This window comes from Lotus japonicus, chromosome 5 (assembly GCF_012489685.1).
Source record: "Lotus japonicus ecotype B-129 chromosome 5, LjGifu_v1.2".
NCBI classification, from domain to species: domain Eukaryota; kingdom Viridiplantae; phylum Streptophyta; class Magnoliopsida; order Fabales; family Fabaceae; genus Lotus; species Lotus japonicus.
The window spans coordinates 16,760,948-16,831,800 of record NC_080045.1 but is presented as its reverse complement, the minus strand read 5'-3'; the positions used below and the strand labels follow the sequence as shown (position 1 = coordinate 16,831,800).

Below are 70,853 nucleotides of genomic sequence, written 5' to 3'. Positions count from 1 at the left end.
TGCAACATACATGCTGACTTAGTTGCTGAGTGTGATTGGTAACTGTTTATCCTATTTTTGAGGCATGCTACTTGTTTTTATGGCTCTTTATATTCATTGTGATACATGCAACCCTAGGAAGCTATCCCAAAACTTATAAGCCTGAGAGGCGAGTATTTATTATCCTATAAATATATCTGGTTTTATTAATTATATAATTCTTTGGAGTTGACCCTCGCGTCTGCTGTGTGTGTTTGGGCGGACTACGCCATTTGTCAGATGAGTATGGGGGATTGGTTTACCATGGTCAGCCCGTCGGGGGGGACCAGGTACGAGATGCTTGACCAAGACGACCCAGGTGCATGGGTGGTCGATTCCGAGGGCCACCGTGCGACCTACACCGGTCGGATCATGGAGGACCGTGTCGACCGATTTGGACGCTTGACGGAGGGAGTGATGAGGAGGCACATAGTGAGCTTCAACCTGCCTCCAGGAGTACACTGTGGACCCGGCTTGGGAGTACCTCCACCGCCACCATCCCCTTCAGATGATGAGGACCCTTCTGAGGAGGTGCCAGTAGGTGGGGCTTCGACGGAGTCTAGTCTGTCTACTGCTGCTGCTGTCGTCGCGGATCTCGTTCCGGGCCCCGAGCCCGAGAGTCCAGTGCAGGAGCGCATTAGGGTGGACAGAGAGGGCAGTGTTGAGTACGTCGACCTAGTCGTCCTGGATGCAGATTCGGATGACGACCGCGCTAGCGTGTAGGATCGAGTGCTAGTGTGGGCTCCTCGGGTAGGGATAGTGTAGGAGTAGTGTCGATGCTCTGACCGTCATGCTTCCGTTTTTGGGGACAGGGTAGTTTTCCTACCGGTAGCTTTTGTGTGGTTTCCTATGGAGATCACAGAGAGCTGGTTGGATTTAGGGGGTCTTTTCTTAGGCCGCTGGGCCAACTTGCTCTCAGATTTTGTAGTTTAGTGTTGCGGACACAGTATCTTTATCTTGGACTGTACATATTGCCTTCGGGCGTTACTCTTTTCTGTCATCCGTCACTGGAGGTTACTCGTGACGTGGTAGTGTTTAGCGAGGCATGTATATATAGTTGTATAGTAGTTCCTTTTATCTTTTGTTGGGGAGTTTTATTGCTTTCTGTCTTTAGTTATATTGTCGAAAAAAAAATAATTCACGTTTTTCCGCTTAAAGTATTTTCTTTTGGTTACTAAAGTGACGCCACCGAAATCGGGGTTTTACATACAGGAATTCGCCAAAGGAAGCGACAGGAACAACACCTTTTCGACTAGCTTATGGCCAAGAAGTTGTCCTACCCGCAGAAGTATATTTGCAATCGTGCAGAATTCAAAGACAAGAGGAAATCCCAAGTGAAGTTTACTGGAATATGATGCTAGACGAATTGGTTAACCTCGACGAAGAAAGAGTCTTGGCACTAGACGTTCTAACAAGGCAAAAGGATCGCATAGCTAAAGCATACAATAAGAAGGTTAAAGATCGATCTTTTGTCACAGGAGATTACGTGTGGAAAGTTATCCTCCCAATGGATAAGAAGGATAGGGCTTACGGGAAATGGACCCCTAATTGGGAAGGGCCATTTAAAGTCGAAAAACGTTACCTAATAATGCCTACGTGATTAAGGAATTGAGCAATCAGCGTCAGTGTGTTACGATAAATGACAAGTATCTAAAAGCATATAAGCCAATGTTGCATGAAATCAAAATTGAATAATAGACAAATGTCGAGATTGCCAAATCGAATTCATTAGTCAAAAAGAGCATTACAGGTATGGCAAAATACAAATAAACTAGAAGCCTAAAACGGGTGCTAATCGATCCACCAACGCCGCCATTCGGCCCTCAAGTCGAGCCTTCTTTTGGCGAGCAGCCAGGTCTTCAAAGGAAACCGCAGACATCTCGACGACTAGTCGAACGAGACCTTCCGGGTCTTGCTGGTCCAAAGAGGCCTGGAGAAAATCGAATTTCTCCTTCCATTCATCTATTTGGTATTCCTGAAAGAACACCATCACCGAAAGCTCCCTGAATTCTTCAAACAAGGGCTTGGCTTCCAAGAGTAGCCCCCGGAACTCCTGAAGAGGAGTTCTAACACGTGCAATGATGGGCCTGTGAAGCAGTTGATCAATGAGCCCTAAAAGCTCATCAAGGCAAGAAGAAGATTCATACAGGCCCTGGAAAAGGTTATCCTGGAAAGCCAGGTCCTTGATACGACGAAGAATGAGCCTGCTATCCATAGTCAAAGATGGAAGGTTCTCAGTAGCAGGAAGAAGATGAGAATGAAAAAAAGAGAAGTTACTGATGAGAAAAGAGTAAAAAACGGCTTCATTTATAATAGGGATGTAACAAACAGCCGCATTAATGCAGGGCATGCAGTTGCCAAAGCGTCAGCAAAACACGGCAAGCCACGTCAGCCACTACCGTAAGGGGAGGAAGTCCTTAAGTCGTTGAACAAGAACGTGGTAAAAGAGCGTTATAAATTACCGTGGTTTCCAAGGAGGTTTGGAAGATGAAAAGTTAGATTAGATGCCAAGCTAAATGGTGGGAAACCCAGAAATACCACGCAGGAAGTATTTTAACAAGGGAATGAGAAATCGACAATAAAATGCAATTAGAAGGTAAATCATGTCGAGTATCACCAATACGAAATTCATTCATTGTTGTCAAAGTTACAAGGTTGGACATTACAACATTGACAACAAAGGCCACATAAACCCACGGCCACTACAACGAATAAAAACTACGAGACCTAAACCCTCGACTTGAAAGCTTCAAGTTGAACCCTGGCAGCAGCAATCCTGGAATCCAAGCTTTGCTTCACACGCTGTTCCGCTGCAACCTCCTTAGAGAGTTGAGATGTCGACAACAACACATTTGTGCACTCGGCAGCTAGAGTGTTTAGCTGGGAATTCACAGCCGAGCCTTCATCAATCAACGTTGCTTTCTGCTTCTCGAGCCTTGCCATCTCCCTTTGAAGCTCATCCAGTCGAGCATCAACACTTGACAACTCAGCCGCTATAAGAGTTTTTCTAGCAGTCAGCTTGAGAATTTCATCTTTCGCAGGAAAGAGTCCATTGGTGTTGGAAGCCACTTGTGCCTTTTTGGTCTCGATGAGCCGTTCCACCGTAATGGCCTTGTCAAGTGTGGCCAAGATATCGACCAAGAGAGTCTGAAGCTCGACGAGAGCATCTGCCCGAATTTGGTCAAGTCGCTGGCCCAACAAGAAGGCAAGCAGCTCTTTAACTTCCTGGCCTAGTTGAGGGTTAGCCCGGATCCCGTCGATGAAGCCTTCATCGAAAATCAGTCCTTTCAACTTACTGAAAGCTTCCTCAATCTGGCTATCGTTAACTACTCCACCAGACTGAGCAGTCTCAGTAGTTTCAGCTTGACGTGGCGGAGAATCGAGATCCAGAGTGCCATCAAAGAAGCTCTAAAAGATGGAAAGAGGATCTTCAACCAAAAGAGCACTAAGCCTCTCACCGGAAGTGTGGGAAGAAGCAGCCGTCTTAGAAGAAGCTGAACCTCCTTTAGCATGAGGAGAAAGCAAAGCGACCCTGGCATCCTGTTGAAGCTGTTGGGGAGAAGGTTCAGAATGAGTCGAGGCCGGAACATCAGCCTTTGGTGGGGGCATAACACCAATCACCCGGTCAGGCTGAATGATTGGGGGCACTTGACCTTCGCCACTCTGTACCTCAACATGTGGCGCACTCTCTTCACGAGCAAGGGAAGACACATTCTGAATATCCTGCGGAGGAAAATTAGAAAGGTTATCTCGACATTCTTTGGTATAATAAGGCTCACAACCAGGATGCTGCCAAGCGATTGGTTTTGAGTTAAAATAGAATGTCAACTTGTCCCACACAGGGTCCGACTCATTAGAGTCTAAACTCGAGCTCGAGGATTCCAAACCGCTCAAAGAGCTAGACGGAACAACTGGTGGGGGTTTAGAAGAGAACCATGTGGCTCGAGGCACAACCATTTTAGACATGCCAACCCTCTGAAGAATAAAGTGAAAATAGTTGAGAGGGGAGAAAAGAAAACAAATCAAGACAGGATGTGAATCACAATGATTTACCTTGGTAGCAGGCTCTTTGAGAGGACTGGAACTGGTCGAACTCTTGGAGTGGCGAGAAGAGGAGCTGCCAGACTTACGACTAGACCTTTTCCTGGAGGTCTTCTTGGCCGAAGCCATCTCGACAGGAATGGGTGTAGTGTCTTGAAGAAGAGGGCTGGAAACTTGTTGCTCGCCACCGTGATCATCACCTTGCTGAATTTCCTCATGTTGGCTAGCCGACTTGGCCGGGGAAGGATTTCCCACTGCAGACCCACCAGCGCCTTTAGTCCTTTTTTGGCTTGCAGAAGTGGTAGGTGTGGCTCCTCGTTTTCGACTCTGAGATAAAAGGCAAAAGGTCACAAAGGGTATATATCGAATAAAGATTAAAGCTCCACAGTTTAAATATTACCTTAGGCATCTTAAGCTTATCAGCTAGAGTAACATCATCATCATCATCCTCAATCTCGATAGTAGCAGAAGCCACCCGGGGAGAAGCTTGAGGAGTTGGTCGAGGAATTGGCTCAGCTACAAAAGAAAAACGAAGAAAAGTTAAGCCATAAATATCGCAAAGATGCCAGGTCGAAATAATTACCTTGACCAATAAGCGTTCTTATCGATATGTGGTTGAAGATTTCGACCGGCACATGGAGAGGAAAATTCCATAAGTAACGCTTGGTCCAGGTCACCCGTTTCCGAAGGGGCAATGCGCTATGGTAAAAGTTTTTGATACTTACGTGTTCAACCCATTTAGGAAGCACCACTGGAAAGGCCAAGGCATACTTACAAGTAGGCAGTGGTGGGAACCTAAAGCCCGTTTTTCGAATAATGAAAGAAAGACCATCCTCATCAGAGGGAATGCTCAATCGAGTTTTCTTGGCTTTAGCTTCCCACATTTGCCTTAGAACTTGAGCTGCTTTGGCAACAGTCTCTTGAAGTCGAGGACCCGGAAAGTATACTACACCGAAGAATTGTTGAAAAGCGTTGATCTCAGACGTATGCATACCTTTGGTCTTTTTCGGAGCCTGCTTCTGCAAAATAAAAACATTCGTTATGCGTTGGAAGCAATCTTCAATCAGTGTCGCAATATCACTCCAATAAGCAGACCACCAAGCCTTAAACGCTTTGGTGACATAAAAAAGATGGAGCAAAGTTAAAAGGGCTCAGGCCAAGCAGCTCCTCATTGTAATAGCTAATGATAGTGTCGAAGGCACTACGTCTGGTGATGGCGCCGGGATAGAGGACAAGGGATTGGTCGAACAAAGTATTGGGCAAATCTTGACTCAGCCCAAATTGTCGAGAAACAAGCTGAGGATTATAGCCACACAGAGTGAAGCCATTGCTGGCAAAGTTGATAGTCAACACCCTGGGAGATAATATAGTTTGCCAAAGCTCGATTTGATGCTGAGAGAGGTTCTCTGAGCCAGGAAGGTTGGGATAAGAATTCTTCAGCCACCGAGGGTCGTAAGAAGGTTTGTGATACGGCGCAAAGCCCGAGCGGAAACGCTTCAACTCAAAAAACATGGTAAAATACTTCTTAAAATCAGCTTCAAAAGTGGAAGCATCGTAAGGAGGAGTCAGGGCTTCAAGCCTGAAAGCATCAACTCTTGTATTGGACACCACGGGAGGAGGGTTCTTGGCAGGAAGAAACGATTCGAAAACCGCATTCATCCAAAGCTGAAGTAGCCAGAAAGGACCGACTGCATTTAAAGACACAACCTTAGAATCTCGAATGTCGGCTATCGCTTCATTGATCATCTGATAAAGATTGCCAAGCACAAGCCTAGCCATAGCGATTATTCGACCCTCATGTAACAAATTTGCCAAAGGAAGAAGTTTAGCTGGAATCCTCAAAGACTTAGTGCAGAACACATAGGCAGAAAGCCAATACAGGAGAAACGCGACGTGCTCAGCGTCAGAGACTTCACCATCCTCGACATAGTGATCCTTAATAAATTTACTGAAAGCTACGTTGTCCGTCGAAATGGCGATGGGATTGGTGGGGGCAGCAGAGGAATGGTAATCATCACCCACCACCCAAAGGCCAGTAATGGCAGCAACATCAAGAAGAGTGGGAGTAAGCATACCAAAGGGAACATGGAAGCTATTAGTGGACCGCTCCCAAAAGAAAAGAGAACTCAAAAGCATGGCAGGATTATAAGAGATCGTCGACCTCGACAACTGAATGAGGTCGAAAATCCCAGTGATTTTCCAATGCCCGGACTTACTGGCCTCCACCCTGTCGAGCCATTTCAAATAGGCTCCATCACCAGCAGTTGGATTGGGCGGGGCAGACCTAAAAGTCCTCTTGGGATCTTTTAGAAAAGGCAAACGGTAAGAAGGTTGAAATGCAAGAACAAGCTCTTCCCCACGAATACTAGGGTGAAATCGTTCGTAACCCTCAGGAAGACTATCAGGTCTACCCTTCCTCGCCTTCTTCAACGGACCTAAAATGGCACGCAGAGTACCATTAACAGAAATAGGGATGAATACCTGAGATTTCCAGATAGCCCTCTTCTCCGCCTCATACGGTGGGTCTGGAATAGGAGCACGTTTGGCCTCATTCATCTCGCCAGCAGCGGCCAAGGGAATAATGTTGTCAGAACCGGACGCCATGGAAGCAGTCAGAGAATGCAACAGAGAAGCAGAAACCAGTCGATTGAAGATGATCGCAAGTAAGATCAGACAAAGCTGGAACCTTTGAAAAGTTGTAAAGCTTGCAAAGAATCAACAATGGCGTATTTATAGGCAAATGAAGAAGCGGACGTGAAGCTGCATTACGGGATGGTGCATAAAAGTTTTTGAAATCCAACGGTTATTTTATTATATAACCGCAAAACCCTAACATATAGGCTAAAAAGGGGTCATGATTACCCTAAGATAGAGACGGCAGATGACAGACGAAGTCAGACGCTAAAACTTCTGATTGGGGCAAAAGTCAAACGATAGGATCTCTGATGAGACTTGAAGTCAGAAAGGCAAAAGTCGCAAATGACCGTCAGTTCCGTTCGAAATTCACAATCAAAAATGCTTGATCCCTCCAAGACCTGGTAGTAGAGAATCAACATTTTTGGGGGGCATCTGTTGGCCCAATATTTTGGCCAAAAGACATTCGGCCCAAAGCGCACAAGGCAGTCGAACATGGACTAAAGAAAGGAAAGGAAAAATGCGCTAAGATAAAGAGGCAGTCGAATTCGACAAAGGGAACCGTTGCTATAAACACGGGCACATTTAACATGTGCAGCATTGACCGAGTCGGTTTCTCACCACGATGGCTGAGTACGTGGCCAAGAAGTGGTTGAAGCAGTTGAGGCACACGATCTCCACTACTACGCAAAGAACTTCCAGAGCCAGCATCAGATCGTGGGAAGATAAAATCAGACCCACTAACCCATCCAAGAAGAAGAAAACCGCTAAGAACAAGCGGGACATGGAGCTCTATAAATAGGAGAATTCAAGTAAAAAAAGGGGTTCCCAACTCAACTATGAAAAACTCACTAAAAAGCTCTAATGTCCGCATCAATGAGACTCAAGGAGCAAGACGTGATGATGGAGGAGTACGTTGCAGAACCAGCTGTTTATCTTTCTTGCATTTAAGCTTGTCATTTACCAGTCCTGTCGTTTAGTTTCCTGTTGAAATTTACGTTTCTTGCAGTTTTCATTTTGCTTTGTTACACTTTGATCTTCATGTAATTGATCCGTGTTTAATGAAATCCAGTTTCTTTTGAATTGTTCATCGTTGTCGAAAAATATCAACTCACACACAACACTTTGGCAAAACGTTTTCTCAAAAGGACCCTGAATCTAAACTTCCTTTAGTCGAACTAAGAGGATATTTGTTTACTAAAAACCACCGTAAACAACTTCATTTCCACCTATTTTTATTTCTATCTCTCTCCTCTTATTATCTATCACATCTTATACTTTCTCACTCTTACTTTTTCTTTTCTTTCTATCTCTCTCTTCCTCCACCTCATTCCACCTCATTTTGAGGTGTGAATAAATAATTATTGTAAAATATCTATAAATTTACTACAAAACACCACCACTTTTTCCATTTCGTTTCCAAGTGGGGCACATGGTTTTGATTACATAGAGAAAATCCAAAGCACGAATATGCATATTTATAACCCTACAATCCTCGGGGAAATCCTCGGCGCTCCTTTTAGGAGTGGGCTTCTGCTTGCCTATAGTCTGAAGGTGCTTTTTCTCCGTTCTACCATTTTTGTAACTAAAAAAAATAACCCTTCAAAATATTTATCCTTGCATGCCGCATACAAATTACTCCCTTCATTCCTTTCTTAATGTCGTTTTAGAAGATTTTTTTATTCCTATTTAACTGTCAATTTTGGTATTTTAAGGTTACAATTTGTTAATTATACTCTTTTTCAATAACTCCACTTTACATTTTCCATAAAATTCTCCTTTCTCAATAACTCTCATTCCAATTACTTCAATGATATGAGAGTGGGAAAAAAAACTAACCATCCACTATCTTGGTTGGAGAGCTTTATGACTTTATGATTGAGATGTGAGAGGGTAGAATGAGAAAAAACTCTATCAATCAACTATCTTGTTAGAGAGTTTTATGCTAAAACAAAATGAACGGAGGGAGTGCATGTTTGAGGAAGTTCATATCGTAGATAACCGAACATGGCCATCATCACACTCATCATGTCATTTTGAGAGTAACAAAATGAGGCTATAGAGAAACTTTGCTACTTCTGTTAAATAAATTTGCAAATAAAACAGCAAAGCTCAAATTTAATTCTTAAGTACAGTTAAATGTACTCAATGTGATTCAATGGGTTTATCATACATGTCGAGATCGACAACAATTTGAATTCTCCAAAATAAAGATATTAAATGTCGAAGCTGATATGAGATAGCAGAAAGTGATCAATAAAGCTTACTTCACACCTAAAAGAGACTTAATAATAATATCACTTGTACCATCACCAAGACAGAACATGTGACCGGAACCTGGAAGTTCGTGATATTGAATCCATGGTAGGTTTTGCGCAATGTGTCGTTGCAGTGTAACAGGGACCAACAAATCCTCATCTCCTTGCCAAAGATGGACAGAACCTTCATTGGTTGGAAATGGGTTTTCAAGATCCAAAGGACTATATTCCCAGCTTCCAAATCCAATATTTATGTCCCGGTGGAGGCTTTCGAATTCACCTTGCTGTTTTGCATACGCCTGCGGAATCCACTTACAAAAATTAGTAAATTTCTGTCGAAATTTGAGATAAGAAATTGATGTTTAATAGGAGGTAAAAGAGTTCCTTGTCAATATTATAACTGAAACTGAAACAAAGCAGCACTCACTACTTCAAAGAGGGCAGTCCGGTACATTAAAGTTCCCACTTATGCGTAGGTTCCAGGGACGGGTCCGATCACATGGTCTATTGTACACAACCTTACCTTGTATTTACACAAGAGGCTGTTTCCATGAGTTGAACCCTTAACCTCAATCACATGGCAACAACTTTTAACTGTTGCGCCAAGGCTCCCCTTCAAAGCAGCAATCACTACTACTTGAATTGAATGGAGATGAATGAAGAACAAAGTAATCTAGTGCCGATTTAATCAGCAATAAACTGCTTAAGACTACAGATAATCTTTTTGAAATGTTTTTATTTTTGCATGTTGGTGAGGAAACTACTAAATTTATTTTAGCATAGAACAATCTAATATTTGTCCACAAATGTGGCATCTACTCCTAAATTGGTATTGATATAATGCATTAATGATCATAGTTTCAACATTCCTGTCTATTCTATGTTTGTTATTATATATCTTTAATATTCATAAATAACAATAGACTATTTCGCTATTAACTTCAAAAGTTAAGACTGGCTTTTTACTCAGCTTAAAATAAAAAACAACAAATGAGTATGATTTCAGAGAAATCAGAAATATATGATAATAAGTAGTGAGACTTGTTCACATAAACTTCAAAAAGTGCATACATCTACACATTCATTACGGTCTTACTCTAAACAATATATTCCACAAAGCAGTTGACGCGGTTTTTTATCTTTGGCAAATTAATCACTAACAAAATTCAAAATCAAATCATGCGAATTTTACCAATTATCAATACAAAATATCAGCTAAATCATTCAGTGTATTGAATTCAAAAGAATTTCACAATCTTGTAACCACCTAAATGCTGGATACTTACCACATAAATCTCTCTCTTAGTTATCTTAGATACAAGCAGTTTGTCTTGATGTGAAAGGACACTTTGAACATCACCAATTGCACTGAGGACTGGGAACCATTTTTGAGTGTTCCACCAGTAAGTTAGCCATGGTGTGTAGTGAGCCACACGATATCCCCATTGGTCTCGTAGTCTTAGTTGGTAATAGGCTTCAGTAGTTAAGTTTCCTGGAAGACCACGCCACCAGTAGTTCACAGCAGGGGTCAAGAGAGCTGCACCTGCCAGCCTGTCAGCATTGTAAAAATTGAGTACTGAAAAATACAGAGGGTTGACCACTATGAAATAAAAGCAAGCAGATGTAATCATGTAAGCATAAAAGAGCAAATAATACAATAGAAAAATAGAACTGATAATCTATTTTCTTCAAATTTAGTGTCAACAGAACTACAAATAACCGGAATAAATAATACCTATGAGGTATGTACTTAAGGCAGCTCCAAACAATCTGTCCACCCATGGAGAGACCAGTTAAAAAGAATTTGGACCCTAACTCCAGCTTATCAGCAAGATCTTCTATATCAAATGCAATGCTCTTTGGTGTACGATTTGGATCAGGATCACTTTCCCCATAACCAGGTCTGTCAAAAGATACAATATAGATCCCCAAGTCCTCAGCAACATGCTGGAAATGCCGACAACAGATATAGATATTAAAAACTAAAAAGATATCAAAGAATTCTATGAAAGACAGAAAAACATAACATAAATAATTACAGGTGATAGGGTTTCAGCAACTGGTGAAGCATGTATGCTACTACCCAAACCATGGACGAAGATGATTTTATACTTGGCTGTGTCTTTAGGAACGCCATGCTCTTTGTAAGCCAAATGCCTTCCATCTCTTAGTTTGATTCTTGGTGCTGTTACAGGCGGTCCATCAGGAGAGCCACATATCTTGGGAGGAGGAGGTCGAATAGCCTGATAAGCCCATGCTAGAAACCCAATAAACAACACTGCTAGTGTTGTTCTAAGAATTCCTGAGTTTGTATTAGCAAATCAAAAAAAAAAAAAAAGCAGATAATTAGAAATTAAAACATAAATAACCATTTGCAGTGTCCAAGTCAATCACAAAAATATCAAAAAACAAGTTACTGATTACCCTATTCTCAGCACAGGTAGGACTAGCTATAAACCTCATATTAAGGCCCACTAGGGTTGGTTTCAGTTGGTATGAACCGAAGAAATTACTTAAAAGGTCTAGGTTTGTTTCCAGCAAACGTCAACAAGGAACTAAACATAGGAAAATCAGATCGGATTTCATTTACTGAATAAGGAGCAGGGTGTTTTCTTTATATAGAGTAGGGTCTTGTGTAACTGAAGCCGCTTGGCTAACTAATGAACAACCTACATGACTGAATTAACATACTAACTGATTGAACCAACATTACGACTAACTTGATAACAGCCCCCACAAGATAGAGGGGGTAGATATCCACCAACCCCATCTTGGAAAAAAGATGCTGAAATTTTGTTGGTAACAAGGATTTTTACATAACTGTATGGTAATATATGTCAAGGCCCTTAGTTCTCTCATGACAAACGGTGATGACCGTGATAAGGAGTGCATTGCGGTTGTCGCAATAAAGAACAGTCTACTTAGCACAAATGACAGAAAGATCTGGCAAGATTTATGACAGCCACAGGAGCTCACTGGTAGCTGCTGCCAATGCAGGATACTCCCCTTCATAACATAATTTGGCTACTGTTTGTTACTTTTTGGAAAGCAAATATATAAGAAAGTCACCAAAGAAGAAGACCCACTTTTAGAATTCGGGTTCGGCCAAACTCTACCTCAAAAGCTAGCTCAGGTCAGGGGTGAGTATTGTCCTACCTTTTATAAGGACTTCTTCAGCTGTATTTCTAGTCAATGCGGGGTCTTAACTCACCCCCCACGCCCAGTGTTGGACATGTGGAGCGCGGAGATCACTAGCGTCATATTTTTATCAAAATGCCATCATCTCCATCAAGGGGTATCTATGGGGCTAGATTAAATTACATAAATTCTCCTGAAATAGCTCATGGGCCAGATTGAATTCATTTGATTTTTTTGACAGTTGCGGGTCAAGTGGATTATTGAAATTTAAACTTCAACAAGTGGCCCATCAGGGATGGCCCCAACAAGGGATCTAGGATTGACTCTAATATCATCTTTGAATTTGAGCTAACTCTACCCCAAAAGCTAGCTCAGAGGTGAGAATTGTCCTACACTTTACAAAGAGTGGGGGAAGGGCCCCCCGCTGTGTCCACCCTTCAAGTAGTGAAGAACATGCTGGGGAGCTTTGAAATGAGTTCTCGTTGGACAATGAAGGAGCTGGCTGAGTTGTGTGGCAGCCTCGAGGCCCAAGAATACTAGGAACTCCAAGATCCTTGATGCCAAACTGCACATGAAGAGTAGATTTGATTGATTGCAGCTCATGTCATGATTTTCCAACAAGGATGATATCATCCACATAGATGGCGAGATCTGTAAAACTTCCAGAAGCCACTTTACCAAATAAAGAATAATCTAAGAGAGCTTGGAGGTATCCACATTGAAGTAAGAGAGAGGAGAGCTTCTGGTACCACTTACAGCTAGCTTGTTTGAGTCCATATAATGACTTAAGCAGCTTGCAAGTCTTATTGGGAGCATCACAAGAAACTCCTGGGGGAATCACCCAGTAGACATCCTCTTCAAGATCCCCGTGTAAAATGGCATTATTAATATTAAGTTGATGGATGTGCCGATGTAATTGAAAAATTCTATGTAAGGTAGTGGAGTTATCAAAGTGGGCCGATCCAGCTCACCACAGGTTGGAGGTGAAAGGGTCAAGTCAACCCGGCTCACTTTTAGGTGAGCCAGAAAAAAGTAAAACCCGGGTCGACCCTTCACGGGTTGGGGGTTTCGGTCTCCAACGTTCAAAAGTTATTCAAAATGATATAGATAGAAGAAACATTTGCAATACCAAAGGGAAGGAGATTAACTGCAGTACACTGAAATGACAAGGAGATTAATTGCCGAGGAGAGTCTATACACATACCAATGAGAGAGACATCCTTAGCTATGCAGCATTAGAAAATGGTTTTTACTTAAGGATTTTCCCAAAAGAAAATGCCCACACAACACAAATAATTCAGAAAAAATCATAAGCGCCATCCATCGAAGAAAAACAAAATAAAATACTAATAAATAATACTACCGAACAAATATGAGAGACATTTTTGATAACCTTCACAATCTACATTGTTTTCATATTATATAGCTTTTCATATCCAAGTCCAAGCCACGCTCTCCAGAACAGCAGGACTTCCCTTCTGCCATATGAGTTTCTTCCTTCAGTTGCATTGATCATAGCTTGTGAATCTTCTTCAGGTACAAGTTCACACTTCACGCTTCCTCTGATGTTGTATAACCATTGAAAAGATACGATATAAAGGAGGCAAAGGATCCTTAAGTAATACTTGAGATCAAAAACGCTAAATTACTCAGTTAATCCCATCAAGAATCAGCCACACTTAACAGAACAGACACATGGAAGAGTTGACCTGTATTGTTCCAATTCTTCCTAGAGGGTTTTGAGCTTAGTAATGTAGTTTGTAACTGACAAAGAGTTCTACTTGAAACTATACAACTCTTGCTGTAATTCCGCAACTCTATCCAAATCACCTTGGGAAAATCCTTCACTTAAATCATTCCACACTTTAGAAGATATATCTATATAGAGTAAACTTTGAGCAACCACATTAGTCGTGAATGAACTAGATTGTTACACATTTCCCAAGCATCGATACTAGGATCAAATCTATCACGAACCAAATGCCTACTATCCATAAATTGGAATTTCATAGAAATCAGTTCTCTCTTCATGGATCTTTCCCTGCATGACAGTTCTCAACTGAGAGAGGGGGACTAACCAATACAACAGGTAGATTTTCTCAAGGATAGAGATAGCACGGGGAAGTTGGACTCCGCGATGGATTGAGTATAAGACTGAGACACTCAAAACTAGTTGATTGGAGTTTCTTGGGGACATGAGTTGAGTAGGCAACAAAGATGGAGCTAGGATACCATACCATCAACTAGAAATTTAGCATAGGAAAATTGGATCTAATATAATATCATCGGTGAATAAGGAGCGGGGTGTTTCGTTTATATAGAGTAGGATCTCGTGTAATGGAAGCAAACTGGCTTTGCTAACTAACTAACAAATTAACCAACTGACTGATAGAAACAGGATCCGGGAGAAGGTAAGAGATGAACAGACACAGAAATGAGAGAATAAACTTCTCTTATTGAAGAACACTGTTATTGAGGCCAGGTCTCTCCCACCAGATTCTATTCCCAGAATTCCCCCTACTTATAGGAAAGTAACTGATCTGCTACTAACTACCCGAGCTTGTAACTTCCTATAGCAGCTGGCTCTCTATATTAACAAACTAACGGCTAATACAACTCAATCCTTAACTGCTCGGACCAGGCTTGTTAATAGCGCGCTATAGCGGCGCCATAGCCTATAGCGTCCCTAGGGGTTCACCGTTATTCCACTATTCACCGCTATTTGCCACTATAGAGCCGCAATAGCCCTCAAAATAGCGTTTTTTTGGCTTGCCACTACACTACGCTATCCGCCATTAACAACCCTGACTCATACCACAGTCCGATACCACGTCACGAACAGTCATAGAGTCTCTGATACCACGTCACGAACCAATTACCCAAAAGCTTAAGCTGTTGGGTAAAAGGCTCTGATGGTTTTGTATAATTTTTCTAACAACAACTAATAAATTCCATCGATTTTTACGAAGTTTCCTTGTTTTGGATTGTAACCTCATTTCTAAAGTTGCAGCATGACTCACCTGAAGGGAGCTGAAACGAGCTGGTTTTCTTTGTCCTCCTGGTGTGAGAACGGGCTGATGCTGCAGAAATTTTTCTGCTGACTCCGGTGGCCATAGCGAGACTCACAAATCAAAGAGAGGTCTAAGAAATGGATCAGAGTGAGAGAACTGTGAAGACAGTGCTGTGTAGAGACTCCAACAATTGATTCTTTTGTTTAATTTGAATATCACGGTCAAACGTCCTCGTTTTGTTGCTTTGCTTGGAGAATCCCACCACCCACTTACACATAGTAATTTCCAAGAATACCCTTGGTTTCATAAACTGAATTCTCAAGGCACCCATGGTCTTGATGATGTTGACTTGGGCTACATGTTTACTTGGTCAAATAAGCGAAAAGCCTCTGCGATGATTGATGAGTTTGGGCTACGTACTGGTTAATGATGTGTGGGATGTTTTGTGGTTGGCATCCTTGGTTGCTCACTTGCCCAGGTATCGCTTTGACCACAATCCTATTTTGCTTTAATTGTGGGTCTAACCGTTTGAGGACAGAGACGAGGCGTTAGAGAATGTTTCTGTTTGAGGAATTGTGGCTCTAGGAAGGGGAGGCTTGTGCAAAGATCATTGTCGACTCTTGGTGTGGGTCTAGGTCGAGTGTCATTGCTAAAATTGATTAGCTTGGTGCAGCGTTGCTCAGCTGGGGACAACAACAATTTGGGAATTTGAAAGAAGTTCTCTGATGCAAGGGTTCTTCTTCACAATCATCAGAGGCAGGTGTAGTCTAAGCAGGTTTTATCAGTTGTCCAAGATACAGAGAGAGAGAGAGAGAGAGGGAGAGAGCTTAATCAGCTTCTTGAGCAAGAGGAGGTGGGTTGGAGTCAGAGGTCAAGAGCTACATGGTTGCGCCATGGAGATAAGAACACTAGATTTTTCTACCAAAAAGTATCTCGAAAGAGGAAGCGGAATATGATAGGCATGATCAAGGATGAGCAGGGCGTGAGTTTGTGCAGGATATGGATATCCCTCGTGTGCTTTCGAGCTATTTTATGAATTTTTTTCTACCTTTACTTCTGGGATCGATGAGGTAGTATCATTGGTTGCGAACAGAGTGATAGCTTGTCACTCTACTCTTTTGTCGGCTCCGTTTACTATGGAGGATATCGAGGAAGTTTTGTTTCAGATGCACCCCACGAAGTCAGATCTACAAAATGGATCAGATAGAGAGTATTGTGGAGCGAAGACTATTTTGTAGATACCCCCGTTTGATTCTTTGCTGGTCAAATGTCCTCAATTATTTTCTTCTCCAATCAAGTCAAACTTTGGAAGGGATGTTAAAAACACCACCCCCCAACCCAAATCCACCATCCACTCACATATAGTAATTTCCAAGAATATCCTTGATTTAATTGTTTATCGGGTTTGAATCTCAAAATAGGTGCCAGAAATTAAATTTTTAATATACTATTTTTTTCATTTTTCTCCGTAAACTTAAGTCTCTGGGACTTGAGCTACATACAAATCAGAGTTTCAAAATTGTCAATTAACATTAGTGGTATGGATGAGGGAATGAAGGGTGTTCGGGTCAGGGTTCAAACCTGGTGAAAGATATAATTTACTAATATTATTAACAACTAACATTTGCCTATAAAAAAATTATAAAAAAAACAGCAATCAACAATATCAAAGAAAGTGTTGGTTTGAATAAATATTATAGGGAATTTGGCTAATGTGGATCGGTCAAATAACTAACTAGGTTAATTCCCTAATTAGTTGTTTAAAGAAGAGATTTTGTTCCTTAATGAAAATTTTTAAGATATTCCAAAGAACTCTTAATTAGCCACTATTGAGAAGTAGGAAGTGAACTGAGAAGAAAAACAACTAAGGTAAAAGGTAAAAGGTAAAAGGCTAGGAAAGTAAAGCAAACTGCTAAAGGAAAATGAATAAAAGAACTTTAAAGTTGAAACAGAAATGAAAGGCATAAAGCAAAGGAAAGCAGAGTAAACGTAGATATGCTAAAAATTTATTGTGTATTGATGGTTTGAGTTATTGTTGTCACAAATGATCGCATCCCCTATTTATAGATGAATTCTAGCTAACTATGCAGCATAAACCTCCCACATCCAAATATCTCACCTCTCACTACTTAGCTAACTATGTAATGAGATAATTACGGTAATGAGATAATTTAGAATTATCTCATCACTGTCCAGCTGCTGTCATTTATGCAGTGAGATAATTATGGGATTGTTATAGCTGTACAATTGCTGTCAAATCTGGTCAGAGGTTCTTGTATTATTGTACATCTAATTTAGGAATGTATTAGGCTATAATTTGCATAATCATAGGGATTTGATAAGAGTCTATTAGGAGTAACAGTTGACTCATCTTCTGTATATATTTGGTACGAATATCAATGAAAGGGAGAGTGGTGTTCTCTCAAAATTCTTTATGGCATCAGAGCAAGAAAACTCAGGGCCTGAAAAAGAAGATCCAAAGGCGGCAGGAAGTGTCAAACAACCTGTCGACCAAGGGAAGAGAATTCCCTCACCATATGATCTCAACGCCAGTGATAATCCTGGAAACATAATCACCCAGGTGAAGCTTCGTGGAGAAAACTATGACGAATGGGCACGTTCGATGAGAACTTCGTTGCGTGCTCGAAGAAAATGGGGATTTGTAGATGGAACAATAGAGCAACCAGAGGAAGGATCAATAGATCTGGAGGACTGGTGGACAGTTCAGTCCATGTTGGTATCGTGGATCCTGAACACCGTAGAACCAAGCTTGCGTTCTACAATGACTTATAGCGAACATGCTAAGGATCTCTGGGAAGACATCAAGGAACGATTCGCAGTCATCAATGGTCCAAGAATACAGCAGCTGAAATCTGATTTGGCAAGTTGTAAGCAAGAAGGAATGTCAATGGTAGCCTATTATGGAAAACTGAAGATGTTGTGGGACGAGTTAGCCAACTATGACCAGATTCTGATTTGTACATGCAAAGGATGCAAGTGCAATATCAAATCTAAGTTGGAGAAACGCAGGGAGGATGAAAAGGTGCATCAGTTTCTCATGGGTTTGGATGATGCAACTTATGGAACTGTGCGTTCCAATCTCTTGGCGACAGATCCATTGCCTTCTCTGAATAGGGTATATTCAGTTCTAATACAAGAAGAAAGGGTGAGAACAATCACTCGGGCCAAGGAAGAAAGAGGAGAGGTCGTGGGACTGGCTGTTCAATCTAGCAACAGAGGAAAAGGACGTGGAGAGACAAAGGACAAGAATGTGACTTGCAAAGTTTGCAACAGAACAGGTCATGAAGCTGCAAACTGTTTCCAGTTGATTGGATATCCTGAATGGTGGGGAGACAGACCAAAAAATGGAGGAAAAGGTGATGCGCGAGCCAAGACAGATCAACGGATGGGACTAGGACGCGGTAGAGGAGGAGCAGTTCGTGCTAATGCTGCAGTAACTAGTGCAGCAGGGAGTGCAAGTGCATCCTTCACAGAGGCAGATAAAGTTGGGATTACTGGATTGACCACTGAACAATGGCAGACATTGGTAGAATTGTTGAATTCTCAAAAGGAAAACACCGGTGAGAAGATGACAGGTAAGCATTATATCAACCCATGGATAATTGACACTGGAGCATCTAATGACAGGGGATTTGAAGAGCATGTGTGAGTTACATGACATTCAAGATTGCCCCGTAGGACTTCCCGACGGAAAGCACACTGTTGCAACCAGAGAAGGAACCGTGGTGCTGGATGGGGGTTTAAAACTCTCACATGTTCTCTATGCTCCCAAGCTGAATTGCAATTTGATATCAGTATCGCAATTAGTGGACGACACAGATTGTAACTTGTTGATTACTAAAAAATTGTGTGTTATGCACGACCGCATTTCGAGGATGCTGATTGGTGCGGGTGAACGAAGGAATGGGCTTTATTACTTTCGTGGAATTCAAGGAGTGAAGGCCTTCAAGACTAATGGGGTGAACCACGCAGAACTGTGGCATAGACGTTTGGGACATCCATCTTGGAAAATCATGCAACTAGTTCCTAGTGTCAGTAAAATTAAGAATTGTGAGCTGTCAAATAAGGCTTGTGATGTATGTCTTAGAGCCAAACAAACTAGACAGAAGTTTCCATTGAGTGATCACAGAGCCACAGGAGCTTTTGAATTAATCCATTGTGATTTGTGGGGACCATATAGAACACCTTCTTCATGTGGTGCCTTTTATTTCTTAACAATAGTGGATGATTTCTCACGCGCTGTTTGGATTTATTCACTTGTTGATAAAAGGGAAGTTCCACAAACACTACTAAATTTTTTTGCTTTGGTAGAGAGGCAATATAACACACATGTCAAGACATTTAGAAGTGACAATGGAACAGAATTCATTTGCATGAAGAAATATTTTCTCGATCATGGAATTATTTTTCAAACATCCTGCACGGGCACACCCCAACAAAATGGGAGGGTTGAAAGAAAACATCGCCATATTTTGAATGTGGCACGAGCACTGCGTTTTCAAAGTAATCTTCCTATTGATTTTTGGGGTGAGTGTGTATTGACTGCAGGTTATGTGATCAACCGGACACCATCTGTTATGTTAGAAGGAAAAACTCAGTATGAAGTGTTGCACAAACAAGCACCTCAATTGGAACACTTGAGGGTGTTTGGATCATTGTGCTATGCTCATAACCAAGGAAGGAAAGGAGATAAATTTGCTAGCAGGAGTAGAAAGTGTTTGTTTGTTGGATACCCATATGGTAATAAGGGTTGGAAATTGTTTGATTTGGAAACCAAGGAATTTTTTGTTTCACGAGATGTTGAGTTTTGTGAGTCAGAATATCCTTTTGAAAATGATGGTCCTACACAAGAGAAACCATCGCACAATGAGGCACTGGTTGAGGATCTTGAGGACTGTGTAGATGTTTTGGACAGCACCTTAGACATTGAACCAAATGTGGAAGTCAGGGGGGTGAAATTGATGCAAACACAACAGATCCAAGTGATGGATGCAATGGAACCTCTCACGCGGCAGTAGATGTTGTGCCCAATCAGTCTTGTTCGTTGGGGCGAGGACATAGAATAAAAATGCCTTCCACACGGCTGCGTGACTATGTAACTAACACCATCCAGAAGTTGAGCCCATTCTCAAGTTCATCCTCTCCAACACATCCCTCAGGTGCGCCTTATTCTATAACACACTATGTAAATTGTAACAGATTCAATTTTGCACATCGTGCCTTTCTTGCAGCAATCACGCAAGATCAAGAGCCCAATACCTATGCTGAAGCTGTAAAAGATAGTCGATGGAGAGAAGCCATGCGTAGTGAAATCCAAGCTCTCGAAACCAATGGGACTTGGACAGTGACATCCTTACCCATAGGAAAGAAAGCACTTGGTTGCAAGTGGGTCTATAAGATAAAGCACAAATCAGATGGAACAGTGGAGAGATTTAAAGCTCGGCTAGTGATTCTTGGAAATCATCAAGTCGAAGGAATAGACTACACAGATACCTTCGCTCCTGTTGCAAAAATGGTGACAGTTCGGACAGTATTAGCTGTTGCAGCAGCAACAAATTGGGAGCTTCACCAAATGGATGTACACAATGCATTTCTACATGGGGAGCTTCAGGAAGAGGTGTTCATGAGAATGCCACCGGGTTTTGCTGTCCAGCAATCTGATAAGGAGTATATGTGGATGACCTTATTATCTCTGGGAACAATCATGAAGCCATCACTCAATTTAAGAGCTATTTGAACACCTGCTTTCATATGAAGGATTTGGGAATTCTCAAGTACTTTCTCGGCGTTGAGGTAGCTCGTTCCTCAACTGGTATATTTTTGTGCCAACGGAAATATGCATTGGATATAATTGCTGAAACTGGACTCCTTGGAGCAAAACCAGCAAGCACACCTTTGGAACAGAATCATCACTTGGGTCTTGCTACTGGTGGTTTCATTACCAACCCCGACCAGTATCGACGATTGGTAGGAAGACTTATCTATCTGTGTTTTACACGGCCAGAACTGTCATATTGTGTGCACATTCTCTCTCAGTTTATGCAGAAGCCACGAGAAGAGCATTGGGAGGCAGCATTGCGAGTAGTTCGCTTCCTGAAAGGGAGTCCCGGGCAGGGAATCCTTTTGCAAAAAGATAGTGATTTAAAGTTGTATGGTTGGTGCGACTCAGATTGGGCTGGCTGTCCCTTAACGTGAAGGTCTCTCACTGGATGGTTTGTGCTTTTGGGGCAGTCACCAATTTCTTGGAAGACTAAGAAGCAACATACTGTGTCTCGCTCATCAGCTGAAGCTGAGTACCGTTCCATGGCAACCGCTACTTGCGAGCTGAAGTGGCTTCTGGGCATTTTGTCTTGTCTTGGTGTTGATCATCCTCAACCCATACAGATCTATTGTGATAGCCAAGCGGCTCTTCATATTGCCAAGAACCCAGTTTTTCATGAATGCACGAAGCACATTGAAGTTGATTGTCACTTCGTGCGAGATGAGATTGCTAAAGGGGTCATCCAACCAACTCATGTCTCCACTCATACACAATTGGCTGACATATTTACAAAGGCACTTGGAAGATCACAATTTACCTCTTTTATGGCCAAGTTGGGCATTCATAATCTGCATGCGCCAACTTGAGGGGGGGTAATGAGATAATTACGGTAATGAGATAATTTAGAATTATCTCATCACTGTCCAGCTGCTGTCATTTATGCAGTGAGATAATTATGGGATTGCTATAGCTGTACAATTGCTGTCAAATCTGGTCAGAGGTTCTTGTATTATTGTACATCTAATTTAGGAATGTATTAGGCTGTAATTTGCATAATCATAGGGATTTGATAGGAGTCTATTAGGAGTAACAGTTGACTCATCTTCTGTATATATTTGGTACGAATATCAATGAAAGGGAGAGTGGTGTTCTCTCAAAATTCTTTACTATGCTTTGGGGTCAACAGAAAGAAAAGCAGTAAATATGATAAGATTCAAGTGATGGTGCTGTGAATGTTCTTTTTTGGCACATGTTTAAGCAGATGATTATAATTGATGACAAAGAATAGACCTGGCCCCAAATGTGCAGCACACATTTTCTTTTTTCGTTTTTTCTTTTTTACTAATCTAACTTAAAAATTCATTATAGGCGTTTTGCAAGAGATGGTTGCAATCATAAGGTATTGCCAATTAAGAAAATGGGAAAAGGATGTGGGAAGCAGAATTCATAAAGCAAATGAAAGATATCATGAGCAGCACAGCCAAAACAAACATGACATAAATTAAGCTTCAAAATAAAATATCTATATATTCACTATAAAAAAACCACCATTTTTTCCATTTCGTTTCCAAGTGGGGCACATGGTTTTGATTACATAAAGAGAAAATTCAAAGCAAGAATATGCATATTTATAACCCTACAAAAACTTGATCCTTGCTGCATATAAATTACATGTTTGAGGAAGTTCATATCGTAGATAACCGAACATGGCCATCATCACAGTCATCATGTCATTTTGAGAGTAACAAAATGAGGCTATAGAGAAACTTTGCATCTTCTGTTAAATAAATTTACAAATAAAACAGCAAAGCTCAAATTTAATTCTTAAGTACAGTTAAATGTACTCAATGTGATTCAATGGGTTTATCATACATGTCGAGATCAACAACAGTTTGAATTCTCCAAAACAAAGATATTAAATGTCGAAGCTGATCTGAGATAGCAGAAAGTGATCAATAAAGAAGCTTACTTCACACCTAAAAGGGACTTAATAATAGTATCACTAATACCATCTCCAAGACAGAACAAGTGACCGGAACCTGGAAGTTCGTGATATTGAATCCATGGTAGGTTTTGCGCAATGTGCCGTTGCACTGTAACAGGAACCAACAAGTCCTCATCTCCTTGCCAAAGATGGACAGAACCTTCATTAGTTGGAAAAGGGTTTTCAAGATCCAAAGGACTATATTCCCAGCTTCCAAATCCAATATTTATGTCCCGGTGGAGGCTTTCGAATTCACCTTGCTGTCTTGCATGCACCTGCAGTGCAGAATCCACATAAAAAAAAATTATAAATCTGTGTTGAAATTTCAGATAAGAAAAAAGAAATTGATGTTTTGGAGGAGCTGAAAGAGATCCTTGTTAATATTCTAACTGAAACAAGGCATGTTATTTAGATATCATGGGAAAAAAATTTATCGAAGACAAAACAGCAGAAGAATATTATGCACACTCCTTAAAAACGAGGCTAAATAGAAATTCAATGGCTCAATTAATCAACCAGGTCGCCTTCCAAAAAAAATTTAATCAACCAGGTCTCAAATGAACCCAATTCTCACCATAATATTTATTCATCAGTAGAAGAAATTCACAAAAATTCATTACTAAAAGGGTGCTTGTAGAAGTTAAAGTGGCTTTTACAATAGTCAGATAGCTTTAAAATCAATTACCAAAAGGACATGCTAACCAAGCACTAACAAGTATCAACTAAAACAGTGCACAAGTATCAGAATAAACGTCTTGTTTCAACAAGAATACAAAACAATAATAGAGGTCTTTTCTCACTAAGTGGGATAACCTATATCCATTGTGTGGTGTTTCAACAAGAATGCAGCATGCACAAAACTTTAGAATTTCCAAATCCCTAATTACGATAATTGATTTGCATGCTATGCCCAGCTATCCATGTCAAAGCAGCAGTCACTGCTTCAAGAGGGCAGTCCTAAACATTAAAGCTCCCTCTATGCGCAGGTCCAGGGAAGGGTCCAACCACATGGTCTATTGTACGCAACATTACCTTGTATTTACACAAGAGATTGTTTCCATGAGTTGAACCCTTAACCTCAATCACATGGCAACAACTTTTAACTGTTGCGCTAAGGCTCCCTTTCAAAGCAGCAATCACTACTACTAGAATTGAATGGAGATGAATGAAGAACAAAGTAATCTAGTGCCAGCTTAGTCGGCACTAAACTGCTAAAGCCTACAAATAATCTTTTTGAAAGTTTTCTATTTTTGCATGTTGGTGAGGAAACTATTAAATTTATTTTAGCATAGACCAATCTAATATTTGTCCACAAATGTTGCATCTACTCCTAAATTGGTATTGATAAAATGCATTAATGATCATAGTTTCAATTTTCCTGTCTATCTATGTTATTATATATCCTTAATATTCATAACTAACGATAGAATATTTTGCTATTAACTTCAATAGTTATGACCGGCTTTTTACTCAGCTTAAAATTAAAAACCAACAATAGAGTATGATTTCAGAGAAATCAGAAATATATGAATAATAAATAGTGAGAGTTGTTCACATAAACTTCAAAAAATGCAGATATCTACTCATCCATTACGGTCTAACTCTAAACAATATATTCCACACAGCAGTTGATGCGATTTTTTATCTTGGGCAAAATAATCCCCAACAAAATTCAAAATCAAATCATATGAATTTAACCGATTATCAATACAAAATATCAGGCTAAATCATTCAGTGTATTGAATGCAAAAGAATTTCACAATGTTGTAACCACCTAAATGCTGGATACTTACCACATGACTCTTTCTCTTAGTTACTTTAGATACAAGCAGTTTGTCTTGATTTGAAAGGACACCTTGAACATCACCAATTGCACTAGCGACTGGGAACCATTTTTGAGTGTTCCACCAGTAAGTTAGCCATGGTGTGTAGTGAGCCACACGAAGTGCCCATTGGTCTCGTAGTTTTTGTTGGTAATAGGCTTCAGTAGTTAAGTTTTCCGGAAGACCACGCCACCAGTAGTTCACAACTGGGGTCAAGAGAGCTGCACCTGCCAGCCTGTCAGCATTGTAAAAATTGAGTACTGAGAAATACAGAGGTTGACCACTGTATGAAATAAAAGCAAGCAGATGTAATCATGTAAGCATAATAGAGCAAATAATACTAAAGAGAAATTGTTATGATCCAAGAGAAACCTCCACTTTCGAAGGTGTTAGGGTTTTTCCGATCCTAACAGAAATTTAACAGATAATCTATTTTCTTCAAATTTGGTGTCAACAGAACTACAAATAACCGGAGTAAATAATACCTATGAGGTATGTACTTAAGGCAGTTCCAAACAATCTGTCCACCCATGGAGAGACCAGTTACATAAAATTTGGACCCTAGTCCCAGCTTATCAGCAAGCTCTTCTATATCAAATGCAATACTCTTTAGTGTTCGACTTGGATCAGGATCACTTTCCCCGTAACCAGGTCTGTCAAAAGATACAATATAGATCCCCAAGTCCTCAACAACAGCCTGGAAATGACCACAACAGATATAGATATGAAAACTACAAAGTTTTTAAAGAATGTTAGGAAAGACAGAAAAACGTAACATAAATAATTACAGGTGATAGGCTTTCTGCAACTGGAGAAGTATGACTGCTACTACCAAAACCATGGACGAAGATGATTTTATACTTGGCTGCGTCTTTAGGAACACCATGCTCTCTGTATGCCAAATACCTCCCATCTCTTAGTTTGATTCTTGCTGTCGTTACAGGCGGTCCATCAGGAGAGCCACATATCTTGGGAGGAGGAGGTCGATTAGCCTGATAAGCCCATGCTACAAACCCAATAAACAACACTGCTAGTGTTGTTCTAAGAATTCCTGAGTTTGTATTACCAAATCAAAAAAATGAAATTAAAAGAACAGATAGTTAGAAATTAAAACATAAGTAACCGTTTTTTTTTTTATAAATATTCGGTGTCCGGTCACCCGTTGGATTCCGTCAGATTCATGATTTAGTCACAGTTAAGGCTCTTCATCCTCCCCAGAGTGTATTAAAACATAAATAACCGTTTACCCTATCTTCAGCACAGTTAGGACTAGCTATAAATTCACTTTATAAAGTTGCAGCAAACATCAACAAGAAACTAAAGTTGCAGCATGACTAAGAAACCTTATAAGTTGCAGCATAAACGGAACTTGGATGAGCAAAGTGCTATAAGGAAAGAGCAAAAGAGAGTGGAAGAGCGAAGAGGTACCTGAAGGGAGCTGAAACGAGCTGGTTTTCTTTGTCCTCCTGGTGTGAGAACGGGCTGACGCTGCATAAATTTTTCTGTTGACTCCGGTGGCCATAGCGAGACTCAGAAATCAAGGAAGAGAGATCTAAGAAATGGATCAGATTAGGGATGTTCAAAACACCACCCCTAACACCAAATCCCACCATCCACTCACGCATAGTAATTTTCATTTTTCAAGAATACCCTTGGTTTAACTGTAAACCAGATTTAAATCTCAAAGGCTAAAAAGCATTTTTGGCCCCTGGTGTTTCAAGTTTGTGCAAATTCTGCCCCTATTTATTTTTGTCGATGTTTCTACCCCTCATGTTTTCAATCAGTGCACTGTCTACCCCTCCGTCAGGGGTAGACGATGCACTGTTTGAAAACATAAGAGGTAGACGATGCACTGTCTGAAAACATGAGGGGTAGAAACATCGACAAAAATAGAGTAGGGGCAGAATTTGCACAAACTTGAAACATCAGGGGCCAAAAGTGCTTTTTAGCCAATCTCAAAATAGGTTTCATTAACTGAATTATGGTCTTCATGATGTTGACTTCTTGGGCTACATGTTTACTTGGTCAAATAAGCGAAAAGCCTCTGCGATGATTGAGGAGAGGTTGGGCTACGTGTTGGTTAATGATGTGTGGGATGCTTTGTGGTCGGTCTCCTCGGTTGCTCACTTGCCCAGGTATCACTTTGACCATAATCTTATTTTGCTTTATTTGTGGGCCTAACCGTTTGAGGACAGAGATGAGGCGTTAGAGAATGTTTCGGTCTAAGGAATTGTGGCTCCAGGAAGGGGAGGATCGTGCAAAGATCATTGCCGACACTTGGTGTGGGTTTGGGCCGAGTGTCATTGCTAAAACTGATTAGATTGGTGCAGCGCTGATCAGCTTCTTGAGCAAGAGGAGGTGGGTTGGAGTCAGAGGCCCAATAGCTACATGGTTGCACCATGGAGATATGAACACTAGATTTTTCTACCAAAAAGCATCTCGAAAGACGAAGCGGGATATGATAGAGATGATCAAGGATGAGAAGGGCGTGAGTTTGTGCAGGATGTGGATATTCCTCGTGTGCTTTCGAGCTATTTTATGAATTTTTTCTACCTCTAATCCTTATGGGAATGAATACATAAAATTAGAAAGGAGTAATATTTCAAATGAAGGCAAAGCATGAAAGAGCACTGAGTTACAAATGATAAAGGTTGAAGAAACACTGATAGTAACAACAAAAATAATGAATAAAAAGACTCAAAAATGAAGAATAAGAAGATGAGTAACATGAAGTTGAAGAAACATTTTTTTTTGGGTTTTTAAAGTTTAATGGTTGAATATGGAAAAAGATGATAGAGGATGAAGATTTGGGGATTTTGTGTTTGTTTTCTGGAAATGATGAAAGAAGAAGGTGAGATTGAGGATGAAGATGATGGTTAAGTGATTTTTTGGAGTAAACCGTCATTTTGGTCCTTGAATGTGTTTACTTACTTTCATTCTGACCGTTGGAGACCCACGTAGGATGCCAACGTGTAAAAAAAACGTGACATTTGACATTTTTCGTCTCAGGGACTAACGGAAAACTGAACAAACGATTAACTTGACCGACGACAACACATTCAGGGATTAAAAACAACCATTTTCAAAGTATGAGGACTAGTCCGTCAACAGTATACACAATCAGGGACCAAAATGGATGTTTACTCCTTTTAAGATGGAACGGAACAGAACAAAAGGCTTCAGGAACGGGACACTTTGCTTCCCTTGAAAAGGGTGGAACAGAAGGGAACAGAATAGAACACTCTTTTAAAACTTTTACACGGTCAAAAATACCCCTAATTTATATTTGAAATATTTTGTATCTAAACAGTCTAAAATCATTTCTTAATGTGAAAAGCACTTTTTATATTTGTAGACAAAGTTAAATGAATTTCTGCTTTTCAAAAAAATCACTTAAAATAAAATCAATTATTTTTTTCAAAAGTAAAATTCACTTTTTAGGCAATGACAAACGAGACAATTAGAGTGTGTTTGTATCAACTTATTTTAGAAAAATTACTTTTTAAATAAAAAATCACTTATTTTAATAAAAAATCACTTTTTTAATCAAAAAATCATTTTTATGTTTGTTTCAACTTTTTTTTAAAAGCTGAAAACAGATTATTTGAAAAAGCTACTTTAGCCTATCATGAAAATCTATTATGATAGACAAGAAAAGATAAAAAAAAAGTGATTTTAATTAGAGTAGCCAATCACGACTCAAATTATACTTTTCCCAATATCTCTAAAAATTAATTTTTTTATAGAGTTAAAAATCATTATTTTTTAATCTAAACAAAACACTTGAAATAACTTAAATAAATAATCAGATTTTTGCTTTTTTTCAAAAACATACTGAAACAACTTAAATAATATATAAGTGATTATGTTAAAGAAATAAGTGATTAATTCATGAAAGAAGCAATAACAAACAGTTTCTATGCATAATGTTCAATTGAGTTCAACACATACAAGGTTATATATGTAATTAAAATTATGGTTATGTTCTAATGACCTGGAGTTACCAAACACAACACACATAACATAATTGTCCTATTCCATCCTGTTCTGTCTCGTTCTCTCCTGTTCTGTCATGTTCCGTTTTGTCACCAAACGCTACCATAGGTAGGGTTTGGTAGACAGGTGAGAAGGGAACGAAACATGACACATGGGTTCCGTTCTGTGTTTGTCATGTTTTTAAGATGGAATGGAACGGGAAAAAAGGCTCCAGGAACGGAACACTTGGATTCCCTGAAAAAAGGTGGAACGGAAGGGAACGGAACGCAACACTCTCTTAAAACTTTTGCAAGTTCAAAAATACCCCTAATTTATATTTGAAATTTTATGTATCTAAACAGTTTAAAATCATTTATAAAATTGAAAGCAATTATTATTTTTGTAGACAAAGTTAAATGAAAATCTACTTTTTCAAAAAAATCATTTAAAATAAAATCAATTATTTTTTTCAAAAGTAAAATCACTTTTTGTAAGCAATGATAAACGAGTAAATTAGAGTGCGTTTGATTCAACTTATTTTGGAAAAATCACTTTTTAATCAAAAAATCACTTTTAAAATCAAAAAATCACTTTTTTAATCAAATATGACATTTGGTGTTTGTTTCAGCAGAAGCTGAAAACATATTATTTGAAACAATTACTTTAGCTTATCATGAAAACCTATGATGATAGATGAGAGGAGATAAAAAAGTGATTTTAATTAGAGTAGTCACACACGAATCAACTTAATTAAAATAAAATCAATTATTTTTTCAAAAGTAAAATCAGTTTTTGTATGCAATGATAAACGAGCCAATTAGAGTGCGTTTAATTCAACTTATTTGGGAAAAATCACTTTTTGTGTTTGTTTCAGCTGAAGCTGAAAACAAATTATTTGAAACAGTTACTTTAGCTTATAATGAAAATCAATGATGACAGATGAGGGGAGATAAAAAAAAGTGATTTTAATTAGAGTAGTCGAACACGAATCAACTTATGCTTTTCTCAAAATCTCTTAAAAACAATTATAGTTAAAAATCAATATTTTTTAATCTAAACAAACGCACTTAAAATAGCTTAAATAGATAATTAGGTTTCTGCTTTTTTCAATAGCATGCTGAAACAACTTAAACAATATATAAGTGATTATTTTAAAGAAATAAGTTATTATTTCATGAAGTAAGCAATAACAAACGGTTTCTATGCAAAATGTTCAATTGAGTTCAATTTGTTTTTCTCAATCAAATATTAAACATGCAGGGTTATATATGTAATTAAAATCATGGTTCTGTTCTATTGACTTGGAGTTACCAAACACAACACATAGAACATTATTGTCCTGTTCCATCCTGTTCTGTCCCGTTCCGTTCTGTTCTGTCATGTTCCGTTCCGTCACCAAACGCTACCATAGTGTGTGTCTTATTTAAAGAGATTACAATGATTAGTGAGTAAACACTCTAGGGGCTCAGGTACAATTACACAATACTACAAGGACCTAATTTCGAATTACTTTATTTCCAACACTCTCTCCTAATTCAGAATTCACAATACTCTCTCCTAGTTCAAAGCCTCAGCTGCAGACTTGATCTTTAGTTTCTTGCACAACACACTAAACCTTTCAGCTCTCAATGGTTTTGTGAATAAGTGTGCCAATTGCTCTTCAGTAGGACAATGAATTAGCTCAAGCTTTCCCTTTGTAACCTAATCTCTTAGAAAATGAAACCGAGTATCAATGTGCTTACTTCTTCCATGTGCCACATGGTGTTTAGCAAGGTCAATGGTTGATCTGTTGTCAATCGGCAACTTCATAACTTCAGGAACTTTCAGACCTATCTCTTCTAACACCATACCAATCCACAAGGCCTGACAAGCATTGAATGAAGTTGCTACATATTCAGCTTCACAAGAAGATAATGCAACAATAGGATGCTTCTTTGAACACCAAGAAACAGGTGCTTCTCCATACAAGAACACATATCCAGTTGTGCTTTTCCTGTCATCTTTATCTCCACTCCAATCCGAGTCCACATAGCCAATAATCTCATTCCTCACATTATCACCTTTACAAGGAAACAAAATTATGTGATCAAGGGTTCCTTTGATGTACCTTAGTATCCTCTTTGCTGCCAGAAAATGTGACTCTTTTGGATTCTCCATAAACTTGCTTATCAATCCCACTCCATAGCTAATTTTTGGCTTGCTACAACATTAGTACTTCAGTGAACCCACCATCTGCTTGAATAATGTTGAATCTACTGGCTTTCCTGTGTCTGACTTGGTTAAAACAACACCACACTCTACTGGAGTTGTCACTGCATTGCACTCAGCCAAGTTGAATCTCTTCAAAACATTAGTAGCATACTTCCTTTGACACATAAAGATTCATTTCTCAGTTCTAAGAAACTCTATTCCCATAAAGTATGTTAGCTCTCCCATATCACTTATTTCAAACTCTGATTGCATCTTCTCTTTGAATGTGCTTATCTCAGTCTCATTGCTTCCAGTAACTAGCAAATCATCTACATAGAGACACACAATAAGCATTCCAGTTATCTTTGTTTTAAGCACATAGACTCCATGCTCAGAGGTGCATTTTGAGAACCCTAACTGGCTCAATAATGAATCAATCCTCTTGTGCCAAGCTCGAGGAGCTTGCTTGAGCCCATATAGAGCCTTATGCAATCCGTAAACCTTATTTTCATCTCCCTGAACTTCAAATCCATGAGGTTGTTGGACATAAACCTCATCATCAAGTGGACCATTCAGAAATGCTGATTTGACATCCAATTGATGCAACCTCCAGTTCTTCAAACTAGCAGTAGAAACCACCATTCTCATTGTCTCCATCCTTGCCACTAGAGCAAAGACATCAGTGCAGTCCCACCCATTCCCTTTGTTGAAAGCCTCTTGCCACCAACCTGGCCTTATATCTGGAAACAGACCCATCTGGCTTCAGCCTTGTTTTGTAAATCCATTTTACTAAAATTGACTTTTTACCCTTTGGTAACTCTACCAAGCTCTAGTTCTTATTTTTCTCAATTGAACCAAGTTCATCTTTCATAGCTGCTATCCAGTTTTCATGTTTAAATGTCTGCTCTACACTCACTGGTTCTGCTTCAATGAAGAGTGACAAATTGATCAAATCACCCTCATGAGTGACTTCATTATCAGGAAATAACATATAGTCACTCAATCTGGAAGGTAGTTATCTCACCCTTTGATTCCTCTGACTCACATTCTCAGTATGTATCTCACTAGTTGCTTGACCAGTAGCTTTACCATGACCTTCATCTCTCACATTCTCAGAATCAGTAGTAGATATTAGCTCAGGAAACTCATATGAGACCCTAGCACTAGAGGTCTCAGGTTGATGATCATCATCGTTATTCCATTTCCAGATAGCTGCCTCATCAACTACTACATCCCTACTAATTATAATTGCATTGGTTGTAGGGTTTAGTAGTCTATATACTCCAGTTTAGTGGTAACCAACCAACACAAACTTCTCACTTTTATCATCAAGTTTCTGCCTCCTCTAATCTGGCAAATGTCTGTAGCACACTAATCCTAAGATTCTGAAATGCTTTACTATTGGCTTGATCCCTGTCCAAGCCTCTTCAGGTGTCATGGATTTCAATTTCTTGGTAGGACATCGATTGAGAATATAAGTAGTTGTTGACACAGCTTCTCCCCACAATTTCATTGGTAGAGACTTACTTTTCAACATGTTCCTCAACATGTTAGCAATGGTTCTATTCCTTCTCTCAGCCACCCCATTGTGCTGAGGGGTGTATGGAGCTATTACGTCATGAATAATACCAGCCTCTTCATAGAAATTTTTCATCACAGTTGACACATACTCTCCACCCCCATATGTCCTGAGGATCTTAATGCTTTTGCCACTTTGTTTTTCCACCAGCTTCTTAAATTTCTGAAACACCTCAAACACCTCTAATTTCCTGCTTAGTAGATAGATCCACATCCTTCTAGTGTGATCATCAATGAGGGAAACAACATACATATTTCCTCTTGATGATGGAACCTCAAATGGTCCACACACATCTGAGTAGACCACATCTAAAGGACCCTTGGAGACCACTGGCATGCTATCAGTGAAAGAGTTCCTGGGTTGCTTGCTCAATAAGAAATCTTCACACAACTGTCCAGAAGCCTTAACTGGAGGTAAACCCTTTACCATCTCTTCATGGTGCAACTGATACAACCCCTTGAAATGGAGATGTCCATACCTCAAGTGCCACAGCCAATCTGACTCTTGTATCTTAGTTGAGAAACACTATGATCTGCTAGTGTCTAGTGCTACACGAAATGTCTTGTTTGCTGATAAAACTGATTGTAAAATCAACCTCTTCTTTGGATCAAATATCATGAGCTTCTTCCCTTTAGTTTTCATAGAATAACCATTCTCTATGAGTTGACCTAGGCTTATGAGATTATGTTTTAAACTAGGTACAAACAACACATCAAGGATAAAAGCCTGTTTGCCATTCTTTTTCCTGATCAAAACTCTACCCTTTCCAGCATATGTGATCATACTATTATCAGCAAACCTCACCCCACTTGTCTTGCTTTCATCAAGATCAACAAACCAGTTTTTATGACCAGTCATATGAGCAGAACATTCAGAATCTAAGTACCAAGTACTATCATCATTCTTATGAGAACTCACTACTGAATTAATCACTTCATCACTCAAGATCCTAGAGTTTTTAGCATAACAACTTTGATCATCATTAGCAGGAACAACAAAAAGTACCTGCTCTGAATCTGAATCATCATCTTGAGCAGAATAAGCTTGATCATCACCACTTGGCTTGCTTCCTTTCTTCTTGCTTTTACACTCATAGGAATAATGGCCAAGTTTCTTGCAGGCATAGCATTGAACATTTTGCTTCTTGTTCTTTCCTTTCTTCACATTATCTTTGTTCTGTCCTTTCTCTTTGGAATCCCACTTTCTCTTAGAATCACCATCCTCTTCATGACTGGATGACTGCCCAGAATCCTTACCCTTCCACAATTTGCCTTTGACAGATTTAACTTTGTCATTCCAATTCTTCTTATTGGAATTGGAATTACCGCGAGCATACAAAGCTTGCTCAGTCTCTCTCAGTATCCCTCAGGCTCAAACGCATTTCATGAGCCTCAAGTGAACCCTGTAGTTCATCGATCTTCATCGCTTCAAGATCCTTGGATTCTTCAATCGTGGTCACAATATGATCAAACTTCGATGTCAACGATCGAAGCACCTTCTCCACAAGGGTTTGATCCGTCATGACTTCGCTATTCGTCTTCATCTGATTCGTGAGAGTCTGAAGACGCGTGAAGAACTTTGAAATCGATTCTGATTTCTCCATGCACAATGCTTCATACTGCCTTCTAAGCGTCTGCAACTTCACCTTCTTCAACTTAGCTACACCATCGTAGCTTTTGTTCAAGACATCCCAAGCCTCCTTGGAGGTCTTTGCCGCAACAATTTTCTCAAAATTTGCTGGATTCACACATTGATGGATTATGAATAGTTCTCGAATATCTTTCTTCTTCGCTTCTCGATGCACTGTGCTCTGCTCAGCAGTAGGCTTCTCTGGCAGCAAGCTATACCCAGAAGCAACCATTTCCAATACATCTTGAAACCCAAAGATTACCTCCGGGTGTGCCACCGATCCCAATCTTTCTTGCCATCAAGAACTGGCAGAGACGCAGGGAAATTGCCATGTGCACCCGCCAAGATCTTGAACGAAGCGCCCACCGTCACCACCTCGTTGAACGACGCAATTTCCTCCGTCGTGGGTCCTCAGAGATCCACCACAACTTGTCGTCGATATGCGGTGGTCAAGTCGCCAAAAGAACCGAGCTCTTGATACCACAGTTGGAGAATCTCTTGTGAAGAAGATGATTAAACCCTGATTGAATGCTTCAATTCAATGCTAGGGCAAACACCATTAATGCACAATAGTAAGAGAAAGAGAGAGAAGCAATAATTGATATTAACAGAATTAACTAATGAGAGAGAGAATGATTATTTCATTGATTGTGCACACACTCTTATTTAAGAGCTATTTGTGGTTCTAGTATATGTGGATGACCTTATTATCTCTGGGAACAATCATGAAGCCATCACTCAATTTAAGAGCTATTTGAACACCTGCTTTCATATGAAGGATTTGGGAATTCTCAAGTACTTTCTCGGCGTTGAGGTAGCTCGTTCCTCAACTGGTATATTTTTGTGCCAACGGAAATATGCATTGGATATAATTGCTGAAACTGGACTCCTTGGAGCAAAACCAGCAAGCACACCTTTGGAACAGAATCATCGCTTGGGTCTTGCTACTGGTGGTTTCATTACCAACCCCGACCAGTATCGACGATTGGTAGGAAGACTTATCTATCTGTGTTTTACACGGCCAGAACTGTCATATTGTGTGCACATTCTCTCTCAGTTTATGCAGAAGCCACGAGAAGAGCATTGGGAGGCAGCATTGCGAGTAGTTCGCTTCCTGAAAGGGAGTCCCGGGCAGGGAATCCTTTTGCAAAAAGATAGTGATTTAAAGTTGTATGGTTGGTGCGACTCAGATTGGGCTGGCTGTCCCTTAACGTGAAGGTCTCTCACTGGATGGTTTGTGCTTTTGGGGCAGTCACCAATTTCTTGGAAGACTAAGAAGCAACATACTGTGTCTCGCTCATCAGCTGAAGCTGAGTACCGTTCCATGGCAACCGCTACTTGCGAGCTGAAGTGGCTTCTGGGCATTTTGTCTTGTCTTGGTGTTGATCATCCTCAACCCATACAGATCTATTGTGATAGCCAAGCGGCTCTTCATATTGCCAAGAACCCAGTTTTTCATGAATGCACGAAGCACATTGAAGTTGATTGTCACTTCGTGCGAGATGAGATTGCTAAAGGGGTCATCCAACCAACTCATGTCTCCACTCATACACAATTGGCTGACATATTTACAAAGGCACTTGGAAGATCACAATTTACCTCTTTTATGGCCAAGTTGGGCATTCATAATCTGCATGCGCCAACTTGAGGGGGGGTAATGAGATAATTACGGTAATGAGATAATTTAGAATTATCTCATCACTGTCCAGCTGCTGTCATTTATGCAGTGAGATAATTATGGGATTGTTATAGCTGTACAATTGCTGTCAAATCTGGTCAGAGGTTCTTGTATTATTGTACATCTAATTTAGGAATGTATTAGGCTGTAATTTGCATAATCATAGGGATTTGATAGGAGTCTATTAGGAGTAACAGTTGACTCATCTTCTGTATATATTTGGTACGAATATCAATGAAAGGGAGAGTGGTGTTCTCTCAAAATTCTTTACTATGCTTTGGGGTCAACAGAAAGAAAAGCAGTAAATATGATAAGATTCAAGTGATGGTGCTGTGAATGTTCTTTTTTGGCACATGTTTAAGCAGATGATTATAATTGATGACAAAGAATAGACCTGGCCCCAAATGTGCAGCACACATTTTCTTTTTTCGTTTTTTCTTTTTTACTAATCTAACTTAAAAATTCATTATAGGCGTTTTGCAAGAGATGGTTGCAATCATAAGGTATTGCCAATTAAGAAAATGGGAAAAGGATGTGGGAAGCAGAATTCATAAAGCAAATGAAAGATATCATGAGCAGCACAGCCAAAACAAACATGACATAAATTAAGCTTCAAAATAAAATATCTATATATTCACTATAAAAAAACCACCATTTTTTCCATTTCGTTTCCAAGTGGGGCACATGGTTTTGATTACATAAAGAGAAAATTCAAAGCAAGAATATGCATATTTATAACCCTACAAAAACTTGATCCTTGCTGCATATAAATTACATGTTTGAGGAAGTTCATATCGTAGATAACCGAACATGGCCATCATCACAGTCATCATGTCATTTTGAGAGTAACAAAATGAGGCTATAGAGAAACTTTGCATCTTCTGTTAAATAAATTTACAAATAAAACAGCAAAGCTCAAATTTAATTCTTAAGTACAGTTAAATGTACTCAATGTGATTCAATGGGTTTATCATACATGTCGAGATCAACAACAGTTTGAATTCTCCAAAACAAAGATATTAAATGTCGAAGCTGATCTGAGATAGCAGAAAGTGATCAATAAAGAAGCTTACTTCACACCTAAAAGGGACTTAATAATAGTATCACTAATACCATCTCCAAGACAGAACAAGTGACCGGAACCTGGAAGTTCGTGATATTGAATCCATGGTAGGTTTTGCGCAATGTGCCGTTGCACTGTAACAGGAACCAACAAGTCCTCATCTCCTTGCCAAAGATGGACAGAACCTTCATTAGTTGGAAAAGGGTTTTCAAGATCCAAAGGACTATATTCCCAGCTTCCAAATCCAATATTTATGTCCCGGTGGAGGCTTTCGAATTCACCTTGCTGTCTTGCATGCACCTGCAGTGCAGAATCCACATAAAAAAAAATTATAAATCTGTGTTGAAATTTCAGATAAGAAAAAAGAAATTGATGTTTTGGAGGAGCTGAAAGAGATCCTTGTTAATATTCTAACTGAAACAAGGCATGTTATTTAGATATCATGGGAAAAAAATTTATCGAAGACAAAACAGCAGAAGAATATTATGCACACTCCTTAAAAACGAGGCTAAATAGAAATTCAATGGCTCAATTAATCAACCAGGTCGCCTTCCAAAAAAAATTTAATCAACCAGGTCTCAAATGAACCCAATTCTCACCATAATATTTATTCATCAGTAGAAGAAATTCACAAAAATTCATTACTAAAAGGGTGCTTGTAGAAGTTAAAGTGGCTTTTACAATAGTCAGATAGCTTTAAAATCAATTACCAAAAGGACATGCTAACCAAGCACTAACAAGTATCAACTAAAACAGTGCACAAGTATCAGAATAAACGTCTTGTTTCAACAAGAATACAAAACAATAATAGAGGTCTTTTCTCACTAAGTGGGATAACCTATATCCATTGTGTGGTGTTTCAACAAGAATGCAGCATGCACAAAACTTTAGAATTTCCAAATCCCTAATTACGATAATTGATTTGCATGCTATGCCCAGCTATCCATGTCAAAGCAGCAGTCACTGCTTCAAGAGGGCAGTCCTAAACATTAAAGCTCCCTCTATGCGCAGGTCCAGGGAAGGGTCCAACCACATGGTCTATTGTACGCAACATTACCTTGTATTTACACAAGAGATTGTTTCCATGAGTTGAACCCTTAACCTCAATCACATGGCAACAACTTTTAACTGTTGCGCTAAGGCTCCCTTTCAAAGCAGCAATCACTACTACTAGAATTGAATGGAGATGAATGAAGAACAAAGTAATCTAGTGCCAGCTTAGTCGGCACTAAACTGCTAAAGCCTACAAATAATCTTTTTGAAAGTTTTCTATTTTTGCATGTTGGTGAGGAAACTATTAAATTTATTTTAGCATAGACCAATCTAATATTTGTCCACAAATGTTGCATCTACTCCTAAATTGGTATTGATAAAATGCATTAATGATCATAGTTTCAATTTTCCTGTCTATCTATGTTATTATATATCCTTAATATTCATAACTAACGATAGAATATTTTGCTATTAACTTCAATAGTTATGACCGGCTTTTTACTCAGCTTAAAATTAAAAACCAACAATAGAGTATGATTTCAGAGAAATCAGAAATATATGAATAATAAATAGTGAGAGTTGTTCACATAAACTTCAAAAAATGCAGATATCTACTCATCCATTACGGTCTAACTCTAAACAATATATTCCACACAGCAGTTGATGCGATTTTTTATCTTGGGCAAAATAATCCCCAACAAAATTCAAAATCAAATCATATGAATTTAACCGATTATCAATACAAAATATCAGGCTAAATCATTCAGTGTATTGAATGCAAAAGAATTTCACAATGTTGTAACCACCTAAATGCTGGATACTTACCACATGACTCTTTCTCTTAGTTACTTTAGATACAAGCAGTTTGTCTTGATTTGAAAGGACACCTTGAACATCACCAATTGCACTAGCGACTGGGAACCATTTTTGAGTGTTCCACCAGTAAGTTAGCCATGGTGTGTAGTGAGCCACACGAAGTGCCCATTGGTCTCGTAGTTTTTGTTGGTAATAGGCTTCAGTAGTTAAGTTTTCCGGAAGACCACGCCACCAGTAGTTCACAACTGGGGTCAAGAGAGCTGCACCTGCCAGCCTGTCAGCATTGTAAAAATTGAGTACTGAGAAATACAGAGGTTGACCACTGTATGAAATAAAAGCAAGCAGATGTAATCATGTAAGCATAATAGAGCAAATAATACTAAAGAGAAATTGTTATGATCCAAGAGAAACCTCCACTTTCGAAGGTGTTAGGGTTTTTCCGATCCTAACAGAAATTTAACAGATAATCTATTTTCTTCAAATTTGGTGTCAACAGAACTACAAATAACCGGAGTAAATAATACCTATGAGGTATGTACTTAAGGCAGTTCCAAACAATCTGTCCACCCATGGAGAGACCAGTTACATAAAATTTGGACCCTAGTCCCAGCTTATCAGCAAGCTCTTCTATATCAAATGCAATACTCTTTAGTGTTCGACTTGGATCAGGATCACTTTCCCCGTAACCAGGTCTGTCAAAAGATACAATATAGATCCCCAAGTCCTCAACAACAGCCTGGAAATGACCACAACAGATATAGATATGAAAACTACAAAGTTTTTAAAGAATGTTAGGAAAGACAGAAAAACGTAACATAAATAATTACAGGTGATAGGCTTTCTGCAACTGGAGAAGTATGACTGCTACTACCAAAACCATGGACGAAGATGATTTTATACTTGGCTGCGTCTTTAGGAACACCATGCTCTCTGTATGCCAAATACCTCCCATCTCTTAGTTTGATTCTTGCTGTCGTTACAGGCGGTCCATCAGGAGAGCCACATATCTTGGGAGGAGGAGGTCGATTAGCCTGATAAGCCCATGCTACAAACCCAATAAACAACACTGCTAGTGTTGTTCTAAGAATTCCTGAGTTTGTATTACCAAATCAAAAAAATGAAATTAAAAGAACAGATAGTTAGAAATTAAAACATAAGTAACCGTTTTTTTTTTTATAAATATTCGGTGTCCGGTCACCCGTTGGATTCCGTCAGATTCATGATTTAGTCACAGTTAAGGCTCTTCATCCTCCCCAGAGTGTATTAAAACATAAATAACCGTTTACCCTATCTTCAGCACAGTTAGGACTAGCTATAAATTCACTTTATAAAGTTGCAGCAAACATCAACAAGAAACTAAAGTTGCAGCATGACTAAGAAACCTTATAAGTTGCAGCATAAACGGAACTTGGATGAGCAAAGTGCTATAAGGAAAGAGCAAAAGAGAGTGGAAGAGCGAAGAGGTACCTGAAGGGAGCTGAAACGAGCTGGTTTTCTTTGTCCTCCTGGTGTGAGAACGGGCTGACGCTGCATAAATTTTTCTGTTGACTCCGGTGGCCATAGCGAGACTCAGAAATTTGAACAATTTGTGCAGCGGAAAAAGCAAAGAGAGATCTCTAATAAATGGATCAGATACAGAGTACTGTGGAGCGGAGACACTACTGTGTATTTGTTGAATTTGCATAACACAGTCAAACGTCCTCGTTTTGCTGCTGGAAAATTCAAGACTTCAAATCAAACTTTGGAGGGGATGTTCAAAACACCACCCCTAACCCTAAATCCCGCCACCCCCACCAACCACTCACATAGTAATTTCCAAAGAATACCCGTTGTTTATTTTTCTTTTACATCCGAAAGATAAATTATTGTCTTCCGGATAGATCTCTGAACTCTTCCTCCAACTCATATATCTCCAACTCTTATCACTTAGGAGCTATCATTCGGCCACACAAATCAACCGAGGGAATTGATCTACTTTTCTTTTATAATAAATCTGATAGCAACTAAGGTTGAGTTTCAATTTCAATGAAGCGGTTTTATTAGTACCACTTTGGGTCTATAATGGCGGCAGGTGCAACACACATCTGTCAATTAAGTAAGAAATTTAGAGGATAAAATCATAAAAGAATGGAGCAGAAAAGGAACCGCAGAGGATTAATAATGCACTTATGAAGCATAACAGACAAAAACAGGATTCAACAAGGTGATTGAATTGACACATTTTGTGAGATAAAACTTACCATTCACACAGATACAATGGCCTTGGTGTTCCCAAACTCAGCATAAGCAGCATATCCTATGCATCATTCACAAAACCAGTGCTGAAAACTGCAAGTCACCATAAACCAGTGCAACCAAAAAGGGATCAAATTTATTTAATCTTCCATGACTTCACAGTTCACATACATACACCTTCAAATTCATGCTATTAGACCCTAATATTCATAAGGGAATTGTTATTCAGACCCCCCCCACATCTATCCAAACCGAATGAAATTTGTGAAATTTGAAATTACCCCTATCGAACGCACCCTCAAAGCGCGTCTCTGTCGCTCTATAAGCCGCATATCGTGAGTGCGACAGTGACGCTTCTGGAGTGCGCGTCGTTTACGCACCTTGAACATGCGTCTAAAACGCACCAGCCATTGACCATAACGCAACAACCGGTAAAAACTATTAATTGCTTCCGTTAAATCCTATTTTTTTTCGTTATAACCTATGCTAGTCGAGCACTATAAATAGGGTATCTTCCTTCTTCATTTTCACACAATTCTCTCTCTTCTTCCTCTTACCCTCTTTCTTATTCATACCTCTTATGGTTTAGAGTTCTCAATGGTTGGGGTGATGTGGATATTATCCTCAACATTAGCAAGTTTGAGTACTTAGAGAGTGATATTTCAGATTCAGAGTGTCAAACTTGCTAATGTAGGGGTGACCATCCTTGGTTATTCAAAGTACCCAAACTTGCTAAATGGAATGGTCCAAGTGTAAGACCCAGATTTCAGAACTGGATTAAATAATTATTTTTCCGACTCACGCGTAGGATCGGTGTAAGCGTAACAGGAGTTTGCTGTTTGGGAAAGTTTAATGAAGAAGAAAGTTCAGGAATTGGTTGAGGATAGTACCATAGACGTTTTAGGAGTTAACACGAGTCGTCTGCACACCCGCCTTATGGCGAGAGTGTCCAGAATAGGCTAATTCCGCTCTTAAAGCATTCTTTAAGCGAAATTCTAAATCCTTGGAAAAATAAGAAGTTCTCTTTATTTTTCCCTCGACCAGTGTTTCATTTCGGAACTACCCATTCTTCAAGTGTGTGGCCGCGAGTGAGAAGAGGAGAGGGAGAGGAGAGATTTTCTTCGTTTCTTGACGGATCTTCGAGTTGTTTGTCTCTACTTCACGGCACAGAGGTAATCTACTCACTTCTTACCTCTGATCATTCTTTTTATCGCGTTTCTTTATCTCTTTATGAGCTCAAAGTATTGAGCTTTTCGTAAAACTGTTCGATTTTCCCGATTTTTCTTTTGAACTACCTTCTATAGTTGCCCAACAAGCTAAATCACTCGCCGATGCGCGCCGATTTCGATCGAGTCGCCAAAGATCTGAAAAACTGTATAAAAACCCATTTACGCACATATTCAAACTTTATCTTTGAAAAGCCACAATCCGACTTAATGCCCTTAGGATTAGTTGATATAAATGTCGTTGTGAACGACCCCATCAAATTTGTTTTCCGAAGTTTCAACTTTGAGTTTTTGAGCTTTAATTTTGGACCAAAGTGCCCCTAACTAGTCGTAATTCAACCCGGTCGTTCTAAAATTTTTCCGACAATTTCTTTGCCCTTGTTTTACCCTAAAATTACCTAGGAATTAAATTAGATCGAAGAAAAAGTGCCGGAACCCTTTTTCCTTAAGTGGTCGAGAGCATGTTTTGAGGGGGGGGGGGGAGAAATTCGTTTTTCGCGATAACTCGTCCTCTCGTGCTCGATTGTTGTACTCTGAAGCTTCGTAAGCTTTGTCTATCGTTAATTAACTTTGTTGTGATCGAGCTAATCGATTTCGTATTGATTTTCGCTTTGTTTTCTCAAAGGTTCAGTTGAGGGAACTTTGGGTATTACTGAGCTAGATTGTGAGGAAAACCTACACCGCGAGGCTGGAGCAACTCGAGGTTAGGGCAACTTACTTACTAGCTATTGTATTGTAGGCGTCGATAAATTCGACTTGAATATTGTTTGATATTGAATATTGCTTGGATATTGTTTATCGCTTTGAATTGGAAAATGTTTTTTGGAGGCTTCGGCCGAGTAAACTTATATGAGACGTGTGTCTCCATTTTTTGAGAGGCTTCAGTCGTTTACTGGTTTCCGTCTTATGATTTCCGCACTGAATTATTGTTATATTGACATTGTTATTGAACTGTGCGCCTTGTCGCGACTACGGAGTGTGGAATCATGGAACGTCCTACTTGTATTATTTCGGGTTGAATGAACAACCCTAGGCAAGTCCAAACTCGAGGTTTGAGATTAAGCCGATTGGAACACTTAGACTTTCCCCGGGGGATTACATTTGGAGGTATTTTGCCAAACTTGGAATGATTAGAATTTGGAACTAGAGATCTTAGGGAACTTAGTTTTCAAGAATGAAACTCATAACTTGACTAATTCAACTTTAAATATTTTTATTAACGAATAAAACCATAGGGAACTTAAGTGGATAAATGATTGCGAAAGACGGGGAAATGTCGACAAGTTTTGGAGCTGCTGAGATTTGATGGTCGTCACGAGGATGAACCACAGTGACCAGAGATACGTCACTGAGTACGATGCGTACTTCGGCTTCTTACAGCCTAGTCGTAGAGTCGACTTTGACCTTCGGGCATTATTGGATTAAGAGTCGTAGCTAAACATTATATGGTGAGGACGATACCATGTTTGGCTAACCATATTGCATCATGCATACATTCGGGGCTTGAGACGATCGGAGGATCGGGCTTCGGTGAAGTTGAGACGGCTTCAGTCGGCTTCACGAAGGTTTGAGACAGTCGAAAGATTGGCCTTCATCGAAGAACACCAAGAGTGTATCTTCGGCATAGCGGGCAAAATGGTTCAACCTGGAGGGGTTAGAATTGATCCGACTATGCATGGGTTTGTAAGTGACACCCGAGCGGAAATGGTTAAACACTAGGCCAGTGTTAGGACTGACTCGATGGTGCCCATCCCAATTGAGTTATCCGGATCTTTTGACACACATTGCAAGCATACATGCACCCTGACTGGAATTGTGTGCTATTGTCTATTGAATTATTGTTAGAGCCGATAACATGCTAGGAATATATATATATATATATATATATATATATATATATATATATATACCCCAATCACATGTTGTTTGTATATTTACTCTATTCTATGAGTTGACCCTAGCGCCTTGGCTTTGGTTTCATGTTTGTGTTTGGGCGGTCGGCCTGCTGCCAGATGTCGATGGCGGATTGGTTTTCGATGGTCTCTCCCTCGGGGGGATCAGGTTTGAGCTGGTTGACCAACATGCCCCCACCGCTGGGTGATCGATCCTGTGGATCATCGGGCGACGTATCGGGGAATGGTCATGGAGGACCGGACTGATGAGCGTGGTCGTCTGACGAGAGGAGTTCTTTGACGCATGGAGCTGAGCTTCAACTTACCACCTTCGGTGCGCTGTGGACCGGGCACTGGCCGGAGACCACCTTCACCACCTTCATCTTCATCCGATGACGAGGATCCATCTGAGATCGAGGCTGATACTGAGGAACATGTCGCGCCACTTCCTGCTACTGCTGTTGATCCTACCGACGTTGCATCGTCCTCGAGGCTCGTGGAGCCGAAGAGGGAGCCTGTTGTTCCGTCTGCCTCTCGCCGTTTTCCGTTTACTCCATCACGCGGCTACCGCGTGGAACCCCTGGTGCGTAAGGTGGAGGAGGATGCCCTTTCTGAGGAGGTAGATGTTGAGATGGGTTCGACTAGGGTCGTACGCTGGACAGTCAGGAGGGAGGTCGTGGACTTGGACGCGGAGATCATCATGGTGGACTCTGATTCTGACACTGATGTCGACTACTACGTCGGGAGCGACGAGGAGGAGGAGGAGGAGCTTTGAGCGGTACTGGAGGGTAGGTTAGGTGGGCGCCATATTTTGTGCAGAGCTCTGATTCGTTTTGTTTTGGGACAGGGTAGGTTCCCGACGCATAGCTTTTTGTGTGGTTCTCTTGCTGATGGATCACAGAGCGTTAGTCGGACTGTAGGGGTATTTGCTTAGGCCATTTTGAGGGCCGACTTTCTTCTGGAGGATTGAATTTATAACTTTATCACTCACGTTTCTGGATCTGTAAATATTTGCCTACGGGCACACTACTTTGGAGTCACTGCGAGAGCGCGTGACGTTGGAGTGCGGCTGAGGCTGTACCTGTTTATATGATGTACATCGGTTAGGTTTAAATTGCGGGATTATGTCTTTATCTTTATGACGTTTTCATTTCAACAAAAGAAACAAACGAAAAAAAAAATACCTGTTTTCCGCTTAAAGTTTATTTTTAAGTTACTTAAGTGACACCGGAAAATCGGGGTGTTACATTGTGGTATCAGAGCTTAGTCGAGTCTTTTGGGAGTCTTTGGGGAATAGGTCTTCTGTGCTAGATTGTGTGACTCTGTAAAGAGTAAAAACTTGATTGTCTGCAGAATGATTTTCGCTCTAATTGTTTGCGTTTACTACTTAAACTTTGACCTTATGATTATTATCCCTACTAGGACCTTATTCGAAGTTGCTCGTGATTTAACTATAGAAGTTATACGAGGTCTAGAATAGCACGCTGAGCTAGGAAGTTATTTTACCGATGCATCGATAAGGAAGCTAGGATCTTAGGGAAATTCCTTATGGATACTATACACATGATATTAGGGCGTTTAGTTTCGAATCGGAGACGTCAGAATCTAGAGAGTAGGAGAGACTCAGATGTGCATGGTATTCAGTGGTTCGAGATTTTGCTGAAATGTTTCCTGGAGATGTACCTGGACTACCGCCAGTATGCGATGTGGAGTTTGTAATCGACATTGTACCCGGAACCGGACCGATTTCGATCGCACCTTACCGTATGGCACCTACAGAGCTAGTGGAGTTGAAATCTCAGTTGGAGGATCTTTCGGCGAAAGGATTTATTCGACCAAGTGTCTCACCATGGGGAGCGCCAATGCTTTTGGTCAAGAAGAAAGATAGAAAGTCTAGATTGTGTGTGGACTATCGACAGCTCAACAAGGCGACGGTCAAGAACAGATACCCGTTGCCAAGGATAGATGATTTGATGGATCAACTTCGAGGGGCTGCCGTATTTTCCAAGATAGATTTGAAATCAGGCTATCATCAGATCAGAGTGAAGACTGAGGATATACCGAAGACTGCTTTAAGAACTCGCTACGGACACTACGAGTACCTAGTGATGCCGTTTGGAGTGACGAATGCACCTGTTGTTTTCATGAACTACATGAACCGTACCTTTCATGAGTTCTTGGATCGGTTTGTGGTGGTGTTCATCGACGACATTCTGATCTATTCGAAGGACGCTAAGGAGCATGAGGAACATCTGCATCAAGTTTTACAAGTGTTGCCGGAGAAAAAGCTGTATGCGAACCCTTCCAAGTGTGAGTTTTGGCTTGAGGAAGTCAAATTCTTAGGCCATGTCATCTCAAAGGAAGGCATAGCTGTGGATCCAATGAAGGTGGAGACTGTTTTAGCTTGGGAACAACCGAAGACAGTGACAGAAATCAGAAGTTTTGTGGGCTTAGCTGGATATTATAGACGTTTCATTGAGGGTTTTGCCAAGATTGTTGGACCTTTGACTCAACTTACGAGGAAGGATCAACCTTTTGCATGGACAGAAGCGTGTGAGACAAGTTTTCAGACTATGAAGGAACGTTTGACGACGTCACCTGTGCTTATTTTGCCACAACCGGAGGAACCTTATGAAGTCTACTGTGATGCTTCACATCACGGCTTGGGATGTGTACTGATGCAATATCGGAAAGTGGTGGCTTATGCTTTGAGACAACTGAAGACTCATGAGAAGAACTACCCGACGCACGATTTGGAGTTAGATGCTATTGTGTTTTCTCTTAAAATCTGGAGGCATTACCTCTATGGTTGTACTTTCACGATATTTAGCGATCACAAGAGTCTAAAATACTTGTTTGATCAGAAGGAGCTGAACATGAGACAACGACGATGGATGGAGTTCATCAAGGACTACGAGTTTACGTTGCAATATCACCCTACGAAGGAAAATGTAGTTGCTGATGATTTGAGTAGGAAGATGCATGTCTCGTCAATGATGGTTAAAGAGCTGGAGTTGCTGGAACAATTTCGAGATATGAGTTTGGGTGTGACACCGTCTGAGGGAATGCTGAAGTTCGGCATGATCAGAATCGCCAGTGGACTGATGGAAGAGATTAGAGAGCAACAATTGCAAGATGTGTTTCTGCTAGAGAAGAGAAACTTGGTGACTGAAGGGAAAGACCCGGAGTTCAGGGTAGGAGCTGACAACATCCTACGATGCAAAGACAGAGTATGTGTACCCAACAACCCAGAATTAAGAAGGCTAATCATGGATGAAGGACACAAGAGCAAGTGGAGCATTCATCCTGGAATGACAAAGATGTATCAAGACTTGAAACTGAATTTCTGGTGGCCGGGAATGAAGAAACAAGTGGCCGAGTATGTAACTGCATGTCTGACTTGTCAGAAGGCTAAGGTAGAGCATCAGAGGCCTGCTGGTATGCTACAGAGTCTAGACGTGCCAGAATGGAAATGGGATAGTATCTCCATGGATTTCGTGGTGGCTTTGCCAAGGACACAGAAGAGGTATGATTCGATTTGGGTAATTGTGGACTGTTTGACCAAGTCTGCACATTTTCTACCAGTGAGAACCACCTATAACGTGGAGAAGTTGGCTGAGATTTATGTGGTCGAGATTGTTCGACTACACGGAGTGCCGACGAGTATTGTTTCTGACCGAGATCCGAAATTTACTTCGCACTTTTGGGGAGCTCTTCATGAGGCGTTAGGAACCAAGCTGAGATTGAGTTCGGCGTATCATCCACAAACTGACGGGCAGACAAAGAGAACTATTCAGTCGTTAGAGGATCTACTACGTGCTTGTGTGTTGGACAACAAAGGAAGCTGGGATGATCTTCTGCCATTGATCGAATTCACCTACAACAACAGTTTTCATGCGAGCATCGGTATGGCACCGTATGAGGCTTTGTATGGTCGAAAGTGTAGGACACCTTTGTGTTGGTATCAAGATTGGCCTTCATCGAAGAACACCAAGAGTATATCTTCGGCATAGCGGGCAAAATGGTTCAACCTGGAGGGGTTAGAATTGATCCGACTATGCATGGGTTTGTAAGTGACACCCGAGCGGAAATGGTTAAACACTAGGCCAGTGTTAGGACTGACTCGATGGTGCCCATCCCAATTGAGTTATCCGGATCATTTGAAACACATTGCAAGCATACATGCACCCTGGCTGGATTTGTGTGCTATTGTCTATTGAATTATTGTTAGAGCCGATAACATGCTAGGAATATATATAAACATATATATATATATATCTATACCCCAATCACATGTTGTTTGTATATTTACTCTATTCCGTGAGTTGACCCTAACGCCTTGGCTTTGGTTTCATGTTTGTGTTTGGGCGGTCGGCCTGCTGCCAGATGTCGATGGCGGATTGGTTTTCGATGGTCTCTCCCTCGGGGGGGATCAGGTTTGAGCTGGTTGACCGACATGCCCCCACCGCTTGGGTGATCGATCCTGTGGATCATCGGGCGACGTCTCGGGGAAGGGCCATGGAGGACCGGACTAATGAGCGTGGACGTCTGACGAGAGGAGTTCTACGACGCATGGAGCTGAGCTTCAACTTACCACCTTCGGTGCGCGGTGGACCGGGCACTGGCCGGAGACCACCTTCACCACCTTCATCTTCATCCGATGACGAGGATCCATCTAAGATCGAGGCTGATACTGAGGCACCTGTCGCGCCACTTCCTGCTACTGTTGTAGATCCTATCGACGTTGCGTCGTCCTTGAGGCTCGTGGAGCCGAAGAGGGAGCCTGTTGTTTCGACTGCCTCTCGCCGTTTTCCGTTTACTCCATCACGCGGCTACCGCGTGGAACCCCTGGTGCGTGTGGTGGAGGAGGATGCCCTTTCTGAGGAGGTAGATGTTGAGATGGGTTCGACTGGGGTCGTACGCAGGACAGTCAGGAGGGAGGTCGTGGACTTGGACGCGGAGATCATCATGGTGGACTCTGATTCTGACACTGATGTCGACTACTACGTCGGGAGCGACGAGGAGGAGGAGGAGCTTTGAGCGGTACTGGAGGGTAGGTTAGGTGGGCGCCATATTTTGTGCAGAGCTCTGATTCGTTTTGTTTTGGGACAGGGTAGGTTCCCGACACATAGCTTTTTGTGTGGTTCTCTTGCTGAGGGATCACAGAGAGTTAGTCGGACTGTAGGGGTCTTTGCTTAGGCCATTTTGAGGGCCGACTTTCTTCTAGAGGATTGTATTTATAACATTATCACTCACGTTTCTGGATCTGTAAATATTTGCCTACGAGCACACTACTTTGGAGTCACTGCGAGAGCGCGTGACGTTGGAGTGCAGCTGAGGCTGTACCTGTTTATATGATGTACATCGGTTAGGTTTAAATTGCGGGATTATGTCTTTATCTTTATGACGTTTTCATTTCAATAAAAGGAACAAACGAAAAAAAAAACATGTTTTCCGCTTAAAGTTTATTTTTAAGTTACTTAAGTGACACCGAAAAATCGGGGTGTTACACCAATCTTATGGGGAAAGTTCCCTTTTGGAGAAAATTGGTGATGATGGAAACATCTAGGCTCAGTTGGCGACACTGCTGGTTTTCCCAACAAGACAGAAGAGGAGCTGGACCAGAAGAAGGAGAAGACAAGGAAGAGGACCAGAAGAAGATAAAGATTGGAATCCTCCTGATTGTATCCCATAGGGGTCACTGTACTTGTATTTTTCAAGTACTAAGTTTAGGGCTTAGGGTCTAGGGGTCATTGTTCTTGTATGTTTTATTGAAATTTTCATGTATCATGTATCATCCCACATTGTTAATAAACAAAAAAACGCACCTTAAGGGCGCGTCTACACCGCACCTTATGGGAGCGTCTACGCCGCATGCTCAATGAGCGACAATGCCACACGTCTTATGTGCGTGCCACTACACGCCTTGGCATTGAAAAAGCTTAAATATGTGCTTGTTTCTGAAATCCTGAAATAAATCGCATGTCCAACTAGCGTCTAAAACGCATGTTGGATGAGCGCCTCAAACGCATGTTGAATGAGCGAGAGTTATGTCGCAATGTAAACTTGCGTCTCGGTCGCACATCCAACGTGCGTCTGATAAATGTCTAATTTACCATGTTTTCAATTGTTATTTTGACACTTATCTTTTGTATTCATGAGATCTTGCAAATCGACTCTCTTTTGATTAGAACTTGTAGAAATGTGAATTTTGAGATAGAATGTGTTTAAATGGAGATCCAATCTCAATTGTTGTTGTAGGGACATGAATCTAGTGAAGAAATGAAGATTTGGTGAAGAAATAAAGAGTTTTGGAAGGTTTGGGAAAAATCAGCTGAGCCCTTTAGAAACCAGCTGAGCCCCTTTTATCATGTCAGAAAATGGCTGAGCGGCCAGGAAAGGGGCTGAGCGGTTTCAAGGCGGTTAAGGAAAACTCATCCCTAAAGTAACAGGGCGCTGAGCGGCCAAAAAAAAGGGGTTGAGCGGTCGTGTCCAAATTTGTCATTTAAAAGGAAAGTTAAATCAGAACAGAAAGGGGAACATCAGAACCAACTTTTGAGAGAAGAAACACAAATAGAAGAGAAAGAATAGGAACTTGGAGGCTGGGTGACCTTCCGTCGAGTTGGGAACACGCCGACGCCGCACGAATCATCTTCTTCATTTTCCCTTATTGTAAGCTTATAGCATCCATGGAAATGGATTGCTATACCTTTTGTGTTGGGATTGGATGTAGTCTTTTAACTTGAATGCATTTACTTTGATTTCCATGTATAAATTCATGTTTCTATGTGATGATTTCAATGATCTATCTTGCTCTTAATGCTAGTTTTAGAGTGATCAACTAGAACTTGATGTTAGATTTGAGAAATTGGTGGAAACCATTTAATTGAATCTGAAATAGATTGGATCATCAATTGAATCTAAGGCCTAGGAATAGGATTAGTTCAATAGTCAAATAACACCTAAGTTTAATATTACTTGCTTTCTTAGTTATTCAAGGAATTGATGATTAGTTAGTAAGTTGATGATCTTTCTCATGAGGGAACTATGAAAAAGATAAGATGTGGTGTAATGAAATCAGATATAGGACATAATTTGTATATGAAATCATAAGAATACCGAAGAGTTAATTGACGAACTCCAATTCCAACCGTTTTCTCCGCTTGTTTACCAATCATTTATTACTGCTTTCTTTTAATTTTGCAACGTAGCGCAAAACAATCAACCAAAACTTTCTTGACTCTTTGCTTAAGTGATTTAGCTAGAGAACGGAATTGTATTCCAATTCCTTGAGGACGATAAAAACCCTTTGTTGTACTACAATTGAATCTTGAAAGATTCGAAAGTGGTTAGGTAAAATATCTTTCAACAGCTTTCCCGCACCTATATGGAAATAAGAAACCTGAAGCAGTAACTTTGCACTCTCAAAATAGAAACCAGAACAGAAGAAAATAGGTACATTGCAACACATCCTAATTAACATACTTAAACAGAAACAGTGCATATAAAATACATCATTAGATATGTACTAAAATTTGAAGCTACATAGCTAATTAGTCTTAAACACAAACTAAGTCACAAGTATACAATTGTACTTAAATTACATGCATCCTGAAATCAATCCTAGGTCCCTAGTCCTAACTACTCTTGGAGGTAGAGACATCAGACACTTTTCCTTTCTTCTTCTTGTTAGGGCCACCTCCACCATGGATTGCATCTCCACTGCCACTGTCATCATCAACATCAGCCCCTTGCTCCAAATTCTGCAGTATGATAGCCCGCATACGCTGGTTTGCAACGAGGATCCGATCTGGCGACTCGTTGGGGTCTACTGTGATAGCACTTAACTCTTTTAATTGCTCGAGAACACCCTAAAAGCAACAAGTGTAACAAAAATAAACATTAGTGCATAAATTGTAAGAAAACCAAGTTTGAGGGAAATGATAGTTACTTACCAAAAGAGTTACTTCCACCAGACCTCTTGTTTCAGAAGGGACCACAAGGCAGTGTGAGATTTTCTTGTACTAGTCGAAGTACCGAGGCGTTACCATTGGACTTAGAGTATACTGAGCAGCCACGCAGTGAAGAGTAAAATTAAGAAACCTATCATCAATCTCCTCAACATGGGGAATGCTGGCTGGTGGTAAATTGGGTTGATCCTGCATCATTTGGAACTGCCTCATAACACGCTCGGGCAGATATGGCCGGATCATGCCTGAATGCCGAATCAACCCGCTAAAAAGACACACCTGCTGGAAGGGCCAATGCACTCGATGCTCGTCATATGGTGTCCATATGACACTGCTACCTATAAGGTCATCCAGGACAATCCTCTTCGCATGCAGGTCCATATTCCCCCTCTTTGTGACCCATTTGCAAGCTCTTGGCTCTCCCTCAACATATTTCTTGTTCAGGTTTTTTTCAAACAATTTGGCGGGAAAATACTCAAATATCCTTGCCTGCAATCAAATTGCACCAAAAATGTCACATGCTCAAACATAGACATTAATTACAAATGAACTAAAATAAGAGATATAGACTCATACCTGAAATAGATTTAAGTACCCTCCAAGGCTAGTGGTGCTGACTTTGGTGGCCTCCTTAAGCTGGTCATAAAGGAAAGCCAATGTCATGGCGCCCCATGTATACTCCCCAACCTTCTCCAAGTCCATAAACAGCCCCAAATATGAAACCTCCACCTTGTTGTTTGTATTGGCACAGAAAATCGTCATCCCCACCAAACGCAGCAAGAAGGCTCTAGCAGCTTTCTTGGTCTTCCTGTCCTTGGCCATCTTCTCAGCTATATCCAGAAGCCATGTATACCGAGCATAAGGTCCTAAGGACTTCCGAATCTCCGCTTCAGCCTCTGCTTGCGTAACACCAAGCTGCTTATGCAATACAATGGCTGCTTCCTCACGAGTCAGGGTTGGGAGACTGAAGAATTTTCCCACCACAGGGATGTGTAGCAAAGAGCTAACATCATCAAGTGTGATAGTCATCTCCCCAAATGGCATATGAAAATATGAAGTCTCCGGCTGTCATCTCTCAACAAACGTCGACAACATGGTCTTGTCCACTGAGGGAAGGTTGCATGTCAGCAAAAGCAATAGACCAGCAGCCTCAACTCTTCCCTTAACATATGTAGAAAAAGAATTTTAACACCTCTTTATGTTTCTTTTTGTCCTTCCTTAGCATAGCAGTCCCATGGTGGTAGGTTTTCAACACACCCCGATCAAACACTATAGTCGGTTTCTTGTAATGCTTCCACACCTACATCGCTAAATGTCCCTTGAAGGTCTTCAGCAATTTATTGTCATAAGACCCCCCCAGAAAAGAATATTTCATCATCATCCTCTTGCTGGACATCCTCTTCCTCACTAGAACCCTCCTCCTCTTCCTCACCAGAACCCTCCTCCACTTTATCAAGGCTACCATCAACCATATCATCATCATCATCTTCCTCAGGTTCATTAGCAACCACCGGTTCAGGCTCTTGTACTGCACTCGCTTTAGCCTTTTACGTGCTGCCTCTTCACGCTTCTTACGGCCATCTTCTTGCTTTTTACGGGCCGCGTCTTGACATGCCCTACGTATCGATGTCGTGGAGTGGACTCTGCTTTCTTTGCTAGCCTGGGCTCTGCTTGTTGTGGGGGGGGGGGGCTCTGTTGCTCTTTCTAGGGGGTTTACTTGGGGGGCGGGCTCTGCCTCTCTTGCTAGGGCTTTACTTGGGGGGGGGGGAGGACACTTGGGGAGCGGCCCTGATTTTTTGTTCTTGCCATTTCTGAAACATAAGACACAAAACAGAAACTTTCAGATACTCATTAAATCGCACTTTCAGGGAGCGTCTACAATGCACCTTCAGGGAGCGTCTAAAACGCACCTTCAAGGAACGTCTGAGTCGCTGCTTCGAGGTGCGTCTGTTATGGACACTAACCTTCAATGTGTAAACCAAACGCACGTTAAAGGAGCGTCTCAGATGCACATACTAAAAGCGACTAAAAATAGAAATAGATGGGTCGGGTCAAAATCATACCGAAACGCGACGGAGCAAGATGGGGTGGCGTTTCGCGGGGGCTGCGGGTCTACTCGACTGCAGTGGCCGCTCGGTGGCATTGGAGGGGCTGGTGGCAGTGAGAGAATGAGAGGATGAAATGGGTTTGATGAGGAGCGGGAATGAGTGATGAAATGGGTTTAATGTGGGGGGGGGGGTTGGGAAGTTTTGAATTAGTGGGAAGAAGTGGGGTAGTTAGTCGGGGTTGTGGGAAGTTTTTTTTAAAAGAGGGTAATTGACCATTTCACACATTTTTAAGGGTCTGAATAGATGTGGGGGGGGGGGTTGGTCTGAATAACAATTCCCTATTCATAATTAATCATGCAATCAACATTATAGAAATAGTCCTCTTCTTGTACCAGAAAAAGATATAGAGTTCAAAACTATATACATTACAATTACATATAGAAACCTTATACTATGTTGAATAATGATTAAATTATTAGGGTGAAATGAGAAGAGAAAGGAAATCAATTTAGGGAAATCTGAATCAGCCACACCTACGGTTAATCAAGCTTGAGAAAGGAGAAGAAAAGGAAATCAATTTAGGGAAATCTTAATCAGCCATACATAGGGTTAATTAAGCTTGAGAAAGTAGTCGTAGAGGTGGACGGTGGTGGCCGGTGGTGGTGCGCGGTGCGGCCGGTTCGTGCGTGGGTGCTTGATGATGACGGCCACAGACCTAGGTGGGACTAGAGAGTGCGAGAGGGTGAGGCGTGAGTGAATCTTGAGAGTCTGACGTGAGTGCGTGAGAGAGAGAAAAGAGTAACTAGGGTCTGGGTGCAATTTTAAAATCTCAGGGGGTTCAAAAAAAACATTGTAGGAGGTAAGTAGGAATGTTTTTTTTTCCAGGGGGTTCATCTGAACCCAGATGAACCCCCTGACTTGGCTGTGGGTCCGCCCTTGGCGACACCCTTTGTTTATTTATTTACCGGGTTTAAATCTCAAAATATTAGATACACTCGTTTTCATTTTTAACTCCATAAACTTAAGTTTTCAGGATTTGCGTTAATATATACCAAAGTTTAACAAGAATCATACAAAATAATAAGATCATCAATAACAGGAATCATCCAAAATACACCATTGTCCAAAATCATCATCTAAACATTATTGTCTAAAATCATCCAAAATACATCATCCAAAACCAAAGTACAAACATAACAGAAGCTCTATGAAGCAGAGATGAGTGTGGATGTGGTCTTCCTTTTCCTTTGATATGTTATGTTGGTATGTGTATTACGTGTTGTGAAGTCCAAGAGCCTTTGTATATAATCCATTTCTTTTGCGTCTTGCGCGAGTCCTCCACTTTCTTCTTCAAGCTCTTTGGTCAGCCACTTTTGGATCTATGTACCTAGCCTAAATAAAACTTAATTTCATATTAGATAAGAATGAAAGTATTATTTTTTGGTACTTACAGAAGACTTACATTTACCTCACCCTAAGAGGACTAGCGAAAGTATTATAGATGAAAGTAAGATATACATAAATAACTAACCGTCATTAAAACATTATCAAGCTCTCAATGACTCGGAAGTACCAACTGTGGACGTGTGATCCCCGAAGATACCATGTCAAGTACTCTAGTACGCACTCTCCCGAAATCGCAGCCCAACTCCTCGATCAATGACTCGAGTGACAAATGTGGCCTAACTCTCATATGACTCCTCGACCACAAGTCTTGTGCAAGTAAAGGAGCATGAGAGTTTCCTTGCAAATGTCGAAACTGTCTGAGTATCCTCTTCATCATATTTGCTCGTATGATGTGTAAACACTAGATGTACTCCTAAGTATAGCGTGATATTCTAGAATACGACGTCCAAGTGATGGCACTGGGAACTCACTGAACGTGGATACCTGGCTAGAGCCACCGAAAGCACCGAGTCGCCAATAGAGTAAAACTAAAAATATGGATTGCGAGAGAGGCCAGCTCTAGAGATTGGTATCTCACTAAACCAAAGTGAAAAGCCTTCCCGATCCTCCGCTGTCCCAACACGAAAACGTTCACCAAGCCTCCAATTTGACCAAAGAGGTCACATATATGGTAGTAATCGGCCACCTCTGAGATTCGGTCGACAAATAACGTGAAGGTCGACGACTTGGCACACCCTCATTTCCTGGAACCTCGATCTGCGCTGTCGCTCTCCCCATCTACCTCACCGTCGTCGTTCTCGTCTCCACCCGGGGTTGGGCCGTTGTCGGATGAGGACACCAACTGTTGAAGGTCAAAGATCGATTCTGAAACCCTAACAGAGGTTAGGGAAGAAGAGAGAGAGCACGACATTGGGGAAAATGATGAATATATGAGGCAAAAATATTCAGGATATACAACCCTTCTCAAAAGAGACAAAAAAACTAGCAAAACCGGCAACAACCCAGCCGAAGAAAAGGGGAGCAAGCAAACCAAAGGGACCCAAATAAAAAGTAGGCCCCCAAAGTCAAAATATCAACACCCAAAGTACCAAAACAAACCAAAAGCCTAGAAATTAGCCAAAGGAAATAACTACCAAACTCCCAAGAATTTATCTCAATTCCCCAAAGAAGACCAAACTTTCATTGATATGGGTCGCAATCTGGTAGAAGGCAACATCATTTGTGCAGTCACACTTCATGCCAAGTCGCTTCCCCATCGAAATGACATTCTTCTCCCTAGACAGAATGTCATAAAACTCTGAAAACTCCTTCAACAAAACCATCAACTCCCTCCCTCTCGAATCAGCATCTGAGTCCAGCCTCCAGTAGCACAACCGAGATAGTGATAGGTTCTCCGCCCCTGCAAGGGAGGAGCGAAAGAAGCTACAACAACCCACTGGAGCCGGATTAAAGCAACGCTAGGATAAACCTCCAAAGAAGAATTAGAGGGGCCCTCCACAAACCCAAGATCCTGAGAAATCCCCAAAGGAACAGAAAAAGGTCAACACAAGACGACCTTTTTTTTTACAACAAAATGGATATATTATTACTAAAATCGAACAGTACAAGAGAAACACGAGAAACAATACATGAGAACAACCCACTCATGAAATAGGGGGAAACCTCCACCGGCCTTATAGCAAAAAGATCAATTTGGCGCTTAAGCAACTTATGCCTAAGCCTCATTAAAACCTTCATAGTAAAAACCCATTGGGTAAAACCCTAGAGAAGGAAAAATAGTACTTAAAGCATAAGTGAGCAACCAAAAAGCCTAAACAAAATAAGCTATAAGCTGCAATTCAAAGCTACTACAAAATATGAAATACAAAAGCAACATTGATATGGCCTCGTGATGCTAAAACTTTGCACCAGACATGGTCCTCAAGTAACCGGCACCAAAACACAGCCATAAATAAATCAATCTCCCATACCATCACTTGCCAGCATTTTGAAGTCCTCGAGTTGTACCACGCATCCAAGAACTAGGCAAAAAAATGCAGCACAATTATGCAAAAACAGCTAGCCCGACACCACCCCAAGTTCTGCGATTTTCCAAGATTAAGGGCAAAACTCCCATAATCGAAGTTCTCTATCACACCCGGTTTTTGCCAAAAAATCAGCAATCGGATTAGCCTCCCTAAAAATATGTGAAAAACCCAAACACCCTACCTGCTCAAATAAAAGATCTATCACATTCAACTCTCTTATGAGCTTCCAAGGGCGATTAGACTTTATGTTAACCCAACCCACTGCCAAGGTTGAGTAACTCTCAATGATCAAGTTGTTTACCTCAAATTCTTGACTAAATTCCAAAGCATGCCTGATTGCCAAGACTTCTGCCTCAAAAGCCCAAACCTGACCCACATCAACAGAAAAAACCCCCCTTATTTCACCATCACTGTCCCTCAAAACACCTCCTACTCCACCATCCCCATGCGCCCCCTAGCTGAACCATCCACATTAAACTTCAAGATCCCCACAGCCGGCTTCACCCACTCAACCACCCTCTTCAGCTTCATCTTTCCCACAAGACGACCTTACAAGCATAACACCGTAGGGAGAAAGATTTAGACCATCACGAGGATACGTGAAGGATTTGGGACCTTCCTTCATTATCAACACCACCAAATGAAAACAACCTCACATCTCTAGGCTCTAAGAAAACATCAAACCTGCAATCAGCAAAGGAGATTATAGGAAAAAGCACAGGAGAAAGGAACCTTGGGGAAGACGAGCATGCCCTAGAGATGCTTGAAAATATCATTTTCTCATCCTCAAAGAAAGACGCCACGGGTTAATTCCCTTTAACCCTTTTCCGGCATAAAACCCAAAAAACCCTGGTGCTTCCTGAACTTTGTTTACAGCCAAACCCATATCGACAAACTCGTGACGTGAAATCTCGCCAAGGGCGCCATCAGAAGAACTTCACCTAAGTGAAACCCATTGAGGAGGATAATCTCCCGAGACACCATCTCCATCGAAGCAAACCGCATGAACTCAACTCTACTGCTTCTGAACGAAAACGCTTACAACCCTTCCAATTTGGGCGAAAAACCCTCAGACTTGGTGGTAACCAACATGCTCTTGGATGGCATCGACAAAGAGCGTGACAATAGAAGCGTTTTTCTCCTTGCTTAGGACTGAATCATTGTTGCCAGCCTCAAATCCACGACCATTTCCCGCGCCTGTTTCTTGGTCTGCGCCAGTGTTCGAAGAGCCGCTGCCTACAAAAGGTTTGTGGCCCATGAAGCTGGAAAGGAGGAAAGATGATTTCCCAAAATAAAAGAGGGGAAACAAGCATGAAATCGATTTGTAAATAAAAAACCAGGAAATAAAAACCTAGAATGCGAAGAAGAGGATCGTATGGAGCAAAAAGAGGGTGAAGAAAAGTTGTCGCCACCGCGTTGGGCGGACTCAACCGTCTTGGACCAACTAGGGCTTAGAACCCTACAAGTGCGCATCAGCGTGAGCAAGAGAGAATTCTTTCCAATAGACAAGTTAGACGATTTAACTTGTATTTTATCCCGTACATTAATATTTTTTAAATTAATTAAAATAAAAATGTTTAATCAATTATTGTTTTACATATATATATGTAGTGTTTGGCCCAACTTATTTTAGACTTTTAAGTAAAAGTTGGGCCAAACACATTTTTAAACAAGTTTTAAAATTTTTAAGTAACTTATTTTTTACAACACGAAATGAAAATAAGTAACTTTTAAGAAAAAGTTAGGGAGAGTAACTTTTTACTTTTAAGCAGCTTATTTGTGTTATTTACTTAAATAAAAAAATAGCCATGCTTCTTTTATATATGTTTCTGTAATTTCCTGAACCTCTCAACGTTGTTTCACTTTCTTCACCGCCATCGATGTTGACATCTTCTCCGACCTGCGTCACTAACGACTACGGCAGCAACCCAAGTTTTTGCTCATCGCTATGGATGCCAACAACGTCTTCTTCCCCAATTTGCATCACAAGCAACTACGACAACAACCAAGTCTCCACTCGCCGCCATAGATGCCGGTGGCATCTTCTTCTCCAATTTGCATCACAAACAGCCCAAGTCCGCTCGCCGCCATAGACGTCGGCGACGTCTTCCCCGATCTGCGGTGGTACGAGGCCACCTACTTTCCCATCCACAGTGGCGGCGCTCCTCTTCTTCTCAACCTCGATATTGAGGGGATCTATCATAGTGGCGCAAGGCCGCACTCTCCGAAAACTAGATTTCCCACCCCAAGTATTAGATTTGCCACCCCACTTAAAGTGGGGAATTACTAAAATGTCCCTCCGTGTTATTTTATGGGAGATAAATATTCGAAAGATTTCGGTAGTTTATGTTTCGAAACTTATCGATTTTATAATTCCCAGTTCCAAACCAATCACTTGCATTTCACTCCCATCGTCTCCCTCTTCGACATCCTCTCCCTCTTCGACTTTCCGACCTTGAAAGGAGGCGATTCCGGCGAATTCCATTCCACCTCTTCAACTTTCATCATCAGCGGGGAGGTTTCTCATCATCTTCGTCAGAAATCAAGTGTAGAGGTGAGTTGAACCCTACCTTCATCAAATTTTGTAGATTAGGGTTCTTGCGAGACTCGGTTTTTGGTATTCACCGTTCGTGGGGTGGGGTTAGAGGGATTCAAGCATAGGGGAATTGACTGAAAGAGATTGGAATTGAGCCATTCAAGCTGTGTTAATCGATTAAATTTCCACTGTTCCTTGTCTACTCTCTTTTGATTTGTTGGTTGAGTCAAAAATGTGAATGCTTTGGTAGGCCTTTGGTAGGATTATCAACTGATGGTGGTATATTTAATATTTTCATTGTTGAAATTATACCCTAAGCTTCAATTGCTTGAATATGGCATGATTTCTTACTTATTTGATAGTTTTTTTTGGGAAGGAAAACCAGATTGTATTTGTAGAAACATAGGATGGATAGAATGAGAGAAAAATAAACAGAACAACAGCACATAGTTATTTGGGTTAGGTATAGTTGGAGACGTATAGTTGAATTGAGGCCTGAGTTTTCTGGATGCAATTTCAAATTTGCAAGTTTCAAATCATGTCATGAGGCATTGTTACGTAATGCTTAATTAAAGACTAGTTCAGGGTTAGAATCTTTAATGAGTCAATAATCATATAAACTAGCATAGGTGCATTTCTTGGTCCTACTAATTGTGTGGTGTAGCAATATGTAATGCATGAGGAAGAATTCATGCTTTTGTTTCATTTTCTGTTATACATTTGTATAGTAAGTAGTTCAAAAGTGTTGTTCATTGGTCAGAATTTATGATTTTGAAAGTAACACATTTGTATAGTAGTTCAAAAGTGTTTCATTTTCTTTTTACACATAACTGATAGCTGCTGTCAAGTTCTTTTAAATGTCTCAGTTTCTTCATTATTTTGGGCCATCACTTATTGTCATGCTCAAGGAATTTCAGTTTCAGAACTGAATTGAGAGCTGGTTTTAAATTTGCCCGAGGCAATGGGAGAAATTGGCTAGTTTTAAGTTGTCAGATTCTCATAAATGGTTTGTGGTGAAGCTTATGGGTTGAAACTTGGATTTGTTTTAATCTGAATTTGCTTTGCATTGGATGAACTTTCATGTTTAGGAGTTCATGATGCAGTGAGATTCTCATAAATGTCGCATAATGCTTAAACAATGACTAATTGTCTCCATATTTGTCCATATTTTTCTTTGGTCTTCAAGTTAAAATTTGCTCTAATTTTGACATATCGCTTATTTGCCTTATGTCCTTTTTGTTTTAATAGATGCCGAGGACGAAGGGGAGCAACCGGGTAACGAAACAACAAGTTGTCGATCGCCATGCCTATCTCCACGCTTCTCATAGGCGAGGTGAGCATGATGAGGATGTTTCGAGTTCTCGGAAGCGACCTCGGAAGGGAGCTACGAAGGGATCTAAGAAGGGAGCTAAGAGGGCTGCTTCACAGCGGGGAGACCCGACTCCGGAGGTTCCTCCCCTCCTTACTCCTCAGCCTTCTCCTCAGCAGACTCTTGAGGTTCCTCCCCTCCCTACTCCTCAGCCTTCTATTCAGCAGACTCCTGAGGTTCCTCCCCTCCCTACTCCTCAGCCTTCTCCTCAGCAGACTCATGAGGTTCCTCCCTTCCCTACTCCTCAGCCTTCCCGACAGCCAACTATTGAGATTCCTCCCCTCCCTACTCATGTGCCACCTCCTGTGCCGACTCCTCAGCCTTCTACTCACCCGACTCCTCAACCGACTGATCAGCCTTCCCCTCTCCCGACTTCTCAGCGCTCCGCCGTGCAGGAGTCCGGCATTGAGTCTAGGTCAGGCAGTGAGTTTGGGTCTGGCAGTGAGTCTATGTCTGACAGTGGTAGCGAGTCAGAGGATGTTGCTGTAGAGGTGGAGGCTCCCCAGGTTAAGACGACGCTGACGATCCACAAACAGCCACCGTTTGCTGGCGGGCCGCTTGAGCTGTCTCTCTTACACCGTTACCCGGACCACATAGCGTCGTGGACGTGGCATTCCAGTTTAGGCACCACTGACGATCGTTATGAGGACCGACTTGAGTTGAAGGTGTCCAATGTTGGGTTAAAGCTGGCGAATATGCCATTGGAGGGCGATGCTCATAGGGATGTACTGACACTTGTGGAGGCGACCGGACTGCTTCATCTCGTCAGGTCCAGTTATCAGGAGACAGACTCTGGACTTGTCTCGGCCCTTGTGGAGAGGTGGCACGAGGAGACCAGCAGCTTCCATATGTCGTTCGGGGAGATGACTGTCACCCTGGACGACGTGTCGGCCCTTCTTCATCTCCCGACCAGTGGGAGGTTCTATACTCCGGCAGCCCTTAGTAGACTTGAGATGGCTGAGACCTGCGTGCGGTTGTTGGGGGGGCATGTGGGGTTTTGATATAGTTCAGGCCTTACACTTTCGTCTCACCCTCCCTCATGATCAGATGGCCACTGACGATAAATGGATGCACTTACCGAAGATGGGGTATCTCATTGCTACAAGGTTTCAGGTGGTATTTATCTCCATTTCGGAAAAATCAAGTTACACTTACCTTCCATTGATAGGCGCCCCACCAGAGGTACACACAGTTATAGCTGTTGGTCATGTGCCCAACCACTTTGTACAGGTATATCTTTTGTTATGTACACTAATTTATTTTTATTGCTAGATAATTTATGTTAGTTATCTAATTTTATTGTTATACTCTCTCAAATGTAGCTGAAGTTGTTGCATGGACATCCTATTCCGTATATTGCTCCCCAATGGCCATACAACGTCCTACCACCCACGACCGAATGGATTAACCCGTATCAAGACCGTATGGCCAGATTTACGCTTGAACACACTGCTTGGAGGGCTGCTATTGGTGGTCCTCGTGTTCCAAGTGTGAATGACTACATAGACATCACAATAGACTAATGATTGATGTTTGTAAATTGGTGTCAATGAATGAGATTTATGTAAATTTTCCTATGTTCAAGACTATGTTTAAGACCTCTAATTATTAATTTAAGGTGTTTTGATTCATAATGTGGTTCAATTGCTTTATTTGTGTATCTTCATTGCTTCTCATTGAGGTGTTTCTGGTTCGTGTTTCTGCTACTGTGTGTGCATCTGTTAAACAGGTTCGGAAGTTTATCTACCGAAACTGAAGAAAATGAGGTGGTAAATCTGTTAAATCTACTTTTGATTGGTTTCGGATCTTAATGATCCGAAATATGGATTATAATCTTAAAAAACCAACGTTTGCTGTGAATAATAGTTTCGGGAATTAATGTTCTGAAATATTGCGGGTTTCGGAAATTTATCTTACGAACATAACATATTTCGGAAGATTATGGTCCGAAGGGTACTCCTAGCATTTTTTAAAAAATGCTGGGTGGCAAATCTAATACTTGGAGTGGGAAATCCAATTTCTCGCACTCTCCCTTCCCTTTGAATGTATTTTTCTGGGTTTTTTATGAATTGCCACCTTGACATGCTCCAATTGAAGCTGTCATTAATTTAGATTTTGTTTCTTTAGATTTTTCTTAAGTCCTTGTTGTAATTGAAGTTCATTTTTTCAATTCTAACTAGAAGAATAGAGGTTTTATTTTAAAATTTTGAAATCAGGAAGAGAGGTTTTCAATTCTAATAAGAGGCATAGAGGATACATGTTGGTTCGCACTATTAGGGCTAAAAGAAACTAATGAAGATTGTTTCATATTTACTCGTTTTAAATAAAATAATTTTTTTTTGAAAAATTATTTACCAAACACTTTTTTAACTTAAAAGCCTCTTTTAAGTTATAAAAATATCAAAACTGTCAAACAACTTTTAAGTTTTTAAAAAAGATCTTATTTTTATTTTTAGCTTAAAAGTTACTTTTAAGTTCAAAGTAAATCAGGCCAAACACTACTTATATATATATATATATATATATATACACACACACAATGGTGTAGCTTTGAAATGAACTACAAACAGTAACATTATGATTTTTTTGTTACAAAATAATTATGAATTTAATTAAAAATTAAATAAATTATATAATCTATCTATCTATCTATAATCTATAATCTATCTATAATCTATAATCTATCTATCTATAATATATATAAAAGCAGAGTTTCTGCAGCCTTGAGGGAAAAAAAGTCCTTCAACAATTTATTCCAAAAACTATGAAAGCTGAGCATGGATATTTTTGTAAAAAAACATTTTATTTCACTCAGATTTGATCTCAGCCATTGATTCACAATTGTATCAGTTTGACTCCTTCTTTCATTCAATTTGAAACGCTTTTCAGTTTAAAAAAAATAGAAACGCTTCCCCTTTCACATTACCTTCGTTCCTTTTCTCCTTCTTTGAGCCGTTTCTCTAGGGTTTCAAAATCATTTAAAACCTTCCTCTGAGAATTTCATGTATCTGCCCATATCTGCTTCAGTCAAGGATTCACATTCTTTTGTAGGATGTTTTAGATTTTGCAGCGAATGACCTACCAAGGCGATATACCTGATGTTATTGCTTGCACTTGCCTGATTCGTAACTTTTGCAGAACTGGGAGGACTAAGAAGGCGCGAGTCATGGAGATTCTGGAGGGTCCGAAATTGACAGATTTGGGAGTGAGGCTTTCTGCAATTTTTCAGGTTTGTTTCTCTTTCTCACATCTGGGATTCGTTCTCCCCCCATACATCCATTCTTTCTTCTTCTGGATTTGCCTCATCCGCATTTTTTCTGATTTCACATCCTTCTCATTTCTGAAATTTGAAATTGGGAATTAGGGCTCCATGAAACCCCCATGTGTCGGAGATGCATCAAGGCTTTAGAACCGTTCTACCACCTCTTCATTTCTAAAGGCGCCGCCGTTCCATTCACCTCTTCCGGTTTCCCTTTTGTGGGTGAGTATGATGAAGTATTTGAATAGCAAAATTAAGCTTTATGTATACCAATAAAGCATGGATTTATGATTTTTATACAAGTTGGTTCAATTGTTGGTGGTGACTGATATGAGAACACATGTTGGGGTATTAGGTTCAGATCAAGTTCCAGCGGTTGGTGTAAGCCTGGGAATGGAGAGAGTATTTGCTATAATGGAGCAGCATTGGAAGGACGTGTCTCTTCCTGCACCTCTTTGTGAGATTTCTAGGTTTTTCAATTTTCACCAAGATGGCCATGTAATCGAAGTCCACATTGCGGCGTCTTTTCTCAAATTCCGGAGACTACATGCTTTAATCGCTAGAGTTTTTGTTCACAAGATGAATCCCAGATTTATATCAAATTGGTCTTAGGTATGTGAAATTGCATTGCATATGATTCTTTGATGAAATTTCGTCTACTCTGGCGGTGGTCAGGTTGAATACATTGTTTTTTTTTGGTAACTTTAGTGTCTGTGCTGAAACATCAATCTCTCAATTTCTCTTATTTCAATTTTAGTTCCCTTCAAACTCCCCAATTTCATTCCCTAATACCTCTTTGTGCTCATTTCAGATTTGGATCATTTACATCTTGAATCACATAATTCAATCTCTCTTTGGATTTGGATCTCTCTCCTGTTTCACTTCCTTCGACCTCTCTATATGTGCTAATTTTAGTACTTTTGTGTGTAATTGGTTCGAATAGGTATCAGCGGAGCCTCCTATGACAGCATTAAGAATAGGACAACCCAGAGGTTAGGTCGCAACCCAATTCATAACCTTCTTTCTTGGTGATTAATTTTTCAGCCTCTCATACTTTCTGTACAGAATATAGAGTTCCCTATTTTTTCAGTGTTATGGAATTCATGACCCTCTAGCTCTTGCACTTGCATTCCCTGTTCTGTCTTGCTTGATTTATGATTCGTTTTCGTTCTTCGCCCAACTTCTTTGGCTGCCTATGCACAAAAACTTAAGACGTTGAAGGAAATTGTTTTTGTAATTTTTACTGTTTCATGTCTTTTTTTTATACTGGACAATTGTTGAGGAATGCATAGTCTTAGTCATTTAGATCATTCTGGCATTGTGAGTGGACTGGGCGAGCCCCTAGAAGGGCGACGCCCAGGGTTCGTCCCGCCCAAGGGCGAGAGCCTGGCCTCAAGCTGGGCCTCAACTTCAGAGGCCCAATTGGCCCAATAGGTAGTACCCAAGTTCTATAAATAGGAGGTGAACATCAATTGTAAGGGACTTTTAGCTCATTTAATAAAGAGTATACGAAATTCAGCGCTCTCTCTCATTCTCATTCTCTCTCTAGCACATTCTTCCACTCTCTAGGTACTATCCCTATCTTCAATGTTCATTCCCAGAACATTTGGCGCCGTATGTGGGGAACGATAAACTTTCTATTCCCATTCACGTGGACTGATTGTGCAAAGAGGCGATTTCTGGTTACGATTCGGTGATTCTAAAGTTTTTCTTGGTTTGATTCTGTGATCGGTGCTTGTTTTACGATCGAGTTTGTGTCATTCCTGGTTTAGATGGAGACTCGACGCAGGAAGCAGCATCATTCGCCGGTGCGACGGCGAACCTCGCCGCCTCGGCGGCCTCAGCGAGTTGTTTTAGATTCTCCGATGCGAACAGCGGGAGTACAGGCTACGCGTACTTCTTTGCCGCCTTCTCCTCCTCCATCACCACCACCTCCTCCATCGCCTTCGCAGATCGGATCTCCGGAACGCTCACTGGAGAATTCACCTACTCCGGAGCGACAACCGGCTGTGACGCAGGAGGAATGGCGCCGTATGATGCGCAGCATTGGTGACATCCAGCAGCGGAATGAGCATTTACAAGCTCAGTTGGATTTCTACCGCCGCGAGCAACAAGATGATGGAGGCAGAGAAGCGGATTCCGTAGCTGAGTTCCGTCTGTTCTCGGAGGACGTTGAGAGTGTGGCGATTCCAGATAATATGAAAACGTTAGTTCTGGATTCTTACAGTGGAGATTTTGATCCGAAGGATCATCTTCTGTATTTCAACACGAAGATGGTGATAATTGCGGCATCAGATGCGGTGAAGTGCAGGATGTTTCCATCGACGTTCAAATCGACGGCGATGGCATGGTTCACAACTTTGCCGCGCGGATCGATTTCGAATTTCAGAGACTTCTCATCCAAGTTTCTAGTGCAATTCTCGGCGAATAAGAATCAGCCGGTGACGATCAATGACCTATACAACATTCGCCAGCAAGAAGGAGAGTCACTGAAGGAGTACATGGCAAGGTCCAGCGCTGCATCGGTCAAGGTAGAGGACGAGGAGCCTCGAGCCTGTGCTCTAGCATTCAAGAATGGTTTGTTACCGGGAGGGTTGAACAGCAAGTTGACACGCAAGCCGGCACGTTCGATGGAAGAGATGCGTGCTCGCGCTAGCACTTATATTCTTGACGAGGAGGACGATGCTTTCAAAAGAAAGCGCGCGAAACTGGAAAAACGCGACACGTCACCCAAGCGCGCGAAAAAAGATAAGAATGGCGAAGATAAGGGGGATGGCAAGCAGCAAAGGCAAGATAAAGGGAAGGCGGTATTGAAGCCGACCAAGGAGCAGTTGTATCCACGGCGTGATGATTATGAACAACGCCGGCCTTGGCAATCTAAGTCTCATCGCCAGCGGGAGGAGGCGGACATGGTGATGAACACAGATTTAACGGATATGCTCCGCGAGGCGAGGGGCGCAAATCTAGTGGATGAGCCAGAGGCCCCGAAGTATCAACCACGGGACGCCAATCCCAAGAAGTGGTGTGAATACCATCGGTCCGTCAGGCACGACACGGACGACTGCTGGACTTTGCTGCGGGAGATTGATAAGTTGATTCGGGCGGGATATCGAGGAAATCGCCAAGGCCAGTGGCGCAACAACGGCGATCACAACAAAACGGATAAGCGAGAGGAGGAGCGAACGGACAATAAGGGCAAGAAGAAGCAAGAATCAGCGGCTATCGCCACAAAAGGGGCTGATGACACGTTCGCTCAACACTCAGGACCGCCCGTAGGGACCATAAACACCATCGCTGGAGGATTTGGCGGTGGTGGCGACACCCATGCGGCGCGGAAACGCCATGTTCGTGCAGTTAATTCAGTTCATGAAGTTGCTTTCGGATTTGTGCACCCTGACATAACAATCTTGATGGCAGACTTTGAGGGGATAAAGCCTCACAAGGATGACCCAATAGTAGTGCAATTAAGGTTGAATAGTTTCAACGTTAGAAGGGTACTCCTGGATCAGGGTAGTTCGGCTGATATTATCTATGGTGACGCATTTGACAAGTTGGGATTGACTGACAATGATCTGACTCCATATGCGGGAACCTTGGTGGGTTTTGCAGGAGAGCAAGTAATGGTGCGAGGATTCATTGATCTGGGCACAATATTTGGGGAAGATGAGTGTGCAAAAGTTTTGAAGGTAAGGTATCTGGTCCTCCAGGTGGTGGCATCTTATAATGTCATCATTGGGCGAAATACATTGAATCGCCTCTGTGCTGTAATTTCAACAGCCCACTTGGCGGTCAAGTATCCACTAAGCAACGACAAGGTTGGGAAACTGAAGGTTGACCAGAAATTGGCGAGGGAATGTTATAATAATTGCCTCAACCTGTATGGCAAGAAGAGTGCGTTGGTTGGGCACAGATGTTATGAAATTGAAACTTCGGATGAAAATCTTGACCCACGTGGCGAGGGGCGAGTGAACAGACCCACGCCAATTGAGGAAACAAAGGCGCTAAAGTTTGGCGATCGCACTTTGAAGATTGGGACCAGATTGACGGACGAGCAGGAGACGCGCCTGACAAAGTTGCTAGGCGAGAACTTAGATTTGTTTGCTTGGAGCTGCAAGGACATGCCCGGAATAGATCCAAACTTCATCTGCCATCGATTAGCATTGAATCCAAGTGTCAAGCCAGTTTCACAACTCAGGCGGCGCTTGGGCGGAGACAAGGGAAAAGCGGTTCAACAGGAAGTTGACAAGTTGCTGGCGGCAGAATTCATCAGGGAAGTGAAATATCCGACGTGGTTGGCGAGCGTCGTGATGGTGAAGAAGGCGAATGGAAAATGGCGAATGTCCGTGGATTACACAGACTTAAACAAGGCATGCCCAAAGGATTCGTATCCCCTTCCCAGCATTGATGGTCTCGTTGATGGTGCATCGGGCAACGAACTGCTTAGTTTGATGGATGCTTATTCTGGTTATCATCAAATCCGCATGCACCCGGCAGATGAGGACAAAACGGCTTTCATGACCGCCAGAGTCAACTATTGCTATCGCACCATGCCGTTTGGATTAAAGAATGCTGGGGCGACCTACCAAAGATTGATGGATAGGGTTTTTGCTGGACAGGTGGGAAGAAACATGGAAGTTTATGTTGATGATATGATCGTTAAATCAGTACGTGGTTTGGACCATCATCAAGATCTGGAAGAAGCATTTGGCGAGATAAGGAAGCACAATATGCGCCTCAACCCGGAGAAATGCTCTTTTGGTGTTCAGGGCGGCAAGTTTTTAGGATTCATGATCACATCCAGAGGAATAGAGATAAACCCAGACAAATGCAAGGCAATTCAGCAGATGAAAAGCCCCTCTAATGTGAAAGAAGTCCAACGTTTAACAGGGCGAATAGCAGCTTTATCTCGATTTCTTCCTAAGTCTGGTGATAGATCTTTCCCTTTTTTCAAGTGTCTTCGAAAAAATGTTGCATTTGAGTGGACGGCGGAGTGTGAAGAAGCTTTTGTTCGCCTCAAGGAACTCATGTCGTCACCGCCAATCTTGTCAAAACCAATACAGGGACACCCGCTGCACTTGTATTTTGCTGTGAGTGATAGTGCTCTGAGTTCTGTGATACTGCAGGAAATAGATTGCGAGCATCGAATTGTTTATTTTGTTAGCCACACACTCCAGGGCGCAGAGGTCAGATACCAGAAAATTGAGAAGGCGGCACTGGCGGTCCTTGTCACCGCCCGGCGGTTGAGACCTTATTTTCAGAGTTTTCCAGTGAAGGTGCGGACGGATTTGCCTCTGAGACAAGTGTTACAAAAACCGGATTTGTCAGGTAGATTGGTCGCCTGGTCGGTTGAATTATCTGAATATGGGTTGCAATATGATAAGCGAGGCACGGTTGGCGCACAGTCACTGGCTGATTTTGTGGTGGAGTTGACCCCAGACCGGTTTGAAAGAGTGGACACTCAGTGGACTCTCTTTGTAGATGGATCCTCCAATAGCAGTGGCAGTGGCGCGGGAGTAACATTGGAAGGACCAGGAGATCTAGTATTGGAGCAATCGCTGAAATTCGAGTTCAAGGCAACAAACAACCAGGCAGAATATGAAGCTCTCATCGCCGGTTTGAAGTTGGCGCGTGAAGTAAAGATCGGAAGGTTGTTGATAAGAACAGACTCGCAGTTGGTAGAGAATCAAGTGAAGGGAACTTTCCAGGTCAAGGATCCCAATCTTATCAAATACCTTGAGCGAGTGCGATATTTGATGACACTTTTTCAAGAAGTGGTGGTAGAGTATGTTCCTCGGGCAGAAAACCAGCGGGCGGACGCGTTGGCCAAATTGGCGAGCACACGGAAGCCCGGCAACAACAAAAGTGTGATTCAGGAAACGCTAGCGTGCCCCAGCATTGAAGGCGAGCTCATGGCATGTGTGAACAGAGGGGCGACGTGGATGGGACCCATATTATCTATCTTGGCGGGGGACCCGGCGGAAGTGGAGCAATGCACGAAGGAGCAACGGCGAGAGGCGAGCCACTATACTCTCATTGACGGACACTTGTATCGCCGTGGTTTTTCGACGCCATTGTTAAAATGCGTACCGCCAGAGAAATACGAGGCAATAATGTCTGAGGTGCATGAAGGAGTGTGTGCAAGCCACATCGGGGGGAGGTCTTTGGCCTGCAAGGTGTTAAGGGCGGGCTTCTACTGGCCCACCCTCAGGAAGGATTGTATGGACTTTGTGAAGCGGTGTAAAAAATGTCAAGTGTTTGCGGATTTGTCTAAG

At 41.3% G+C, this 70,853-nt stretch overlaps 6 protein-coding genes across 6 annotated transcripts; 1 reads left to right on the top strand and 5 right to left on the bottom strand.

Moving 5' to 3' along the window:
- Positions 1 to 8,783: 8,783 nt before the first annotated feature.
- On the bottom strand, positions 8,784 to 15,314 carry LOC130718157 (uncharacterized). Its single transcript, XM_057568654.1, has 5 exons — positions 15,110 to 15,314; positions 10,991 to 11,253; positions 10,687 to 10,898; positions 10,238 to 10,502; positions 8,784 to 9,250 (listed from the first exon to the last, which is right to left on the bottom strand). Exons 1-5 carry the CDS (start codon positions 15,201 to 15,203, stop codon positions 8,957 to 8,959), a joined length of 1,128 nt encoding a protein of 375 aa, XP_057424637.1. The 5' UTR covers positions 15,204 to 15,314; the 3' UTR covers positions 8,784 to 8,956.
- A 7,171-nt stretch (positions 15,315 to 22,485) lies between these two features.
- Positions 22,486 to 26,306, bottom strand: LOC130718156 (uncharacterized). Its single transcript, XM_057568653.1, has 5 exons — positions 26,118 to 26,306; positions 25,478 to 25,740; positions 25,175 to 25,386; positions 24,660 to 24,924; positions 22,486 to 23,141 (listed from the first exon to the last, which is right to left on the bottom strand). The coding sequence occupies exons 1-5, from the start codon at positions 26,209 to 26,211 to the stop codon at positions 22,848 to 22,850; spliced, it is 1,128 nt and encodes a 375-aa protein (XP_057424636.1). The 5' UTR covers positions 26,212 to 26,306; the 3' UTR covers positions 22,486 to 22,847.
- A 6,652-nt stretch (positions 26,307 to 32,958) lies between these two features.
- On the bottom strand, positions 32,959 to 34,294 carry LOC130719176 (uncharacterized). Its single transcript, XM_057569814.1, has 2 exons — positions 33,811 to 34,294; positions 32,959 to 33,704 (listed from the first exon to the last, which is right to left on the bottom strand). The coding sequence occupies exons 1-2, from the start codon at positions 34,292 to 34,294 to the stop codon at positions 32,959 to 32,961; spliced, it is 1,230 nt and encodes a 409-aa protein (XP_057425797.1).
- Positions 34,295 to 36,447: 2,153 nt separating this feature from the next.
- LOC130718155 (uncharacterized) lies at positions 36,448 to 40,377 on the bottom strand. Its single transcript, XM_057568652.1, has 5 exons — positions 40,080 to 40,377; positions 39,440 to 39,702; positions 39,137 to 39,348; positions 38,622 to 38,886; positions 36,448 to 37,103 (listed from the first exon to the last, which is right to left on the bottom strand). The coding sequence occupies exons 1-5, from the start codon at positions 40,294 to 40,296 to the stop codon at positions 36,810 to 36,812; spliced, it is 1,251 nt and encodes a 416-aa protein (XP_057424635.1). The 5' UTR covers positions 40,297 to 40,377; the 3' UTR covers positions 36,448 to 36,809.
- An 11,225-nt stretch (positions 40,378 to 51,602) lies between these two features.
- Positions 51,603 to 52,964, bottom strand: LOC130719174 (protein MAIN-LIKE 2-like). The gene is made up of 3 exons (XM_057569812.1): positions 52,512 to 52,964; positions 52,014 to 52,424; positions 51,603 to 51,836 (listed from the first exon to the last, which is right to left on the bottom strand). The coding sequence occupies exons 1-3, from the start codon at positions 52,962 to 52,964 to the stop codon at positions 51,603 to 51,605; spliced, it is 1,098 nt and encodes a 365-aa protein (XP_057425795.1).
- An 8,237-nt stretch (positions 52,965 to 61,201) lies between these two features.
- LOC130719173 (uncharacterized) lies at positions 61,202 to 62,323 on the top strand. The gene has a single exon (XM_057569811.1). It carries the CDS (start codon positions 61,202 to 61,204, stop codon positions 62,321 to 62,323), a length of 1,122 nt encoding a protein of 373 aa, XP_057425794.1.
- The last annotated feature ends 8,530 nt before the right edge of the window (positions 62,324 to 70,853 follow it).

What these genes read in the sequence shown, in the direction of transcription:
- LOC130719173 (XM_057569811.1), top strand. Translation starts at nt 61,202, where the DNA reads ATGCCGAGGACGAAGGGGAGCAACCGGGTAACGAAACAACAAGTTGTC.
- LOC130719174 (XM_057569812.1), bottom strand. Translation starts at nt 52,964, where the DNA reads ATGACTATCACACTTGATGATGTTAGCTCTTTGCTACACATCCCTGTG. An exon ending in GGTACTTAAATCTATTTCAG is followed by an intron (nt 52,425 to 52,511) that starts GTATGAGTCTAT and finishes ATTTGATTGCAG; the next exon opens with GCAAGGATATTTGAGTATTT. An exon ending in AGTATACTCTAAGTCCAATG is followed by an intron (nt 51,837 to 52,013) that starts GTAACGCCTCGG and finishes TGTTGCTTTTAG; the next exon opens with GGTGTTCTCGAGCAATTAAA.
- LOC130718157 (XM_057568654.1), bottom strand. Translation starts at nt 15,203, where the DNA reads ATGGCCACCGGAGTCAGCAGAAAAATTTCTGCAGCATCAGCCCGTTCT. An exon ending in CTCGTTTCAGCTCCCTTCAG is followed by an intron (nt 11,254 to 15,109) that starts GTGAGTCATGCT and finishes ATACAAACTCAG; the next exon opens with GAATTCTTAGAACAACACTA. An exon ending in TTGCTGAAACCCTATCACCT is followed by an intron (nt 10,899 to 10,990) that starts GTAATTATTTAT and finishes CGGCATTTCCAG; the next exon opens with CATGTTGCTGAGGACTTGGG.
- LOC130718156 (XM_057568653.1), bottom strand. Translation starts at nt 26,211, where the DNA reads ATGGCCACCGGAGTCAACAGAAAAATTTATGCAGCGTCAGCCCGTTCT. An exon ending in CTCGTTTCAGCTCCCTTCAG is followed by an intron (nt 25,741 to 26,117) that starts GTACCTCTTCGC and finishes ATACAAACTCAG; the next exon opens with GAATTCTTAGAACAACACTA. An exon ending in CTAAGAGAAAGAGTCATGTG is followed by an intron (nt 23,142 to 24,659) that starts GTAAGTATCCAG and finishes TCTGCACTGCAG; the next exon opens with GTGCATGCAAGACAGCAAGG.
- LOC130719176 (XM_057569814.1), bottom strand. Translation starts at nt 34,294, where the DNA reads ATGGTTGCTTCTGGGTATAGCTTGCTGCCAGAGAAGCCTACTGCTGAG. An exon ending in ACTTGAGGCTCATGAAATGC is followed by an intron (nt 33,705 to 33,810) that starts GTTTGAGCCTGA and finishes AATCTGTCAAAG; the next exon opens with GCAAATTGTGGAAGGGTAAG.
- LOC130718155 (XM_057568652.1), bottom strand. Translation starts at nt 40,296, where the DNA reads ATGCAAATTCAACAAATACACAGTAGTGTCTCCGCTCCACAGTACTCT. An exon ending in TTGCAGAAAGCCTATCACCT is followed by an intron (nt 39,349 to 39,439) that starts GTAATTATTTAT and finishes GGTCATTTCCAG; the next exon opens with GCTGTTGTTGAGGACTTGGG. An exon ending in CTAAGAGAAAGAGTCATGTG is followed by an intron (nt 37,104 to 38,621) that starts GTAAGTATCCAG and finishes TCTGCACTGCAG; the next exon opens with GTGCATGCAAGACAGCAAGG.